Source organism: Centruroides sculpturatus, unplaced genomic scaffold (assembly GCF_000671375.1).
Source record: "Centruroides sculpturatus isolate CEXI.00-Female unplaced genomic scaffold, Cexi_2.0 scaffold500, whole genome shotgun sequence".
Taxonomy (NCBI): Eukaryota; Metazoa; Arthropoda; class Arachnida; order Scorpiones; family Buthidae; genus Centruroides; species Centruroides sculpturatus.
The window spans coordinates 396541-468629 of NW_019384780.1; the positions used below are offsets into that span (position 1 = coordinate 396541).

Consider the following 72089-nt stretch of genomic DNA (forward strand, 5'->3'; position numbering starts at 1 on the left):
TTTATAAATATTTAATCAAATTAAAATTCTATATTAATTGGCAAATTTTTAAATATTGCATTTGACTGTATAATGAGTAACAAAATAACATTTTTCTTCGTAATTTCTTCGTTTTATGAAATAGAATGAACATAAAAAACAAAAATTAATTAAATTTTCTATTCTTCATGTTCATATTCTTATCGTATTGATTAAAATTATAGAAAATCAAAGCATTATAATTTGAGAGAAATATAAGTAAACGTGATGAGTATTTATTATTCTCATTATTTAATTTTACGTGTGAAAATTTTAAATAATAAACGAAAAGAAACGAGCATTAAAATTTTAACAGATTTTTTTTTAAATATTATTTTGTTCCAATTATCTATTTAATATTCACTGTTATATCCATTTTTGGTTCAGTTCTTAAATTTCAACATTGTTATTGATATTATATCGTTGTTAAATAAATATATAAATTAGCAATGTTAAAATAAAAAACGTAAAGAAAATAATTTGTATTAATAAAATGTTTCATTTTCTTTATAAATATTCCTTTAATCAATTCTACCACAGTAATTTAATTTAAAAATTTAGTCAAATTTTATTCTAAATTATTCTTTGGTTTTGCACTTATTTTATACAGCCAAATTCAAAAGCTTGTTGAAAATCTTTGTAGGAGCTAGTGTTTACGTATAACAAACGATTGTATCTCCAGAACGTGTGGATGGATATTCCGATTCCGTCGCAATTACACTGCTGGTCATTAAAATTGTTACACCATGATGTAGGCATACAACTAATGCGAAGTTCGCATGAATGGTACAACATGCTGAGTATTCTGTAACTCAAGATTACCTGTCAATTTAATCATGTCTTCCTCCCATTATACTATATGTGTACAATAAACATGAGCTACTAGAAAAATCTAAACTCTCAAAAAAGTAAAAATTTTATTATAAAAAGTTCGGACCACGATGTCCATACGTTCAGTTTCTTTGTGTGTCATTTATGTATTTTAAATGATGTCTGTTATCTCAAATTAAAATGAGAAGAAAGAAAATATTGTATAACTGAGAAACTTTTATTCTCTCTGTAATACTGGCAATATGATTAATTGTTGGATTGTGTTATATAAAATTTGTGGTGAAATGTTGCGTTTCCGTAAACTATGAATCTTTAAACTTAATAATGATTTAATTGTGATTTTAATAGTTAAGTGAAATTTGCGACCTTCTTCCGAAATATTTTACACTTTGAAATAATGAGTTCTCAGTTCTTTAAAATATAAATATGATCATTTTTGTTTGTTGATAGAAAGTTAGGTTGCTTTGTTAGCTAGGTTTCGGCGGGATTACATAGAACACGTGAGAAGTACTGCCGACTATGACTTTTTTATGAATTAATACAGATGTACTAATACAGAGTACACACGAATAGGCTTTTAATTAAAGAATACGCACGTAATTTAAGAGTATGCATAATTAGGATCTCTAAAACATCATTGAAAAAAGTATTAAATCTAGTTTGTTTTGTTTTATTTCTTCAACTATAAAAATGGAAGGTTGTAAGAAAAAATACGACAGAAAATTATTTTTCACAAAAGATAATTTCGAAGACGGTCGAAATTATCTTTGGAAGTAGCGATCCAGATTGTTATGCAGGATATCTCAAATTATAACAAACTTCTTTATAAATTATACTTTATTTTATTAAGAACATTTCAAATAGTCAATTGGTAGTGCCAAATCCAAATTTATCCTCTTAATAGAGAATTAATAAGGCAAAATCGGGAAGGATGGGGTCCGATATATTAGGAACGCATCGTCCACAAAAAATTCCTAGGGCTGCTCGCCTAGATTCAATTTTGGGTCCCCGACTGCGGTAGGATGCTGCCTTAACTGCCTCGGCCATCTAGCCGTCATCATGTACTACTTGAAACAGGTTTACACTATTACCAGTTGATGTTAATAGTACGCATTGATATGTAGCTACTATTGTTTCGTACTTAACCTCTAGTATGACAAGAATATAAAGGTAAAGAGTGCATTAACTTTCCCAGCATACAATGTTCGTCTATTTTTTATAAAACTGATACTCGACATTAATTTTCCACAAAGTTGCTTTGTCTCGTCAACTTATTTGTTGACATGAGCGTTGACGTATTTGATTTAATGTACAATAGTCTATTTATAAATGTAACAATTTCAGACACGAATGTATGTCAAAAGCAATACGCATCATGAATCTATTAAAAGTTAAACAATTTTAATTTAAAAATTAAAATGCCATTAAGAAATAAAACAATGTTATCATTTGTTTAAAGATGTTTAAACGTACAAATTTAATAATATTTTATTTGTAAATTAATTAAAATATTGCTTATTTAAATTGATTAATATTGGATTTTTTAAAATTTAACTGATAATAATTAATAATGAGTAACAAAATAACATTTTTCTTCGTAATTTCTTCGTTTTATGAAATAGAATGAACATAAAAAACAAAAATTAATTAAATTTTCTATTCTTCATGTTCATATTCTTATCGTATTGATTAAAATTATAGAAAATCAAAGCATTATAATTTGAGAGAAATATAAGTAAACGTGATGAGTATTTATTATTCTCATTATTTAATTTTACGTGTGAAAATTTTAAATAATAAACGAAAAGAAACGAGCATTAAAATTTTAACAGATTTTTTTTTAAATATTATTTTGTTCCAATTATCTATTTAATATTCACTGTTATATCCATTTTTGGTTCAGTTCTTAAATTTCAACATTGTTATTGATATTATATCGTTGTTAAATAAATATATAAATTAGCAATGTTAAAATAAAAAACGTAAAGAAAATAATTTGTATTAATAAAATGTTTCATTTTCTTTATAAATATTCCTTTAATCAATTCTACCACAGTAATTTAATTTAAAAATTTAGTCAAATTTTATTCTAAATTATTCTTTGGTTTTGCACTTATTTTATACAGCCAAATTCAAAAGCTTGTTGAAAATCTTTGTAGGAGCTAGTGTTTACGTATAACAAACGATTGTATCTCCAGAACGTGTGGATGGATATTCCGATTCCGTCGCAATTACACTGCTGGTCATTAAAATTGTTACACCATGATGTAGGCATACAACTAATGCGAAGTTCGCATGAATGGTACAACATGCTGAGTATTCTGTAACTCAAGATTACCTGTCAATTTAATCATGTCTTCCTCCCATTATACTATATGTGTACAATAAACATGAGCTACTAGAAAAATCTAAACTCTCAAAAAAGTAAAAATTTTATTATAAAAAGTTCGGACCACGATGTCCATACGTTCAGTTTCTTTGTGTGTCATTTATGTATTTTAAATGATGTCTGTTATCTCAAATTAAAATGAGAAGAAAGAAAATATTGTATAACTGAGAAACTTTTATTCTCTCTGTAATACTGGCAATATGATTAATTGTTGGATTGTGTTATATAAAATTTGTGGTGAAATGTTGCGTTTCCGTAAACTATGAATCTTTAAACTTAATAATGATTTAATTGTGATTTTAATAGTTAAGTGAAATTTGCGACCTTCTTCCGAAATATTTTACACTTTGAAATAATGAGTTCTCAGTTCTTTAAAATATAAATATGATCATTTTTGTTTGTTGATAGAAAGTTAGGTTGCTTTGTTAGCTAGGTTTCGGCGGGATTACATAGAACACGTGAGAAGTACTGCCGACTATGACTTTTTTATGAANAAATTTCCTGAGATGTTATTAAGAAATTTATAAAACAAGTTTTTAAAATTAAATATTTGTATTTTGCATTTTTCTAAAAACAAAAAAGAATCTGATAAGTGAAGAATAAGAAAAGAACGTAATAATCAATGTGTATGTATCACTCAACAATGATTAATGAAACACGAAGGAATGTAGCTAAGTGCAATGAAGAACTTAAGTTAATATGAGAAAAATCATTAATGTAAAATATTAATGTTATATTTGTTAATTATTAAAAACACAAGTAGAAAATAAAATAATTTGTAAAATCTTTTATTAATTTCGCAGCTTAATTGTTTTTCTAGTAAATCGGCGTAAAGCGAAACACCTTATTTCCCAACAGATTTGTGTCATAAATTGAGATTCGTCCTTTAAAATGTTTTAATTTTATAATACCGCACAAATACGACCAAGAAAATAATAATATGACACTTAAATACATTTCATACAGTCATAATAGAAAATATAGCTCTTTAACAATTAGTATACAGAAGTACGGGGTCATAAAGCAGGAATTTACATATTTTTCTTTCTATGTTTTACAGCACATTTTAAAAATATGTATCGTATATTGTTTACTCATTTACTAAGACAGTACGTTGCAAATAAAGTATTATGTTTCTATGTATTTAACGAAGTATCTTGAGATCGACAGTAAACATGTTTGTTCCGTGTTTCATAAAATACAAAGAATGGAAATTCTTCATCCAAAAAGATGCCTGAATGACTAAGAGCACATAATTTAAAAATAAATCTCTTGTATTAATCCAGGACTTTTCGAATATTTTCTATTAAATTTACGTAAAAAGTAAGAAAGGTAAAAAAGTATAAAAAGCCAAAGTAAGAAGATTTATTTATTTACTTATATAATCTTAATTGATACGGATCTTAATTATCTAAAGATTATTTTTAAAATTGTTTTTAATAAAAGTAAAAAGAGAAAAAAGGATATATAGTTGATGATATTTTTTAGTTTATAATACGCCATAGTTTGGATGTTATTACTTTTCAAGTCTATTTCAGGATTGAATAAATCAATTTAATTAATTCATAAATGAAAAATTTCAATGTAAAAACATTATCAAATATAAATATAAACATTTAAAAAATGTATTTTTAAATTCAAAATAAGTTATTAAATATTTATAAAGTAATTGAGTAATCACTTGTCATTGTAAAAGTCAAAGTCAATGATCATTCGAAAAATTAAAAATTGGAAGCCGGAAATAGGTTTAAAAAAAAGAGTAAAAATTGTTGTTCAAATAAATGAAATACTGCAATATTAAATTAGGAGCAAATTTTCTGTATAAATACAGAAAATTTGCTCCTAATTTTATATTTCTAGTTTTAAACTAAGAGAATGATAATGATGGTAAAGTAAGGCAGGGAATAATGTCGAAATTTATGCTTAAATTTATAAGAAAATTTAAAATTTTATCATTTATTGAAATTAGACTTGTACATTTTTTAAAAATATTAATTAAATATCTGAAAATTCTGATGATAATATAGATTTTTTGCAACAATTCACTCGGGTATTCGTGCTGAAAACAATGAATATCTGAATATTGCAAAAGAAATGCCTGAAAATGCTCAAACATTTAATGCTTCAGTTCAGAAATGATTCTCAAATATTCATTGAATATCTGTAAATATTGAAGAATATCTAAAAATATTCAGATATTCTTTTTCTCAAATTTCAGAAAAGGTATTCATTTTTTCTGTATTCAGATTTTTATGTTGAATAGAACGAAAAGATTGTTCAAAAATGCCACAAATATTCTTCACAAGTATTCAATGCTTCAATTCGTATAAACTATTCATTTTGAAAGATATTTGAAAATGTCTTTTCTCAAAATGAACTTCATTAAAATGAAAAAATTATGAAAATTTCAAAAAGTTGCTCTTCTGTAAAAATTATTATACATAAAATATAATTAAATTATTAATATATAGAAGCCATTTTACNCCCTCATCGATATGGTTTAAAGCCTTCGTTTTTGCGCGTCACAACTATAACTCTTGATCCTTACTAGCGAATAGATCTTTAAAACAAGTTTTTAAAATTAAATATTTGTATTTTGCATTTTTCTAAAAACAAAAAAGAATCTGATAAGTGAAGAATAAGAAAAGAACGTAATAATCAATGTGTATGTATCACTCAACAATGATTAATGAAACACGAAGGAATGTAGCTAAGTGCAATGAAGAACTTAAGTTAATATGAGAAAAATCATTAATGTAAAATATTAATGTTATATTTGTTAATTATTAAAAACACAAGTAGAAAATAAAATAATTTGTAAAATCTTTTATTAATTTCGCAGCTTAATTGTTTTTCTAGTAAATCGGCGTAAAGCGAAACACCTTATTTCCCAACAGATTTGTGTCATAAATTGAGATTCGTCCTTTAAAATGTTTTAATTTTATAATACCGCACAAATACGACCAAGAAAATAATAATATGACACTTAAATACATTTCATACAGTCATAATAGAAAATATAGCTCTTTAACAATTAGTATACAGAAGTACGCGGTCATAAAGCAGGAATTTACATATTTTTCTTTCTATGTTTTACAGCACATTTTAAAAATATGTATCGTATATTGTTTACTCATTTACTAAGACAGTACGTTGCAAATAAAGTATTATGTTTCTATGTATTTAACGAAGTATCTTGAGATCGACAGTAAACATGTTTGTTCCGTGTTTCATAAAATACAAAGAATGGAAATTCTTCATCCAAAAAGATGCCTGAATGACTAAGAGCACATAATTTAAAAATAAATCTCTTGTATTAATCCAGGACTTTTCGAATATTTTCTATTAAATTTACGTAAAAAGTAAGAAAGGTAAAAAAGTATAAAAAGCCAAAGTAAGAAGATTTATTTATTTACTTATATAATCTTAATTGATACGGATCTTAATTATCTAAAGATTATTTTTAAAATTGTTTTTAATAAAAGTAAAAAGAGAAAAAAGGATATATAGTTGATGATATTTTTTAGTTTATAATACGCCATAGTTTGGATGTTATTACTTTTCAAGTCTATTTCAGGATTGAATAAATCAATTTAATTAATTCATAAATGAAAAATTTCAATGTAAAAACATTATCAAATATAAATATAAACATTTAAAAAATGTATTTTTAAATTCAAAATAAGTTATTAAATATTTATAAAGTAATTGAGTAATCACTTGTCATTGTAAAAGTCAAAGTCAATGATCATTCGAAAAATTAAAAATTGGAAGCCGGAAATAGGTTTAAAAAAAAGAGTAAAAATTGTTGTTCAAATAAATGAAATACTGCAATATTAAATTAGGAGCAAATTTTCTGTATAAATACAGAAAATTTGCTCCTAATTTTATATTTCTAGTTTTAAACTAAGAGAATGATAATGATGGTAAAGTAAGGCAGGGAATAATGTCGAAATTTATGCTTAAATTTATAAGAAAATTTAAAATTTTATCATTTATTGAAATTAGACTTGTACATTTTTTAAAAATATTAATTAAATATCTGAAAATTCTGATGATAATATAGATTTTTTGCAACAATTCACTCGGGTATTCGTGCTGAAAACAATGAATATCTGAATATTGCAAAAGAAATGCCTGAAAATGCTCAAACATTTAATGCTTCAGTTCAGAAATGATTCTCAAATATTCATTGAATATCTGTAAATATTGAAGAATATCTAAAAATATTCAGATATTCTTTTTCTCAAATTTCAGAAAAGGTATTCATTTTTTCTGTATTCAGATTTTTATGTTGAATAGAACGAAAAGATTGTTCAAAAATGCCACAAATATTCTTCACAAGTATTCAATGCTTCAATTCGTATAAACTATTCATTTTGAAAGATATTTGAAAATGTCTTTTCTCAAAATGAACTTCATTAAAATGAAAAAATTATGAAAATTTCAAAAAGTTGCTCTTCTGTAAAAATTATTATACATAAAATATAATTAAATTATTAATATATAGAAGCCATTTTACTTACTTTTAACGTTAAAAACGCTAAAAATATGGAGAAATTCATCATTATGATTCCTGAAAGTAATATCTTCCTAATAACAAACCTACAATAATGTAATACTTTGTTAGGATGGAAATTTTATAATAAATTTACCAAATATTTATTAATTTTATAACTTAACATTACTCTTATGAATTATTAGTTTTACATTAATAGATTTGTTAATATTATTATTAACTTAAGTTAAATAATTTTAATTTTATAAAAGAATTAACAATATAAAAGATTTTTAAAATACTATACATTTTGCAAATTTAGTACAGAATTTTATAAGCAGATGGCGCCACAAACTTGTGACCGATTATATTTATTTATAGAAGTGTATAATTAAAATATTTTTTAAAAATTTATGATAATTTTACATTCTTAATGCACGTTTTTACGTAATAATTTTCATATTAAAAAAAAATTTTTAAATCTACATTAATTACAATCCGCCATCTTTAAACGTACTTCGACTCGTAAAGAAAACCATTATTTATAAAATATAATAATTAATAAAAATAACAACTTACAAATATAATTTCGAACATTATTTCTCTCACTTTTAAACATAAATTATAGCATCTAAGAGTATAAATTATTTTTTAAATCGTTTATAACTTAGACATATCAATCCGTGATTCCGGACGATTACAAATACAATAAATAATATAATAAAAAAGTCTCATTAATTAAGGATTTTTTCATAACTTTTACATCCAATGAAAGGCATTAGTTGCGGTTTTATACGAATATTTCTGCAGAAGACCCTATAATTTAACAACATCTGAATAAAATGTTACCAATTTACATGATCATTTATATTCTGATAGATGCTAACACGTAAGCTTCTTCTGTTGATAATTTTTTCTCTTTTTTTTCAAGTTTCGATCTCAATTCTGTTATTATAAAATATAAAATGAGTGTTATTATATAAAACGCCCGGCACCATATTATAATTTGTGTGTAATAAGAGATATGACCCCTTATCTACTTTAATAACTAAGGACCACAATTATCCAAAGAAATCTATTAACATCGTGATTAAGAAGATAAATGGAAACGAAATTTAAAACTTGTTGACGGCTAAGAAAAGAATTTATTTAATGACGTGTGTAGAGTTATTTCTACTATTAACAAATTACCATCGGGATAATTATTTTCAATACTTAGAATATATAAAAAACTGTTTAATAATCATTAGTTGCATTAAAAGTACATTTAATTTTTTCTGGTCTAACGTGAGACTTAGCAGAAGAAAAGGAAGAAGGGGGGAAAGTAGAAGAAGAAGAATAAAATATGACTAGAGGTCGGAAGTTTTGGCAATTGTTAAAATGGAAAGCAGGACTCAATGGAATTTTCACACATGATCGAAAATCTGGTCACACCCTTTTGGGTGTGGCACTTTTTGACAATAAAAAACATATTGACGACTGCTAAGGTGTGTTCCTAACGTGGTGTGTGGTAAACGGAAAACTCGAGGATATTCAATACATTCATATCGCACGGTTTCGTATCGTTAGATAGACAAATAAATTGCTAAGATCGGAAAAATTCGTACGTTACAATCGAGTCGGAGGCGAAAGCGCATTTAACATTCTTCTCATTAACATATTGTGTCTTCAGCAATCTCCTACAATGAGATAAGTTCAGATGTCATATTCTGACTGCTAGACTTCATTTATCACCGTATATTTGTTATTGACCTTTTATGCAAAGATGAAAAATTGGAAACGGTGATAGGGGTAAAATCGGAAGAAACAAAACCTGATGTTCTGGAAGCACACCTGGGAAATTTTGGTAGGCAATGAACTCTGTTAAGAAAGACGAAAGCCCTTGGGATATATACCTCGCCCCTTCGGATGAACTCATAGCCTTCAGCCAAAAAAGAATTCGTGTCGGTTCGAAACCGGTTGAAAATGCATCGTAAAAGAGTATTTGGGCTTTTGCATCTTTTAAAGATCAATACTCATCTAAAATAAAAGTTATCGTCCATCATTAATAAAAATCCTACAGAAAAGCGCATTGTAACAACTCATTCGCGTCTATCGTCTTATCTTAAATATATCACTAAGTATTTTAATTTAATTTTTTAATTTAATAATTATAACTAATTTATTTTTTTAAAAAAACATTTAAGTTTTTCTAGAGTAATTCGGTAATGTCGCCAATTCATCAATGAATTCATTATAAAAAAATAATTAAATTTACGTAAGAAATATACTTATTCATTATTCTAAATATATTTTAAATAATTGATATTATTCTTAAAAGATTATTTAAATTATTAATATAAATTCGAAGCGCCAATGTATCCTACCTTCATCACCAAGTTACGTACTAAACTTAATTATACATCAGAATAACATTATAAACTTTCGAGTCATTGTTTAAATTTTCTTTAAATAAGTTTTTAAAGGAACAGAACGGAACTTCCGCATTGAGTCCAGCAAGCACCTGGACATAAAATGTTATTGATAAAAAGTTGACTTATGAGTATGGAAAAAGAAAAAAAAAATTATAATTGATGTCTTCGTGTCGCACGTGGTCAAGATGATGAGTTTGGAAAATAACTAGTTAAATATTTTCCCATTTTTACGCAATACATATATTTACATAGTAATACATTCAATAAATAACACGACTAAACGAATTACATTAATAATTATTTAATAATAGGAAAAATTTAACTTAATAATAATTTAGGAAAATTATAGAAAAAAATAGCACTGAAAATAAATTATAAACTAAACTTTTGAAAGTTAATAATTTTCAAGTTTCGTATCTGTCTCGCCAGAGGGTGTTAGAGACGCGATGCGGTAGGTCGAAGCATGGATTGCAGCACGTGATAGAACGTCTTATAATTTCGCTACGTACCAGAGCATTAATATCATGATATACAATTTATAATGGCCGAAAATATTAATATAATTTCAACGATCTCTTATGTGATAAGTTTAGAAACTAGTGAGATTTTTTTTAAGTTATAAGAAAGTATCTGTTGATGGGATCAATCTATTTCTATCTAGTAACACGTGCTAGTCACGTGTATTGTAATGGACACCCTGCGATGTTGTCAAAAGAGTGAGGCCAGCGTGTAACGGGACACCCACATATTCCCTATTGTTATTGATGAAGATCGTATTAACTATGCTATTATCCAATCTTACTAACGTAACACTAAAGTAATAAATAAGAAAAAGGAAAAAATACCTCTTACTCATTTGCGATTCTTCGAACGTTTTCGTAGCTTTAAAGATGACTTTTCTGGTAGATGTTTTAGTTTATGAACCACATCGCCGAACGCTACTTAAATAAATTAAACGGCTTCACTTTTATATACAATATTTGAACTTTATTGCGCTTTACTATCGATATTTTTTAAAGTGTCGAGTGGTAAGTTGAGCGTGAAATTTTTCTTTCACTCCTTACCTTTAATGAGCTTCTTCTTAATTCGGGTTCATTCATTAATTTATGACTTAAGTACAAACTCGACTGCTGAGTAAAAAGCCTTCGGAGACTGCTAGTCACGTGACTAGTGCGCGGGAAATGCACGAGCTCTGGCGGACAGTAAATGCATTCGCTGCTCCAGACCTTCGCTACACATAATGGAGAATGTGCTACAATGCATTGTTATCACATTGACTTTCATTTATCAAATTCAAGCATTCTTCGGGTAAGTTTTTTTATTACTATTTTTTTAAAACTTATAATTTATAAGAACTTTTTAAATTAATAGAAAGTTCTCCTGTGTTCTTCTTTAATAAAATTAAATAGCGCATGTTCCGTTAAACGTTTGAAACACTATTAAAGCAAGAAAAATGTCATTTTAATTAAATTTTAAGCAATTAAAACACAGAAATTTTTTTATTTTAAAGTTGTCAACCAAACGAAATTTTCTTTAATTTATTGCATTAATTTTATACAAAATTGTAGTCAAAATTTCTATAGTAAGTGACACTCGATAAAATTTATATTAATTAATAAAACAATTGATACATAAAAAATAATTCAATTAATATTCGAAAAACGATTAGAGTAAATGAAAATATAAGAAATTATTTTGTCACGATTTAAAAGTTATCGTAGGTTTTAAGACATGTTATTGATTATATGCCAACAAAATTTGAATAATAGCATTTTTTTAAGCGTGAGAAAGAAGAAATTGCAAAATGTTTTTAATTGTTCACGGGAAAATGTTTGGTACCAAAGGTCATTTAGCACTTATTTTACCATAGGCACTTGTCAACAATGTGGGGAAACAGGTAAATATTTGATATGTTCAATTTACTCCGATATGTCAAATAGAAAAAAAAAAGAGAGAACTAGTATTCTATTTATTAAACTCGCTTGTTACTACATTTATAAACAAGGTGGTTATCAAAAAAGTGATCATTATCGTGTATGTAAGTTAAAGGAAGAAAAATTTTATATAATTTTCTTTAATGATACGAATCAAAATTATATAAGAGCTTAATTACATTCTCGTTAATAATAATTTTAAATACAACGTATTTTTTTATGTATATATTTTCCTTGCTTTTATAAAGATTGACATCCAAGACGATCCTCCCGGATTTATCAAATTGCGCATTACAAAATAGCAATACTAGTCGCTTTTGCGACATTTTGGTGGCTCATAGGAAACTGTACAACTTTTATCAGAAAGAAAAAGCATTGGCGGATACTTTAATAAATTCCATTCAGTTAAGTGCATTGGAATGCGAAAGACAATTCGAGTATCATCGTTGGAATTGCAGCATCGATTCTGTTAGAATAAATTTACTTAAAGAAGGTGAGTCTTTGTAATAAAATGCCAAGTACTAAGACTTTTAATTCTTTATTTCTCTTCTTTTCTTGAAACTTTATGCTAAATAAATATTATTACAGAATGTAAATAAACTAATCTTTCTTCTTAACGAACTCTTAAAATTGAAATGCATATATACAGCATATATAGTTTATACGTGTATATATCTAATCATTATGTTGGTAAGACGAGCAGGAAAAACTGAAAAAAATAAACTTATTCATTGCCTAATTATTAATTCATGACATTTATTCCGAACACAATGAAATCTTGTGTCGTTTAGTATAAACAGAAAAATCCCGAATGCTCTACAATATGACGTGACCAACTTCAACAAGTGGCTGATGTACATCATTTGCTTAATGCCCCGGGTAGTGTTCTTATCTTGCCTAATACGTGACTTTGTCGAGAATCTGAGTGATTTTTTTAGTCTTTTAAATCCTTTAGCATTTTACTTTTTTCTTCAATTTTGATAAGTAAATCGCCGCCATTTTATATGTATTTTTCTAACTTCTCCCCTCTCTTTATCTCTTACCTAATTAATATTATTATTATTATTTTAATGTTAATATATTTTCTCCTGATGATATTTAAATTTATATATAAATATACTTTGTTTTTATAAACAATAGCTTATCCAGAAACGGCATTTTTATATTCCATCACGTCTGCTAGCTTAGTTCATACCGTTGCTCGTGGTTGTAGTAGTGGCAAGTTAAGGCATTGTACGTGTGACGAAGATACTTTCAACGCTACAGAAAATAAAAAAACTTGGTTATGGGGAGGATGCGGCGATAATGTGAAGTTTGGAGCTAGATTTACTCGTAAGTTTCTATTAACTCGATGGAAACACGCCAAAGATCTAAGAGCACTTATCGAAAGGCACAACAGTGAAGTTGGAATAAAGGTAATAAATAATTCAATTTTTCCCCAAAAATATATATATAATTTATTGTAGAATTAAACAGGGAGAAAGTTGTGTTAATTGTAAATAAATTTATAAGAATTTACAAGAAATAACTGGCATACCATTCGTCGTTTTTATGTTTTCCCATATGTCTGTAATATACAGACACAAGGTAGATGGTTATCAAAAAAGAGGTGTCAAGCTAATTACATCTTTCAAGTAACACGAGGACGGACGAAGCCAATTAGTCCTAGCAGGAGGTGACAAGCTGATGGCTTGCCATTCAACTGCCATTTGTTCTTGACTTTTGTCTGCCCTTTTTCCTGCTGAGAAGTGCTTCTATCACCTGATGCTTTTTTTTTTCTTTATCTGTGACTGAAAATTGTTAATTCGCTTAGATTTTTTTCTACTGAATAATTTTTTATGTTTAAATTGTTCATTTTCAATTCCTTATATATCCAAATACATTTATAAGTATTCATTTTTAATATATTAAGTCATACAAATATACTTTTATTCGCATATCTCTTTAAGAATTCTTTCGATAAAATATAATATCAATTATGTCCATTAAAAAAATAAGTTTTTCAATGTATAAGTATGAATATTTATTATGTTTATGATTATTTAATGGAAGATTTATGCTAATTATATGGTAGAGAAAATGAACGTGTTCATTAGTTTGATTAAATGTATTAAATTAATACAAAATTTTTTAAATAAAAAAAGTGTTTTGCTATTTTTTAAATTTTTATAATATTATTTGGGTATTTATAAGTTCGATTGTAAAATTAATTCGTAAAATAAAAATGATTTTTTATTATTTAGTTTTAAGAATTAACAATAGATGGAGCCACACTTCTTTAAACTCATTCAATTTTTTTTAACCTACTTATAAAAAATTACACAATTTAAAGCGTTAAATTCACTTATTTTTAAATTATAATTTACTATAAATTATTTTTATAGAATTAAGCATAAATAAATAAAATATCTTAAATTTTGCTAAACATTGAACTTAAAATATTAATATTTATTGTGTATGTTTATAAATTGTAATATCAAATTTCAGTTTTTATTGCATACGATTTCGTGTGTCTAGCAGGTGGTGCGTAGGAATGTTTTAAAAGTATGCAAATGTCATGGAGTATCGGGCTCGTGTACTGTAAGGACATGTTGGAAACAGCTTTCGCCATTTAATATCATCGGTTCTATTTTAAGACGTAAATATTTGAAATCAACAAAAGCTAATGTCGGAAACGATGCTGCAATTGGAAGGAGTAAGTTGAAACGTCAACGTCAAAGGCACAAGATGGAGAAGTGGAGACTGAGAAAGAGAAAAGAAGAAGCTTATAAGAAACTTGGGATATTTGATCGTTCTGTTCTTCTATATTTGTCAGAATCTCCAAACTTTTGTAATTCTGATGATTCTTGGCCAGGAACTAAAGATCGAAGATGTCGACGTGGAATCAATTGCGACACTTTATGTTGTGGTCGTGGTTATAATTCTCGTGTTGTTGTGTCCAATGTTTCGTGTAAATGTCGCGTTGTTTGGTGTTGTACCGTTCATTGTCATCTGTGTCAAGAAAAAAAAGATGTCTTTACCTGTAAATGAATAATGATTTTTTTAGTATAATGTACAGCGATATCTATATTAATAAAATATTTTAATTATTTTAAAAATTATTATGTTATTCTCGTATAAATTTCTAAATATACTAAAAAAAACTTTATTAGTTTAAGATTTAAATAAATAAAAAAGTGATCATTATCGTGTATGTAAGTTAAAGGAAGAAAAATTTTATATAATTTTCTTTAATGATACGAATCAAAATTATATAAGAGCTTAATTACATTCTCGTTAATAATAATTTTAAATACAACGTATTTTTTTATGTATATATTTTCCTTGCTTTTATAAAGATTGACATCCAAGACGATCCTCCCGGATTTATCAAATTGCGCATTACAAAATAGCAATTCTAGTCGCTTTTGCGACATTTTGGTGGCTCATAGGAAACTGTACAACTTTTATCAGAAAGAAAAAGCATTGGCGGATACTTTAATAAATTCCATTCAGTTAAGTGCATTGGAATGCGAAAGACAATTCGAGTATCATCGTTGGAATTGCAGCATCGATTCTGTTAGAATAAATTTACTTAAAGAAGGTGAGTCTTTGTAATAAAATGCCAAGTACTAAGACTTTTAATTCTTTATTTCTCTTCTTTTCTTGAAACTTTATGCTAAATAAATATTATTACAGAATGTAAATAAACTAATCTTTCTTCTTAACGAACTCTTAAAATTGAAATGCATATATACAGCATATATAGTTTATACGTGTATATATCTAATCATTATGTTGGTAAGACGAGCAGGAAAAACTGAAAAAAATAAACTTATTCATTGCCTAATTATTAATTCATGACATTTATTCCGAACACAATGAAATCTTGTGTCGTTTAGTATAAACAGAAAAATCCCGAATGCTCTACAATATGACGTGACCAACTTCAACAAGTGGCTGATGTACATCATTTGCTTAATGCCCCGGGTAGTGTTCTTATCTTGCCTAATACGTGACTTTGTCGAGAATCTGAGTGATTTTTTTAGTCTTTTAAATCCTTTAGCATTTTACTTTTTTCTTCAATTTTGATAAGTAAATCGCCGCCATTTTATATGTATTTTTCTAACTTCTCCCCTCTCTTTATCTCTTACCTAATTATTATTATTATTATTNATTTGAAAATATATTCTCTTTAGTTTTAAAGAAAATTTATTATTAATGGAAAATCTTAACGGATGTATATTTAAATTGCAAGATTATATATATTAAATCATTTATTATTTATGAAATTTATGTTATAATGGATGGAAAACATCACTTAATCTTCCTTAAACTCATAATTTCTATGAAGAAAAGTAATGGCGTCGTGTCGACTGGAGAAGAAGGAAAAAAAGCGAATAAGAGTTAATGCGATGTCTTACGTTCTTTATCAAACCATATTTAATTTAAAAGTGAAAATCAGAGGTCAGGTAGTGATTAGATGGCGACTGGTCTTATCTTATTGTCCAACACCGCCGGTGGTCAGGTAATGATTAGACAGAAGTCAGCAGGTGGTGGAATCTAGTATCGTGAGAACATCTTTAAAGCCAGAGGGAACATTGGTAAGCTTATCTGAAGCAAATCCGTAAATTTGAAAATAGCATTTGCTACTATACAAATAGATCTGTTTCAGTACAAGAACTTAATAGACTTTTCTATATAAGTTAGAAGAAGATTTAGCTCGATTCGGAGTTTTCCTTCCATATTTGCTGCTTTATACGGCTATAAGTATATAGAAATCTAAGCTGGATAATGAGACATCATCGCTATAATTGGTTAAATTCCATTATTAAGCAAAACAAAGGGGGAAAAAATAATAATATTGTTTACAACCGCATTATCGATTACCACCTAATGTATGGTATTAGTTCTACTGGCTAATTTTGGGCGTTACGGTAGTGATCCGGTTCTGGCACAGGAACGCTTTTTATTGATTTAGATCTTTCAAAAACAGCTTTTACTTGTCCGCCCGTAATTTCTTGCAAGGATATCGTCATCAACCTAGCGAGGCCTCCAATAATTACGCTAACCGCCGCCTGAGGTACCAACTATTGCCCCAGGATAAACATAAATCTGGCTAGTGTGCGGTAATTACACAGCTTGCTTGACATCCGGGCTCTATGCATCCTCGTAGCTGGCCTTACCCGGGGTAGGCGGGACATTGGGACCGTATTATCACCCATCGAGTCGTCACGAAGTCCATAAAAACATCGCCTACTGTGCGAACTAGCTAATGGAACTGAACTCACTTCTATCATCCAGATGTGTTCTCACAGTCGAAAGACTTTAAATCTGCCAATCAGCGACGATTAAACACGTCAACGAGATGGTTATAAATTAGTTTTATATATTTCTTTGCCAATTTCGTTCTACAAGCTTATTTAGTGATGGAGACGTTTATAACACTTTCCTCTTAATTCGCTATTCTTTATTGAATAAGAAGAATCGTCTATCGTATAAATTGAAGAGAATATTATTCACCCCGTCTTAAAGCTATTCCGCTTTAAATTAACTATTCTTTTTAAATTAAATATAACATAACTCAATTAAAATTTCTTAAGGTATTAATTATCATAGAGAAAAACGTTCTCCTTTATCAATTATTTAACATACGGTACTGTACATTTCGTTGTAAACCTTTTATTTCTGATTTTATGTTAACATTTTGTTTGAAATGATGTAAAATTGTATGAATTTTTTTTTTTGTTTTTGTCTTGTTTTATCATTTATTATTTTACTTTTCAAAATTTTTATTTTATTTTAATAAATCATAAACATCAATTAACTTTTCAGAACATATTAAACTAATTTGATATGTTTCGTTTCCATTAAGTTGAATGGCTTATTAATAATTTGTAGCAAATTTTAATTGTAACCAAACAGTCTATCCCTTATTTAATAGGCCTATTTTTTCTTTTTTTTTTGTTCTTTATTTCATATCGTAATCAATATTAATGTACTATACTATTTATAGATTTTTTTATCGTCATCTTTATGTCCTTGTTTATCCTATTTTTGAAAGTATAACGTCAACAAGGATAATTGCATATTTTTTTAATTAGACAAATTTATTTTGTTTATTCAAGCATTCATAATTAAACAAATTATGCATGCATCTTCCAAGCTGTTCCTTCTATTACAACAATTTTATATTTGTATACATTATTATAAATTTAACATTCGATAGCATTAACTTTATAAATTAATGTAAATTTGGACAGTTCTTCAATTAGAAAGCCCTTAGACGGATAACGTATGTAAATGCAGACGTTTCTCATAAACCTTCATCAATTAATAATTTAATTATTAAATTTAATTAAAATGCTTTTTCTAGTGTCGATCGACTGTATATCGGACATCATTACGGCATTCCTCACAATTAACGAGCTATATAATTCTACAACTCGTAAGGATATACAGGCCTAAATATTGAATAAAGCTTAAAGAAATCAGTTTTTCCACGTTAAACAAAAGAAAATTGCAACAAATCTTTTATTTAATCATGAAATATTAACTTGAATATCGAATGTTATAGATATTTTATCCTAATAATGTATTATAGTCAATTCATTGAGAAATGTGTTAAGAAGAAATGAAAGATTGTACAACTGCTCAAAAGATAGAGTATTAAATTAAAATTGAAGATTTAAAAATGAGAAGTATCTAAATATAGACAAAATATATTTTAAAAAGTTGTAAATTTACTTAATTTTATAAATAAGTAATAATGATTTATTCATCATACTAATATCTTATTTAGCAGGCAGTTAAAATTAAATTATTAATTTTATTTTTGGTATTGATACAATGACTAAAGAGTTACTTATTAAATTTTTTTTATAAATAAACCAAATCTAATTTTAATTAATTATAATAATTCACCTAAGCTAAATCAATTCTCTTACTAGATCTCTATGCTGTAAACAATATTTTTCTAAAAGAAAGCACGATTTCTGGATGATGTTATTAATTATTTATATAAAAATAAATTATATTTATTACTCTAGCAAAAGAAATATTTAAAAGGTTTAAAACAATTTACACAAACGAAACATCTTAAAAAATAAGATTCATTTTAATACTTTCACTACAAAAACAGCCGATATCATTATGATACATATACCAATTTTTCCATAAATTATTTATAATTTTTAGTAAACATTTTTCCTCATAAAAGAGCATATTTTAGAATTTCTTTTATCTTTAAAATTGCTTAAAAATAACCTATAAGTCCTTTTGTAATTTAGGTTATATACATTTTTATACACATCTAAGTGATGCGGAAGAGAATTTTTGATGAATTTTTCATGTTCGTCCAATATCTCGTTCGCAATACAAAAAAGACACATACTGGTTTATATTTTAATTAGTAATTAAATCGTTCTTCATAAAAAGTAATCAAAAATATTAAGATTTATCGACATCTATTAATAGTTCTATTAACCGTACACGTCTCACAATTGACCTTACAACACCATTGGAAACGACATTTACAATTTACCACTTCAGTGACTTTAGTGGGATCGTATCCTCGTCCGCAGCACAGTAAATCACAGCCTTCGACCCCCATAGATGTATCGTTGCATTCCCTTCCTTTTGTGCCCAAAGAACCAGTTTTACGGTTTGGTACACAATAACTAGGAGAATCTTCTGAATAAACTAAGTCTTCTTTGTCTGGTGGTTTAATGGTCTCCCCTTCTGGAATAAATCCTTTCCCGTCGTTTCCTGCAGTTACTTTTGCTGCACCATCGAATTTCTCCTTTAGTCTGTGCCCGACATCGCGAAAAATGGGCAATTTGTGCCAACAAGACTTGACTGTGCAAGATCCAGACATCCCGTGACATTTGCACATTATACGCATATAATTCTTTACTGCCTGCAAAAGAATGCATATTTATATCTTTTGTATAATAAAAATCACCATAGCTTATACTACAAAAGTCAATTAAGATTGTAAATCTTTAGATTATCCTTAGTATAACATAAATTTCCTGAATGCTTAATATTTTCTATGATATTTAAGTTTGGACCTTACTAAGTTTATTAAACCTTGCTAAAGATCTATATTTACCATTAAATAACACTTATACTTAATTTGATTGATCAATAACCACTAGAACCTACTTAATTAATCATTTATTTTAGATAAATTTACATAAAAACATATCAAACGTATCGTTATTTTGGTAATGAGCTCATGAGATTTCTCTATTTGTGACGAATTGATCCGGAAAGTTTAATTCTCAGTTTTATTTAAAAATTTACAAAAGTAGAGTGACGTATTTTTTAAATATTCAGAAAATTCGAATAAATTTTAAGACATAGCTCAAGGAAAAGAGTCAGAAAGAGACGGAAAATCTGATTAAAGAGGATTTGAAAGGATAGAAAAAGGCTGAAAGACGATCCATAAAAGAAGAGTGTAGGAAGATAGACTTTGACTAACTGACCCGATAAAGTGTTGAAACAGGAGACTAAAATAAATAAATTTGAAATAGTTTCTATATAAAAATATTTAAATTCTATATTTTGTTAGTTTATGACTGTTTCTATGGCGATTCTTTTTCAGAAAATAAATATTAAACTTCTTTTTAAGAATAGTCTCTATATGAAAGAAGTTTTTCGGCCTAAATTAAAATTATAAAATATTAATAAATAAAAAAAGTAATTACAGTGTAAGAAAAAAATAAAATCATTTCCTAATATGTCGTAATTTTAGATGCGAAATTCTAGAAGAAATTATGATGTAAACAAAATCAAAATATTTATAACAAAGTAAGAACTAGGGTTTCTCAAACGGAATTCCGAGTCCAGGAATCCAGGTTGTTTTTTTAACCCAGGAAATTTTTCTTATCCCGAGGAATCCCGCAAATTTCTTAAATATTCACTTTTTTTCTTATTTTGTGTTAAGGTTGAGGAAATTTTGCAAATAGAAAGCATAATTAACTCATAAACTGTCAGAATACATTTGTATTTATTAATTTTAAACCTACTTATTAGTTTTTCTTTTCTTAATTTTTGCTCATTATGGCATGTCACAAATGGTCAATAATCATCAATACGTAGCTTATTTGTGGCAGGACTCTCAAAGTTCTTTATGTGTAATATCTGGAATAATTTTTAACCATGTCCAGTAGCTTGAATAACTGCATAACTCCAGGTTGTGCAAATTGGGCAAGGATACAAACGAGTACGAAGTCTGCGATTATGAAGTTTTTCTTCATAACCTGATTAATAAAGACAAACGAACTACCGAATTATTGGGCTATGCTGTTTCTATTAAAGCAGTCGAGGTAGACAAATCAAGAATACTAGAGAGCAAAAGAAGTACTACAATCTCGAAAACAAATTAAAAATCTTTCAGGCTACAGTTGAAAAAACGTAATATCTGTCTTCTCTTAAATGCATTAAACACAATTTTAATCACGTCAATTGAATCGGAAAGGGCATTCTCGGTAGCGGGACTTTTCATTATTAAAATATAAATCAGATTGAGTGATCGGAGTATTGACCATATTTGCTTTTTAAAATCTTATAAAAATTTACAATATTTTGTATTATATTTTATTTAAAAAACGAAAATCACCTTTTAAGTTAGAAGTTTGATCTAAGTTCATTTTTTTAAATTTTTAACTCAATTCAAAGCATTTTTTTCTTTTGTTGTTGTTGTTGTATGCAGTTTCCAGCAAAGTTTAATAATTTTTTTTCTATTTGTGAAAATTTCTACGTAATTCAAAAATAATTTTTATTATATATCTTACACGGCATTATTAATATGATTTTAGAGGTTATAGAACGTATTAAATTACTTTAAAAAATGAAAAATAATTATATTATTTGATTTCAAGATATTTTGTATATCTTAAAAATAATTAATTTTATCCCAGGGTTTCCCGGGATTCCGGGAAACAGTTCACTTTTATCTCGGAATCCCGAGACAAGCAAAAGACCGGGAAATGAGAAAACCTAGTAAGAACCCTTTCTGAATTAATTTATTTACTGGATGTTAAATATCCCTTAGGCATTTTCTAACGTGCAATTAAACTTTTCTAGAGTTTAACTTCTTGCATCTTGATAAACTTACTTCATCTTATTACAGCAGCAAGGAAGCAAATTCCAAAATTTCATCAATATTGATAGAAATCTTAAGTCAAACATGACGTGTTTCAATTCAATTAATTTCATTTAAAAACGAAGAATTTTAATCACTTTTTTAGAGGTATTTTAGAGTATTTTTTTACTGTATTAAAGCGAATTAAACTCATTGGCATTATCCAAAATTTCTTATTTTTTTTACGTTTTTAAACTAATTTTAAAACTGTAAATTAATTTACAATAGCGTTTTGTCCGTTTGTCTGTCTGTATAATTGTGAAAATGTAAGATGATTTTCGAGATAACTATTTAAAATTTTTATGATAATTTCAGAAGCCAAACATTTTTATCCTTACAGAACGGAGAAAAATTTGACGAAAATTTTAAATAATTTTTATGTTTTTATTATTATCAATGTCTGAATTTAATGCATTGAGTTTTTTAAATTTCCGTTTGATTATTTAATATAGAAAATCATCTTGAGCATTCTATTAATTTTTGTTTATTATGACCAGAATTGTGGTATATAGGTCTATGCATATTTTGTTAATAAACAGACAGAGCTAGATTTATACATAAGTTAAACAAGCCAAAACTTAGAACCTCAAACTTATTTTCTTAGAGGAAAAAGGCCCCTTATATAATGTAGCTCAGGGCCACAACGTGTCTAAATCCGACCCCGATGACAGGTCTATATTTTTCTCTTATATAAGCCAAAATAAGCTGTAAAAGAAAGCAAGTATAAATCAAACTATGCACATTTATATGAAAACTTAAGTAACAATCAATAACACTTGATTTATTCAGATTATTTTGATAATTATTTAGCATAGATATCATTTAACATTCCTGGATAAGAAATGTTATGTAAAGAATTAATATAAATCTACACGTAACAATTATATAGTTATTTGAAAAATAATAATAATATTTTTTCAATATATTTTAAACTTATATTCTGATATTATATTTATTATATTTTACAATACGTTATTGTTTACAATAGATCTTGTAAGATTTTTATAACGGAAAAGTTGCGTTATAAGATTTATTAAGTTATTTATTAATAAAAATATTTATAATTATTATAATTTTAAGTCTTTTTAAAGAATTAAATGAGTAAAATTAAAGTTAAACATAATTAAAATGCATCAAAACCAATTAAAAATTAGTTTTAAGCATTCTCTCTACTTTCAGTTTAAAAACAATTAAATGTGTTAGAAGCTAATTATGGATTATGAATTTGATTATAATCTGTTTTATTTTATAAATATTCAACGCTAATTAAGTGATTTTTTAAAATAAAACTTTGCTACTAAGGGGGTATTTGTATTGTCAGACTAATTTATATCTTTTCCTCAAATTGACGCCACTTTTACATTTTGTTATGATAAAAATGTAGAAATGACAGCAATTTATTGTAAAAATGCACTCATTCTCTAAATACCTTATACTGTATCTAAAAATATACATTATTCGCGAAAATACCTTATAATATAGGCTATATTATAATATCAAATTGTTCACAGAATACTTAACAATAAGCCTATATCAATCATGACTATCTTATCTGTTTTCATTGATAATTGAATATTTAGTGTTTAAACAAATACTTGTTTTCCTATATTAATAAAAATTTTCAGATAAATAAGGAATAAAGTAGTGAAAACTCGGACACTCATACTGTAATTAGCCGCATTGGTTTTAAAATAAATAATTTTAATATTATAATTATGTGTATATTTATCTCATATACGATCTAAGATAAGATGGAACATTATAGGTGAAGTATATATTTATATAAAAGTATATAAAATAATCAATAAAATTCATTTTCCTGAAGTATATTTAAAAATAATTATCAAAATATTCCATAAAATGCCACGGAAAATGTCTATAAAAATTTATAGACATTTATAGGGGGTGTTCGTATCGTCAGAATAATATACATTTCCATATCAAATTGACTTCATTATTACATTTTCTCGTGACAAAAACGTAGGAATAACGTCATAAAAATATGCACTTTGCTAACAAAACGAATGTGCCTTTTATTATCAATTTTTATCAAATATTATTTCTGAATAAGAAATATACTTAGAAAAGTCTATACTTATTAATTAAGCAGCTGTTAAAGTCTAAAATATGGAAAAGTTATGTTTTTGATATAAATTTTAATTTTAATTATTTTCATACCAATATTATCAATATATCGGCAATTAAATATTTTTCATTCGCATGTAAAATTTACATAATATATTTATAAAATAAACATATATGATTACATTTTATACTAATATAAGCCGTATATGCTCACAAATACTCAACAATAAACGTAATATATAGTCTACAGATAAACACACGAACGAACATAATATACATAAATATGCACATAACACCGTGTTGTTATGTATCTTAAAATATAAATAACTGATTATGTCATTAGAACTATTTAATGCAATAATACATACAATATATATACAATATATACACACACACACACACATATATAGGCTATGTGTTATGTCTAGTGTATATTCTCATTTAGGTTCTTATCACATAAAATATTGACCATTAAGCCCTTATCACGTATAGTATATGCATATGAGAGTATACGGCATGCATACATACAAATAACGCTGCTTATTCTAGTTAAAAATGTACATTCTTCGATAACGCAGAAAGACAAATGAAGTCTATAAACTTACCAAACGTCCAGCTTCATAATTATGATTGAGAACCATAGTCTTAATATCGCTTCTCTTTCGATATCTGTCATTCATAAATTCGGCAGATTTCCTGTATCCATATTCGACATTATCCCCGCATCCGTTCCATTCCCATTGTCCTTCGCGATCAACACTTCTCATGCTCTGACCGCAAGAACAATCCAAAAGTAGACCTTGACTACAGGCTTGCGTTAAAGCATGAGTAACTCCCGCCGCTGTAATTGCATTTACGTAACCAGTTTCTCTCGTATCTATGAAAAAAATGAAAAAGAAGTATAAAAATATTCTATAACTTATAAAAATTTATAAGCTTTTTTCTTCTATTATCCACGTTTCATAACCTATCTTCGAAAGTATACATAATTTTAAGATGTTTTTTTACTTTGTAAGGAAAAAAAATTGTGTTTAATTCTGTGTATAGTGGTAAATTAAGTCAGCTCAGACATAAGAAAATTGCAGGATTCCTGCGGCCGTGTTTAGAATAGGTAGAATTTAATGAAATATTCCTATCGTGGATTCCCCCATTTCAACCATAATTATATGTCATTTTGTATTTCCTGCCTGTTGAAAATTACCTTGCAACAAATTTTGGCACGCCACTGGTCCTCTAAGCACGAACCCCACTAACGCAATTCTGACGTCACCGCCACAATTCACCAATAAGATGTAACACGACGCGGGTGGCCACCGACGGCGCTGCAGTCACGCGAAAGAATCAATCAAATGTAGCTACGCAGCACGTGAGGTCAGAACGACACGCCTACGGGAGGAGATAGCCAATCGTCTATCGGTACTCCACTGTTTCTATGACAACTGACATTGACGCGACGGTCACGCACTCTAGTGAGGTATGTTTTATTAATTAAGTCGTCAGGGAGGCCTCCAGATTTTTTCGTTTCTCTCTCGCTTAGTGAACATTCGTGCTTTTAAGTTGCTTGTTGTGACAAATGACGAAATTATTTATTCTACTCTTTACTAAAAATCTGTCCTTGATTTTTTTTATTTATTTAATGAACATTTTGTATTTGTCATCCACGACAAATACAAAATGTCACTCGATTTTTAAAATGACAAACACTTTTGCTTCGTTACAGACATCAATTTTTTTTTATTTTTTAAGCAACCCGGCAAATCTCCATTTTGATAGATATCATCTTGACACTTTGACAAATCATATCCTATTTATCTCAAACGACCAATGTCAACTCATAGCCAAACCTAGAGCTTGATATATGTCTGTTCAAGTTGATTTACAGATTTTCTCAAGCGTTTCCTTTTCACCACTACTGGAGTTGGCCACACGCAGTGATTTGTATAACAAGATTCATTCACTTGACAAATAGCTTAGCTTTTTAATCTTCGTACTCACTAACTTTCTGTCAATCAAATGTAAAAGTGAACTTTTGAAATATTATATCTCGAGCCCACCGACCTTAATATATATATTTTATAAGGTAATAATTTGAAATTAAGATAAAGTCATTAATTTTGTGTCCATATTTTTCTTATTAAAATTGGTGAACTTAATTTAGAAGCTTAGCTAACAAATTTTTCTTGATTTTTTAAATCTGGTTTCTTATATTCTTGACTCGTTCGTCTTCTTAAAGCCTTAAGCAAAGGTGAAATTAGGTCGTTAAGCAATCAGAAACTTTGTTGATTATATATTTTCTTTTTTTTCCTGGTATAATGAAGGACAATGACCGCTTCATTAGGAAATAATCTACCTGTGGGAAATTAACCTATGGAAATAATGTTTAATTCTGTTTATGTAAGCTGTTATATAACAATTTTGCTCATATAAACTCATAGTTAGAGATGTTCTCAATACTATTTTCGTTCGAGTTTTAATTATAAAATAATATTTTAAACAAATTTTTTATGTAATTTTTTTAAATTCCATTCAATTTCATATTTGTCCTACTTATCAAGCTTTGAATGTTAATGTTGCAAGGGTATCGATAACTCATTCATAGCTGTAAAAGTCAAGTTAATGAGAATTTATTTCGATTTTAAACGAAGTGACGTTTAAAACATTTTATTTTATAAGTTTTTATTATTTTATCGGTAATTTAAAAATAAATGTCTTAAGTAAAAGTCTTGAAAGCGTAAAATGGTCGCATAAACAAATATTTCTCAAGTGATTAATTATCTCTTTACTACTTAGACAGTTAAGAGAGTGTTATAAATCGATAATTTATATAATTTATAAAATATTTTATATATTTTAAACTATATTAACATTAATAAATATATTTTTACAAATACTATATAAAATAAAATGAAGAAATTAAATGTGAAATTAGAAGTTTGCACTAAATTACTAGCACATAGAAACTTATTAAAATACAACATAATCCTACAATAAAGACTAATCACTTTAGTGTTTAATATGTCGACAACGTATTGATGTTTTTATTATTAATTAATGTATTTTTTGATTCAAATAAATATTATAAAGTATAAAAATCAATAAAACCATAATATTTGCATTTAAGATATTATAAATGAATTATTGTTGAAGGAAATAAAAATTGTTTTTGTTTTAGAATTTTTAAATTAAATATTTGTGTATTTTATTATAAACACATTTTATAAATAAGTAAATATTTATAATTGTATCAATAATATTCAAATATAAATACATTTTTACAGCTTCTAATTATTGGTAATCAGTCTGTATAGTCTGAAGTTATAAAATTGATATCGTATTTATCCAATAAATAAATGAAATTAATTCAATTAAATTCAACTAAAAATAACTATTACACATAACTAAAACTATATATTTAGTAATTATAACAATCATCATTATTATAAATGGAATATGAAGATATAACTCGGAGAAACTTAATAATAGGTCTAAATGATGTATAAAATAAATAAGTTAATTTAAACTTATTATGTACATTTTATATTTATTAGTTAATTTTTACTTGATAAAGAAATTAATTAACACAGGAACCTAATCACTAGATTGTGTTCCTCTCTAATTAATTCTTTATAACTTTATTAAAAAGTGTAAGTCTTTATTCAGCTTTTTCCAATTCAAATTAGAATTATCTTTAAATAACTTATTACAATTAACGTATAAATCTATATTAATAAATAAAAGAAGAAAAATGTAAATATAAAATTTCCTAATCAAAATGTAATTTAAAATTAATTTAATTAATTTTTATCTTATGTTTAGAATAGATTTAAATTTAAAAATGATTTATTTAATTTATTTTTGTTTTTTGAATATGCCTCAAAGCTTTAAGCTTGTTAATAAGTGTTGTTAGTTATTTAAACAAAATAAACTGATTCAGCATATTCATTTCTTACACAAACATCAATTAATCATAAACAATTGCTGTGAAATGAATTTTTTGTTTAACTTGTTTTTACATTGTGAATATAACTCAAATTTTAAGCTTATTAGTAAGCTTAAAATTAGTTTATAAGCCTGTTAATAACTATAACAATAATAATTAACAAGCCTATATTTAATAATTCTAGATAACATATTCATTCATTCCACTAATATCAACTAATATCAATTAAGATTTAGAGTAATGTTTTTATGTTAAGCTTAATAATTATTATGTGCACAAAATTTAAATTATTATAAACAATTTCTAACAGTTTTTAAACAAAATAATGTATAATTCAACACATTCATTTACACTAATATAAGTAGGCAGTAACTAAACAATTACAAGAACACAAATTGATTATATATTTAAGTAAATTTCTCATGTAAAATTGATTGTTTGGTATTATTTATTTAATGTAAATAACATTTCATTTTTATAAACTTGTTTTTAATTTTTAAATAATTCTATATATCGTTAACCTTATAAGCTAGCTTTATCAGTAATCTAAGCTTCATTTGGATATTCATTTACTCTAAAAAAAACTTATAGAATATTTTAGACAAAATAAATACAGTATATCATATTTATTTTAATTATCTTGTATTCCCGACAAGTGGAACTATAAATACATTTTTTTATAAGAATAAGAAAGTATGAAATGAGATATTAATGATAATTTATGCCATTAAAATTGGATTCTTTTTTACACTCAATGGCACTATTTTTCTGTAATTACAGATTATTTTAATGCTGATTTAGCATTTTATTAAATTTTAGAAACGAAAATAAGTAAAATACTATTTATTTTAATGGAAATAAGTATTTTTATAAATTTGAGCAATTAATAAATTAATTTAGAACTAAAATATTGCCTGTATGTAAAATAGAAATGGCCTGTTGATGGGTTAATTATAGTTAAAACTTGATATTGTTTAATTAAAAATTGATCTATTTGAATTATTAAATACTTCCTAAGTATAATAAATAATCAATAAACTTACCTCTAACTAAAACTTTTCTCATTGAACGATGTATTCTACTACAGTTCCATCTTCTACTGCGAAATTGGTACTGACATTCTCGAACTCCTAACTGTGCACCTCGTCCGATATGACGAATTACCACCGGTTCCTGTTGACAAATTGCCATTTGTTTCCCTCTCAATCTCCTTGTCTTCTTACAAATGCGACTAGGGTCCAAAACTAGCTGCCGGCCAAGTGTCCTACGAAACATACAGTTTGACAGCTCTTACATGTTTATAGTAACCCATAATGCGTACATTTTAAACAAATCTATATAAATTAATGCTTATAAATTTGTCTGGTATAAACATAGATTATAAAGTGTATAATTACTTGAAGTTTTTGTATAAAATTAATCTACATACAATGTTTCTCCGATAGTTATCTATGAAAAAACGTATCAATATAAGAGAAACTTTTAATATACGCGCTTAAATTAACTGAAACTGCATTAATAATTTACCATTTTGAACGTAATTAAAATTGATATACAATAAATTTAACATAAGTTTATATATAATTTCGAATTTCGATTTAAGTAATTACATGACCAAAAAAAAATTATTTTGCGGGCATTTTCTAACTTTCAGCAATATCAGACTTTCAAAATTAAAGTTTATAATTGCTTAGGGATGATGAGTTAGATAATAAATAGCCTAATTATATGCAATTCCAAACGGTTTTCGTCAGCTCTGCTTTATTCTGATAGCCATCTTTCCAGACTTATTAGCTTAGAAGAGAATCCTACCTCATTGAATAATCTAGCCCGAAGCTAAATGAAAAGACGAATATACCATGTCAGACACCACGTGGTGTGGTCTAATTTATTCCCGATGCACGTGACACAATGTGCGTGCACTACGACCGTCCCACTTGACGTAACCTACGACATTCTTGGAGCACCTTGCGTGATGACGTAGCGTCAAGTTGGCAAGGTGCCAACTCAAGGACGGATTGACTACTTCTAAGCACGAAATGGGCTCATCAGAATTTTAATTAAGAACCTATCGATAACAATAGGCTCCTCTTCTATTTTTAAAACACTCGTTACGCTAAAAAAAAACTACAAAAAAAAATATTTCTGATTTAATTTAGTTATGATAAAGACATCTTAATAAATTTAAATTTATATTTTCCCGTCTCTGTCTTAATTAAGATGAATTAAATAATCATTTAATGATATAATCTGAGTGGGAGGAGTTGGTATACACCTAAAGACCCAGTGGCCTAGTGCACCTACTCTCAAAAAGACTGCAGTTTACGCCTAGAAGGCAATGAATTTTGAAATGAAGTAGTATCATTTATTCAAGTTTTTAGTTTCAGAAAACTGAAACAGTTATATTAACCATATAATAAGACCTCTCTGTGACTTTTCCTTTACCGATTTTGCTGACAGCTTCATAATACTGCTATTCTTTCTATATCCACTTAACCCCGAGGTCAGTACTGGCGCCAATTCAACTCTATCTGTAGTTATATTGACTCTGCTAAAAATACTAAGATGAGGACCGATCAAAACTTAATTGTTTGAATAAAAAAGTAAGAGATTAAAACGCTAAATCAAACGAAAACATCAAAGCTCATCAAAAATCCTCCGATCTAACTGATAAGTTATGGAGTAGAAAGAAGTTGAATAGCCCTTTAATAATATAACTCTTAACAACGTTTGAAATGACAATAAATAAAAAATTATTTCTTTTTATAAACATTTTATCATTTGTAGAGATTATTCTTCAAATATTTTAAATAATATCTGATTTATATTTAAAGATATTTGTAAAGTTTATGATTTTCTATGGGACTATAAGTTTACTTAGAAAATTCTCTAATTTATAGCCTATCTAGGTCATTTCAAATAAAAAATATTAAAAAAATTATATGCATATTTACTTATTAATTGACGTTAAAATAATTTATAGATGATGACTAAAATAATATCCTGTACAAAATAAATGTCCTTAATTAGATCATGAGTAAAATTAAAAAGGCTACATCCTTGAAAATTAACAACAAAATTTTGTTTAAATTCATTTAAAAAATTATCAAAATCAATAAAATTCGATTAAATTTATAAATAATAAAACAATTCTTAACAAAAAAAGAAAAATAAACGAATTATGAATTAAAATTAAGTCTGTCGATCACCATATAACATAACAGTCTAAGCATCCACTTCTCTATCTACAAACGCCTACGGTAGGCCTTGATTAACTATCTTCATTATACAGTGGTTAGCCTTAATGACAAGTCGTATCTTGATAATGGTGTGATTAATTAATAATTTAATCATCTTAGACATTATAGAATATCTACAATACGCTTAAAACTTATTCCGCAATCGATTATTTTTAAATTAAAAAAGTCATAATTGGCTAAAGTGTCAAGCTTTAAAATGAAAATGAACAATTTTGTGTGTTCTTTGGACTTAGAAATCAATTGATATATCCAGTCAGGGGATTAAATTTACTATAAATTACGAACTATGACCCTATATAAACATTCAGCGAAGGATATGAAAATAGTCGTGTATTAATTAACTTAATGTTCTGTTATTGTTATTAGAAATAGTAGTTCTATGCCACCAAAGTTAGATTCAAATTTATCTAAATACGTTAAATAAAGGCTTTATTCTTTAATACACTTATTCTAAATTTTTACAGATTTCTATTTAATAAATATATGACATAAAAATAATAAAAATAAAATCAAAATAAAGCTTAAAAAAGAATTTAATAGGTTACTATAGGCCTAAATGAATTAAATGTCTCACTTTATAATTTATAACTAATTTTTTAAAAATACTATTTATTTTAATGGAAATAAGTATTTTTATAAATTTGAGCAATTAATAAATTAATTTAGAACTAAAATATTGCCTGTATGTAAAATAGAAATGGCCTGTTGATGGGTTAATTATAGTTAAAACTTGATATTGTTTAATTAAAAATTGATCTATTTGAATTATTAAATACTTCCTAAGTATAATAAATNATTAGAATATAACAGGCCTAATATTTTGAAAGACTTCTAAAAATTATATTATTAGCCATTAATTATATTCAGTGTATTTATTAGTAAAACTCAAGGACGTAGTCAATTTTCATAAGTTTACTTATGTAAGAACAATGATGCATTCTTTAATATTGCAACATATAAAGTTTCTATATACTTGAGAAATAACTATATCATAAAAAGATTAATCATTATCTTAATGATTTAATTAGTCATATCAGATTAAAAATAAAAATAATTATATTTTTTCTGCTATAATAAAACATTGGTGCATATTTTTTTTAGTTTAATTTTTTACTTTTTATATTGAAGTTTATAATGTTGTCTCGTGATGGAGAAACTGAATGATATCTTAATCAGAAAATTAAAAGAAAATGTCACTTCTGAAATAACTAGAAGAGCCACTTAACATGTCTGACATTAACCCATAAATTTTACTTGCTTCAGAGTTGATAATATAGCAGTTACTTCTAATAGAAGACTCTCCTATTATAGAATTAGTAAAAGTTTCCATAAGCATTTTACTGTTGACACCCAAGTAATTTGGAAAATCCAATGCGGACAACACCTACCTTTTTAAAAAGCTGTAGAATGAAGTGGGAATTTTTATTATTCATAATACGACTTTCTTTATTTTATTACTCTAAGAATTGATAATTTAACTCTAAATATTTAGGATTACAATATATAAGACATGATACAAAAAACACGTTAAGTTTAACAAAATCTTCCTAACTAACAAGGCCCACAAGCCCTCTTCTAACGGGAACAGAAAGATAATTACAAATTTGTTTTACGTAAAAGTTAATTGGACAATTGGTCTCGGCAACCTAAACAATTATTACAGACATTAACAGCATTACAACAGCATAGTTTGTTACATTACATCCAATAAAAATCTATTCTACTATCGATACTCTTCGTAACAATTACAACTAAATTAGAAAATGAGTTAAAAAGGAATAATTAAACGATAAACTTACCACCATAAACAGCTGACGTTCCATATATCTAGAAGAAAAACAGCAATGAGTACGTAACGCCAACTTATGTTCATTTTAACTCCGTCTATCACCGCAGATCAGCCATATCAACTGCGCATATCCGATCTTATAGGCGATGTCAACTTCTAGCTTCTATTCTGTGCGTTAATGGATAGGTTTCGATGTAGAAAGCCACTTAAAGTACCAACTATTCTCGGTGACGTAGTACACGTTTCAACTAGATAGCGGTGGAGTCTGTAAGTTAGCGAGAAGCCAGGCGGGACCCGTTATTCATTCGCCACTGACTGCTTTGGTGGGCCACTGACATCTTTGTGCCTCTTCAACTGACGTATAGTAGTGAAGCCCGCAGGCTTCCATGGTCACTCGACCCGAAGTAAACATTGCTCTGTTGTTTTATCTCACTATATATTGTTTGATAATTTCATTATTTTGTATTCAATACGCATCTAATTTTAGTATTCTGCGCGCCGATTTAACTCAAAGCAATTAGATATATTTAAAAAAACAAGGATTTTTTTCTACTTGTTTCCCTCAAACTATTTATTTATCAAGATTTAAAGAACAACATATCTATATAAATGATTAATTAATATTTTTTTTCATTACTATAAGTAAATATATAAAGCAGTAATAGATTTTTGCAATGTTATCAGATGTAAGTTTAGAAAACACAATGAACAGATACTGAAGATAATATAAGAAGATTCTTTATTGTTTTTTTTCATTGTAGTGTTGACTGACAGCAGATTTTAACTATACATTTTTTTTTTTTTAAACTTACTGTCTGATGTCGTATCTCTTAGTTCATTTCTTAACTTAATGAGACCGCACATCTGTTAGCCAATAATTATGTTGTAGTGTCTTATAACAAACAATACATGACTAGAGGCTATGACTCTATCTTATATATATTTTACCTTCTTTCTTTTAGCATAATTATAATGCAAGTCAAACGTTTTTCTTTACAATTGAAATATGAATAGAATGGTGTTAAAGTTTTATAAATTAATAAAATCGCTAACTAAAGGGTGGAACTCTTCATTAGCAGATAAAGAATATTTAACTGTTGGTAAATAATGTATAATATGAAAGAGAATATTCAATTATAATCAATAAAAATGTGTAAATAATTGGTTTTGTAGGTATCTGATTTAAAAATATTTATGTTTGTATCATATTATTAAGGAATGCGGATTTACATTTTCTATCATTACAGTAACATAATTCTGACATTAAATGTAGTATCAATATTTAAAATTTTTTTATAAACACAGCATTTAATTTAAAATTGCTATTTTTAGAAAATATACATATGTCGACAAGAGAATATACCTCGTTTTGAATTAAACGCAAATTTTATTTTTATTAAACTTTGCAGTTTCTGAAATGGGAAATATGAGTTTATAAAAGTTCCCGTTATAGTGGCATTTCAAAATGGCAGTTGGCGATTGGCGCCCCTAGTGACAAAAATTAGTACTATCTTCATTAGAGTTAACGGGTAGGTGGATGCAGATACGTTTCTTAGCTGCAACTTCACCCAGTTTATCGCTTCGTGGCAACATTTCCCGCCCTTATCGTGACTCTTACCGGAACTAACCGTTGTCGTCACGTACGTCACGATCGCGCGTGACAAGTGGTTTTTATGACCCCACCACTAGGGGTGTGACTGTCACCGAGGGACGCCGAACTCTTCCTTTGCTATTGTGGATCCAGTGTTGATGACATCATTAGCATCTTATTAAGATATTACGTCCGACACATCGATGCTGCTCCTTCGACATAACATGAAATATACAGATAAAGGGGTGGAAATAGGAGTTTAAAAGCATAAACCGGCCGTTAATACTATTTTTAAGTGAACAATCGATACAAAAAATAGCAAAAGAGTATGCTTTTACCGCATGACTAGCGGCTAAACAATCGTTCGCCTTCCTGACATAAGAATCAAGGAGACTGCTTGGCGCCCCACATATCGTTACGTTTTGCACAAATAATATTCTCGGAAATTTTCATAGTAATACATTATAAAGTAAATAATATAATAAGTAAACTTTATTAAGTTTATTTAATTAAAAAAAATTAATAGTTAGAAGTATAGTTACAATGAGTGCGACTTCAGGAGTTTTTCATTTAGATTTGTAATTCACAAATCTAGTACAAATAATAAATACCGAATTGCAACTTCGTACCGGAATAAAACTGCAATAAAAGTGTTAGGGGATGTGCTTTCTAATTATTTAATTTGCATCACGTACAAATAAGCTAGAGAATCCTTGTCCAGATAGGGCAAAGGGAGCTGCCCTGGCAGGGACCTGGCGTGTACATCGGTACTTCCACGCCCCTTCAGCGTCTCCTCACGCGATGGGGGCAACCATCTCTCCATTAGGCCTAACACCAACCTCATCGCTGAGACCACACATTGAGAAGTCCCGATTTTGCTGTAGGCCAAATGCCGTGCCCTGCTGCCTGACATGTTGATTACACGGCCTGGCTGTGAGCGATGTATTGAGGGGAACATACATCTTCATCGTGAGTAAAGGGACCTTTNTAATAAGAAAAATAATTTACTAACTATCCTATCCAATGTATAGAATTGTGTTAGAAAAAACAACTTTTTAAAAAAATATGAAATCATTATGACACTTCATTAAATTGATTCCACGAGAATTTATTGTAATAAATAGTAGAAAATTTTAATAATATATACATATTAATTGTAATTTTGTATGTAGCTTATATATGCTATAAACAGAATAATGGCCTTTGCTTTCCAGTATCTTGTGTCCTATATCCTGTATTCCCCATTTTATACTTACATTCAATATCCTATATTATATGCCACTATTACCAGTAAAATATTGCATACAATATATTCATAACAAACGATTGAATTTATTTTTGTCCATATTTTCTATCGAATTACTTAATGACATTAAAATAAATTCTTTAAAAGTTTTTTAAATAGAAATTTCGGTTTGAATTTTTTCAAATTAAAAATTAAGATTACATAAAAATTAAATTGACAAATTCAAACTCTTTATCCTTAAAAATTCATAGTGAATCCTATTTAAGGATTTGCTATGAATTATTATAAACATAAATTACTTATTACTTATAAACAAAATAGTATGCTTTCATTTTAAAAAAATCACATTAATTTTCATATAAATATTTTATTTTCAAATATGAATCGTTTCCTCGTTTTATTCATTTCTTTCTTCAAATGTAGAAGTTTGTTTTCTTAAGAAATAAAGATGAAAAAGAAGGATAACATATTTAAATTAGATTCTTCAATGTAGTATTTTACAATTTCGACAAAAAATAAGCCAAACCTATTCAATATAAATTTATCTTAATCCTAATTTAAATTCCAATATCATATCTATAATTATCTAGCACCGATTAAATAAACATGTCACTAATTATAACCAAATGACATTTATCTTTTCATCAGCTTCCACTTGTTCCTGGTGCAATGATCTTCAATCTGATATCACTCGTGTTTTTATATCTAAGAATTTAAAACCGATTATTTATTTTCAGTAATCACCTAATCAAGGCGATTTTCAAGATTAATCTTCAATTGATCTTAAATTATTTCAGATAAATTTATATTTGATTTTCTATACCTAGGATATAAGATAACAAAAATGCTTTGCTTTTCTTTCGTTAAACAAATATTTGATGAAGATGGGGTTGATATTTGATGCCTGAAACACGAAGTGGATGATGAAGAGAAACATGAAAGCCGAAGAGGATGATGAAGAGAAAGATGAAAACCGAAGAGGATGATTATAAAGATTATATTTAAATTTAAATCGGATTAAACATATAATAAACAATCAAATATTTTAAAAAATACAACTGAGTTGTTTGCTTATTTTACTCTAGTAAACAATATTTAATCAAATTATTTATTTTATCGAGAATTTTCAATAAATTAATTCANGATATGTTTTAGTAGAAGCTACGTTTAGGTAATTTGCATTTATCCAGATATATGAAAAAATTACCTAAAATTAATTTCTTATTTTTCATCTTTACGTTAAAAATTGTTAATTTAGAAGAAAATGTGGAAAAATATGAACTTACCGCTCTGTACAATTTTCCCAAAAAGTATTCTTCCTTTATCCTTGACAGGACAATTCCACCTTCTGTCGCGGAATTGGTAATTACATTCATGTAAGGCCATTTTAAGTCCTTTACTAATGGCAAGCAAAACTCCTGGATTTTCTTGCACCAATCTCTCTTGTTTCCGACGTAATGGCACATTTGTATCGCCCGATGATATCGCGTTGTGATGAGATTCCAATACCAAATTGCTAGGTTCTTCCGAATCTACAACACTCCTAAAAAATTATAAAATAAAAATTCAAAATAACCTTTCTTGTCAAATGAAATTCGTTAAATTATAAAGTAATTTAAAACTAGTTTTTGACATATATACGATTTATTTATTTATTTTTTCTTATTGACATAAATTAATGTTTATTATATTTCCAGTTACATTATAATTAACTTATCTAGCCATTACTAAATGAAGGTCTTCACTTTTTTTCTTTACTGATTTCTTGTTTAACCTTTGAAAATCGAGTGTTGTAACATTATAAAATCTTAACGAATTCTTACATAAATATGGAATCTAACTATAATGCAAAGACGCAATTGTATATAATCATCTTTGAACAAAATATACGTTGTTCTGTTTAAAATAAGACTTCGAATGCATCTCATAATTCAATATACAAAGCACTCACCAAACTCACTCGACATTCTCTACTTTCGTGATTATACCTCGTTTCTTTTTTTTTGTAAAACAAAAGTAACTTGCTCATTTGGTAGGAAGTTGGTCGGCAGAAATGAGACATATAATATGATGAGTTCTATTTTTAACTTTTATTGGGGAGAAAACACGAATATCCGTTCTATAAAGTGCTTGAAAGTGAGTTTTTTTCCAGCTAAAAGTGTATACATATAAAGCTCATTATATGTTATAATTTTCTTTATTAATTTATTCTATAGATAATTAAGCAGTTTTTGATAGATTCGTGAGCTTAAAAATTATATCTCGAAGCGGAAATTAATTAGATTTAATTGATAAGATCTCGGAATATGTTTAAATTTTTAATGAGTTAATTCATATTAATTAGTTAGGCGTGTTTAAACGCGTTAACCATTACGTTAAAGGTGGGTTAATTTTATTCACAAATGACTTAATTCTAATTCAGAAACTTCAGAAATTTAGTTCAAGTTCAGAGAGTTGGAAATCAATATCATTTTAAGAATAAAATCATTAAAAAACTATTAAGTTAGATCAATTTCAGCAAACTTTCTACGCCGAAGCAGCCATTGTTTTATATTAATTTTTAATGGTTCTAAATTAATTTTTAAAAAGTTTTATATAAATAGAGGATGAGAAAGGATTTATTTAGGATAAGAATCCTAACTTACCACCATCTGGGTCCTCTACCTTTACTCCTTCCTCGACTGGCTTTGCCTCTGTTATCTGTTTCAATGGGAGCTAAGAACACCAAGAGCAATAAGATGGTGATGAGGAGGCGGAGAGAGCTACATGCCATGACTGGACACAGATAAGATCTTTTCCTTCACTTGTCTACCCAAAGGACGATGAGGAGCGCTACCTGGTGGCCAGGTGTCCCACGTGACTAGGACGGAAGTGGCCAGCTACTCCAGTCACCAACCGATCAGCGAATAATTGCAATTTGAATGGTGTTAGGCAGTCTTAAGACAGTTTGTTATTTGGAATTTTTAGAAAGGCAACGCCGTCTGTCGGTTTTTGTCGGGACTTCGATAATTGGAAAGTGTTGTTACTGTTGTAAAGAGGGGTTGGGTGAATTCTGGAATAAGGGCAATCAGCAATGGGTTTATTGGAAGAAGTGCGGTTTGCAAAGAGACAGTGCGGTGAGTCAAGGCGATCTTGCATATGTTTGAACTCGCCGATCTGAACTGTTCAATCTTCTACTTTCTTTCAATACGTATACTATTTACAAAGTTATAAACTCGTTTTGTTTAATTGTTCTTCGACGATTTTAAATATTCATCGTAAATTCTAGTCTTGTTCTTGAAAAGTACTTCATATGGATCCAATTAACGGTTCTCAAGCCATTAAAAATCCACTTAAATATCACGAAATTATACTATTATAATTAAGAACGTTCTAATTAGCTCTTAAATTGGACTTTACCATAATAAATTCTTAAATACACTTCAGTTTTACATTAAAATTCTTGTCTTATTTTAAAGTTTTAATCAGATATATCTGCAAAATTGTTTACTTTTATGATTACCCAAATTATTTTAAAGCCAAAGCTTAACGAGAAATGTGCATTTTAAAATTATTGGCTAAATATTGATTAAACCATTTCACTTTTATCAATAACCATGTATAATTGTACAGATTTAAAAAGATAGACTGTATTGGATAATATTAATAATCATCATCTTACACAACGATGGATAATTTATGTAAAAAATAATATAAATAGATTGTAGCAAGATTTAAATTTCAAATAAACTTGAAATTATGTTAATAAAATGTATTTAAAGCTTATTAAAAACATATTTTTAATTTTATTAGGCTATATAAAGCCTATATTTATTAGATTTATCAAAGGTTAATTTGCATTTTATTTAATCAATTTTCGAGAATAAATAGCGATCAATTTGTTTAATTGAGCGTAATTTTTAAATAGATATTTATTGAAATATACATCTTTTATTAATTAAGCGATTTTTTTACTGTTTAATGCCTACATTATGGTCAGTTGCAATGTCATTTTGTAATTTTTCTGCTTGAAATTTTAGACTTTTATGTGCTTAATGAGTTCATGTCGAAACTACAAATAAGCAGAAGTAAGTTACTTCGTAACTGGCGTATATGATTACAAACTCGTTACTCATTTATTAACTTAAAAAATTGAAGTTTTTCAAGAAATTTTAGTTGATAAATTAGAATGTCATAAAACAAACAAACAAACAAACTTTTTATTGTCTCAATTAATTTTCTTAATTATCTTTTAAATAACTCAAAATTCTCACTTCGTAATTTACTTTTTTTATGTGTGTGGGGGTTTGTGAGAATATGAACTGGTTGAAACCATTAAAATCGTTATGATAATGATGAAAAACGTTATTACTAGACGGTCAAATAGGAACATTTATCCATTAAAAAAAGAGAGGAAGTCAAATAAGTTGTCCACAACATCCTGTAAGAAGACTCCCTTTCTCTATGTACAATCAACCCGTCACCAAATAACCGGGGCAGGACTTCGTGACAAAAGTCAATAGGCGTCAGCTCCAGATTGTCTTGATTACCTTTGGTGGAGCATATAAGATTTGAAAAGTACCTAAATCCCATCGAGTACCTATGGCTTTTGAAATTTATTATACAAAATTTGGAGAAAGCGAAATAAATCTGTCAAAATTTACTTAAATAAATAAAAAATTGTAAGCGATAATTAACAAAATTCTTACTAAAGTAAATTACATTTATACATACAAACACAAGATCATTCCACACACGTTTTCACTTTCGAACGTTCAAAATTTTATTTTATACAAATTAATTTCAAAACAGAGCACGTAAACATACAAACGAAAATAATAAGAAACAAAATTGCTAATTAAACAATAACTAATTTGATAATTAATTAAGATTGATGAACACTTTTCAGATAGTTACTTTTTAGTAGTAAAATGACGAAAGGTTACTTTGTATAGTACAATTACGATTTTAATTCTTAAGCTTAATGCTTTTAAAGAGTCGAGTCTTTCCATTTGTTGCTTATAGGCCAGTCAACTCAACAATTCGCTTAGCCAGCCTAGTCCATGGATATGACGTAGAGACCACCCAGGGTAACCACTTGCTTTATGTACAACGCATATCAAGCATCCCGAATGAACGTACCAGAAAACAAATCGGGGACAATAGACTGATGTGGGTTGATGAACTGTTGTCGCAATGAACGCTGGGACGTTTAATAGAATGTTTCAAGTTTATTTTGCTCTTTTTTAACTTCCAAATTTTACTATAAAAGTAGTTTCAATAGCAATATAACAACGTTTTATTATTCTTTAAATACTTATATTCACGTTATTTCTTAAGTTTAAACATGTAATGTGCCGAGCTTTATTCGTGTTCCTAAAATATATTAAAGAAATATTAAACATGTTTTTTTATGAGGAACCTTTACAAGGAATCTTAAATCTTTGCGCGGGTAATGCGAATATTTTACATTTATCTTTGTTTTGTTAATCATAAATAGGATATCAACTTGCAGATTATATGACTCAAAAGAGACATTATTATCACGTGAGGTCTTTAACCAATCACCTGGCATTACAACAGAAGTCTTAGAGAGAGAGTGATTTATAAGTTCGTGCTGTGGCCGCTGTATGACATCTTCATCACTCTGCATGGGGCCATGTTAGAGTAAGCAGTGACATCTTTTTCCTTGTTTGACATAACTAAAGATAGATATAACGATATTCAGAAAAGAATGGTGTTTTTTTCTTAATATTATATCAGTTTAATTGCTTTACCTTCTTCAATATATCTGTTACTAACGGACTTTATAACTGTAAATAAATAAATATACGCAAATATAGTGATAAAAATATAATTCCTTGTTAAAATATGTACAGTTTTAATTAGAAATCAATTCCAAAAGGAAAGAATTTATTATTATAAGAATTTAAATAATTTAGCAATTTAACCACTAATTTTTTGGTTTATAGGAGCTTAATGGCCCTGTAATTAAAGCAAAATATTTTCCACGTGTATTTTAGATCCCTTAGATTTGGATACCTTTCGTACAAGCTACCCGATTCAACTTAGTACTCCGTTCCAGTACAACGGGGAAGGTCAAAAGTCACCGGGTTAATTAGTGACCCCGAGGCGGGAAAGGATGGTGGATTGGTGTCACGACCCTTCCTCCTGCACAATTTAGTGTAACAACATAACCTTTCTGTACCACATTTACCTCTCGGAACTGTGCAATCCATTGGAAGCGGTTAATCTACCCACAATTAGCACAACTAAGGGTGGAAAATACTCTAACAATTAAACGCTTTCCTCAGTTTACGACGATATTTAAACACTTGTATAATCGCTATAAAGATTTTTTTTTATGCAAAAATACTAAATTAAATGCTTAAAACTTGTCACCATAACGAGTTTAAAGTATATTCACCTTCTCCGCAACACTATAAAATAATACAGAGAAGTGGATTAACGTACGATCAGTTATGGCGTACGACACTCAACGATTTTAATTTAGAAAAAATATATATATTATGATAATTTTTAGCAATCAATTAACGTGTAATTGATATTTCTAGCAGCAAATCCCAAGAATTTTTATTGATAAATTAGCAGTTATCGGATTGATGATAGGAGTGCCCCCTAACGGTTGGTGACGAAACTAATTAACGAATTCCATTGTATGGGGAGTGTAAGATTACAGTCTTCTGTGGATAAGTCGAAGGCCTCATAAAGGTTTATAGATGCCTCTAAATAACTTTAATAGACGCCCCAACGCGTCGCTACTGTACACAGAACAGTAATTTTCTTATCTCAACGTGCAGTCGCTGAGTTTTTATTGTAGTTACTGCTTGACCATAATTTTTCAGTTTATCGGTTTTACCCTACCCTATGACGTCATTCATTGCAACTAGTATACTACCGATCAGTGGGCGTCCCCAGTATTCTGTAGCTTTAAGAGTACTGTTTATCATACACTTCGCTTAGGCCCGTGGTGCTAAATTGAAATAGGAATGTGGACAATCTTAACCCACAAAGGCCTCGTAAAGTGCCTACGATATACTGTTGATGTTGGGTAAATTTAGATTGCAAAAAGCATCCCTGAGATTTTTCGATCTGTTACTTCTTCCATCAACATGTTTCTTTCTTTGTTTTAGCGAAGAACCGCTCTCAATTTTGTTAAAATTATATATTTAACTTGTATTTACGAAGTGTTTTTTTAAATGTATTATACTTTATAATATATATTAATGCCAACACAGATAGGAAAATAAGTTAATTAGTATGAAATTTTATCTTCGAAAGTCGAGGAAAATTTTACTGTTAGGCCCGAGGAGAAAAATATGGTAATTTCGCTAGAGAAATTCAAAGAAAAAAATAAGATTTTAATTAAGATTTCATCTTTTACTTATTATATATAATGTAACAGGTTTAATTTATTGCTAACAATAATAAAAACTTCACAGATCCTATCATTGTTTACTATTTATATAGTTTAATATATAATTAAAATCGTATGAAAGTTAAGAAAATATATGAAGAATTCTTATATTTTATATNCTGATTTTAAAATATTTATGTTTGTATCATATTATTAAGGAATGCGGATTTACATTTTCTATCATTACAGTAACATAATTCTGACATTAAATGTAGTATCAATATTTAAAATTTTTTTATAAACACAGCATTTAATTTAAAATTGCTATTTTTAGAAAATATACATATGTCGACAAGAGAATATACCTCGTTTTGAATTAAACGCAAATTTTATTTTTATTAAACTTTGCAGTTTCTGAAATGGGAAATATGAGTTTATAAAAGTTCCCGTTATAGTGGCATTTCAAAATGGCAGTTGGCGATTGGCGCCCCTAGTGACAAAAATTAGTACTATCTTCATTAGAGTTAACGGGTAGGTGGATGCAGATACGTTTCTTAGCTGCAACTTCACCCAGTTTATCGCTTCGTGGCAACATTTCCCGCCCTTATCGTGACTCTTACCGGAACTAACCGTTGTCGTCACGTACGTCACGATCGCGCGTGACAAGTGGTTTTTATGACCCCACCACTAGGGGTGTGACTGTCACCGAGGGACGCCGAACTCTTCCTTTGCTATTGTGGATCCAGTGTTGATGACATCATTAGCATCTTATTAAGATATTACGTCCGACACATCGATGCTGCTCCTTCGACATAACATGAAATATACAGATAAAGGGGTGGAAATAGGAGTTTAAAAGCATAAACCGGCCGTTAATACTATTTTTAAGTGAACAATCGATACAAAAAATAGCAAAAGAGTATGCTTTTACCGCATGACTAGCGGCTAAACAATCGTTCGCCTTCCTGACATAAGAATCAAGGAGACTGCTTGGCGCCCCACATATCGTTACGTTTTGCACAAATAATATTCTCGGAAATTTTCATAGTAATACATTATAAAGTAAATAATATAATAAGTAAACTTTATTAAGTTTATTTAATTAAAAAAAATTAATAGTTAGAAGTATAGTTACAATGAGTGCGACTTCAGGAGTTTTTCATTTAGATTTGTAATTCACAAATCTAGTACAAATAATAAATACCGAATTGCAACTTCGTACCGGAATAAAACTGCAATAAAAGTGTTAGGGGATGTGCTTTCTAATTATTTAATTTGCATCACGTACAAATAAGCTAGAGAATCCTTGTCCAGATAGGGCAAAGGGAGCTGCCCTGGCAGGGACCTGGCGTGTACATCGGTACTTCCACGCCCCTTCAGCGTCTCCTCACGCGATGGGGGCAACCATCTCTCCATTAGGCCTAACACCAACCTCATCGCTGAGACCACACATTGAGAAGTCCCGATTTTGCTGTAGGCCAAATGCCGTGCCCTGCTGCCTGACATGTTGATTACACGGCCTGGCTGTGAGCGATGTATTGAGGGGAACATACATCTTCATCGTGAGTAAAGGGACCTTTAGGAACAGAGAGGTGTGAGATAATCTGGAGGGAACTTCGGAAAACAGAGAGGGTAACGACTACCGAACGAAACCATTTTCATTTATGTGATGAGCATCGATTATTTATCATTACAGATTCTAAATACGTAAATATTCTCTTTAATATATTCATTCAGCATTACAATCAATATAATGCACACATGCCGAATCTGGGATATCAATCAAGTGTCATTAGAATGCGATCATTTTTAACTAGAAAATAGTTCTATATATCAGGAATGCAAAGCAGCGATAAAGTCTGTAGAAAGACATTGGACATGCGAATGGCGTACAGAAACTGGAATCACTTGTTGATAATTGGACACAAAATTATCTACGGCTAATCTTCGCTATAAAAAGGGTTATGAGCTGTTTCGCTCGAACTGAGTTGTTTCGAACGTTCAAATGATGATATATACTAATTAATAAGTTAGGTCTTGGTACAGATATATGAAGTCAGAATATAAGAAATTCTTTCTTCGAAACGACACACTTCTAAAGTAACAATTAAACAGTTGTAATTTTTTAATGAATGTTAAAACATTCCAAATCGAAGTTCCAGTAACTGTGTACTTCTGTAAATACCCAGCTAATATAACACCGCCTCTTCAATTCCACCATCCCCTTTCTTCACCCCCCTTTTAAACAACCCACCTGAAATTCCAGGACCCATTTATCTCACCAGACTGATTAAGTGTGACGATAATACCCAGTCACTGAGGCACGGGTAGCGTTTTATGACCTGCTCCCGAATGTTTGTCATGTGACCTTGGAGGTCACATGGCCCCGGATCTGATGGGTTAGTAACGGAGAGTGAAGTCGTATATTAATAAATTTTAATTATATTCTGCAATTATGTTTATAAAGGAATAAATAATATCATAATAGTAGTTTACGACAATAAGATTCGAATGACCTCTTAAGGGTGTAAAATAAATGAAATGTTTCTCAAACAACAGGTTCACCTTCAACCTGAATATCCATACCTTTTCTCACGCATACAACAGACAATGGCAACATTGGTGGGCAACCATCTAGAAGACCAAAGTCCGGCAGCTAAGTGTGCTGTACCTCCCATACAATCATTCCCCTACAACTTTTCATACATCTAAGTTTCACAATGTCAGGCTTAAGACGACAGCCACTGAATGGTTGCCATAGTTGTTTGCCTCCTCTTCACATGGATTAGTAGAGATCGCTCCCCCGCTAACATTACTAATGATCGCAGCTATACTTCTTACTCGCTATTCACTTGTATCATGACACGGATTCCTGAGGTGAGGACACAGTCTATGGAAACCATGACAATAGATTTAAGGTTGGGCAACAATAGCTCTACAAGCTAACCGGTGTTACTTCCAGACAGCATGTCCTCTTAAAAACTTGAAGGATTTCTTTTCGACTAAGCTACGTCTTGTGTCACCATTATTAATAATACATTTATACTATGCTTGATATGAAAATAACACAATACATTTATATTATATAATGATTTTAAGCCATTCAATCATTTGTTATGTATAAAATTTGTTTTTAGTTTTATTTTAGTATTAATTTATTTATCAAAGAAATCTAAACAAAAATGTTAGTGTTTATGTATTAAATAACTTATAAATTATTTAAAAGTATTAAAAATATTTATTACAAAAGTAAATCTGATAGAATACAGAAAATGATGATAAGAATATATCTCCTGCGGACTATGAATTTGTAAGATTGTCTAAGCAGTTACAACGCGGACTATAATGAAATCGTCGTAACAGGAGAGGAACTCTATGTCGACGTAGAAGAATGGCATAATCAATATATACAAAATGTCCTTTCTTCTATCAAAGCAACATTTGTCTTCACAAATTAGCATCTCCTCCGATTCTCTCTAATTAGCACTTCACGTAATTTTGGATTCCGTATTCTTTTCTGAAGGAACCTAATGTTTATTTAGTCTTAAATAACCTGAAGCGTGATTGGAGTGTTTCGAAAATCTTTATTAATTCACAAATAAAGACTACGAACAGGTATGAACAGTTTTCTTGACTTTGCAGATTTTACACTTTACTTGACAGCACCAATGGAATGTGCACGCACATCTTTGAAAGTCTTCCCTAACTTCTGTGACATATCCTCTGTTGCAACACATTAGATCACAACCATCCACTCCTATAGAAGTATCGTTACATGTCCTTCCTTTAGTTCCAACGATACCTAATTTAGGATTTGGCACACAGAAATCCGGAGATGCCTCAAAATACACCAGATCCTTTCTGGACGGTAGTTTATGTTCGGGATTATAAGGCTTGAGTTGAAATCTATATTTTCTTTTGTATCTGCGAAAGTTTCCTTGATTACTAACTAGTACTCTAGAAGCACCATCGAATCGATCTTTCAGATTGTTTCCTACATCTCTGAATAAAGGTAGCCTCATCCAACAAGTTTTTACTGTACAGCTACCTGACATTCCGTGACACTTGCATTCTCTTCTCATCTCTGCAGACACATGCTAAATAAAAGTTTTATAGCGTTAATTAATTCACGAAACACATCACAAAATATTCAATATTATCAACAGTACGCAACCATTATAATTTTCTTAAATTATATAAATACAGTACAGTATTTTAAGAGACTAAATTAAATAGAAAGATAAGCTTTGAACAACAAACTACTACATTTTTTCTTCTTAGGTTATTAATAATTCGTAAACTGATAAAACAGAACTAAACTAAATAAGAGATATATAGTATATTTATATACTTAAACTGATAATTTATATAATTACTGAAAAAAGTAAATAATTTATCATGCATTTTTACTAATGAATATTACCAGAATCCTTGCATAAGATAACGTTCACTGGTATTAATTATAAAATATTTTAAAATTTAATAATGCCTTTTATTAAAAACCTTATTTAAGCTCTTTATGTAGATTCTATAGAATTGTATTGTCAAATTTAATTAAATATATTTACCATTCGTCCCGCTTCGTTATTATGTAAGTTCATAATATATCGTAGATCTCTTCCTCTTTCCGCTGCATCCACAAAAGCTCTCGCAAACTTGTAACCAAAATCCACATTGTCATTGCAACCTCCCCATTCCCAGTCGGCACCAGTAGGACCCCGATGTCGATAATCGCATGTGCAAGTCTCCATCAAACCTTCGCTGCATGCACGAGAAACTGCATGCGTTACACCCGCACTCGTAATGGCATATACAAAAGCAGTTTCACGACAACCTGTAAAGTAATATGCATAATTAAACAACAAAATAGAAATACAATACAAAAATATAATGAGAATGTACACGGAACTTGTGTATTTTACGACAGAGACACGAGTTGCGTATGCACTACGTGATTTTTATTCAAAATTTTATGTTCATTTCTAGATTTTCATAGCTCAAAATGAAAAGATTATTTTAAAACATACAAAAAAAAAAAAAACTATTGCTAGCATTTTGAAAAATAAATATTAGATGGAATTTTACATTATTTTTCATATTTTTAACATCTGTATATAAAATTCTAACAAATTCCCAGACACATTAGAATATAACAGGCCTAATATTTTGAAAGACTATACGATATCTATTCAATCAGAAGTTACATAAAACTGATTTTATACAGAAAAATTTGCTATTGATTTTGCTATTAGAGTATGAAGACTACTGTTAAAAAAATGTAAGTAAAAAACTAAGTTTATCTAAAAATAAATTGTATTGGATAAATTTATCATTTACCGCCGTTACAAAGGGAAGTAAACGATGCCAAGCCGAATCGATTTACAGAATAATTTATAAACATTTATAATTTCTAAACCTATTATAAAAACACTCATACAAACTTTAAATTGTTTTAAATTCTAAGAAAATGAACCTCTATTTTGCTTATTGAAAACAGGGGAAAAAAGAATACAAAGCCTACAATTTGTGGTATCCGCTGAGGTGTTTTGTGAGGTGTGAAAATTGCTGCAATTCCTTCATTGAAACCGTTAATATCAGCGATGACTTAAAATATCCGGCATCTAGACACTTATCATGAGTCATCTTACACCCACACAATAAGGTAATTTTTTATGGATTACTTCTTAATTCGTTTACTAATATAGATATTTACGAAAATAGAAGATTGTTTTTGTCATGATATATTTCAATTATGTCTCTCCTAGACTTTATAAAACTATTACTTGTTATTGAACTTGCACTAAATTTATGTTTCAATAATTAAATTATAGTATTAATTTATTAAAATGTTAATATTAAAAAATATTTTTAAAGAAAAGAATGATTAAATAACATAAGTTTATAATAAACAAAACCAGTTTATGATTATAGAAATCATTCCTAAAATGTAATTATACAGTATATATAAAGACATGTTGCTCAAGCTTCTTAAATAATGAATAAATTTGTGATGAGTTAATTTGTTTCTTCCTAATATAAATCTACCATCGCGTCTAGTTATAAATGCTTTCTAAGAACACACCGAATTATGATCAAGTTTAACTACTTTTGATGATTTCATCATTATTCAAGTCAGGACACGTTATTTTGATGTCGAACGAAGTCAAAATTCTGTACGAAGCTAAAAATTATTCGAAATAAATCACGTTTTTTTCGTATCCCATCTTTGAATCCGATATAAAAATTAAAAATTCGTTAGAGGTCGCTTTTAAGCAATTAAACCTAATTGGACGGCACAAAGTTTAAAATTTTCATCTACCAATCGGATTCAACTATTCTTAAAGGATTTAAATTTTAAATTTTCAAACTCTTAATTGAATTTAATTGTTTAGATTAGATGTCTAAATAATGTATTTATCAATTTAAAAATATTGCCATACATTTTAGAATTTATAATTAAATTATATTGTTTTCTATATAAAAAAAAAGTTCAAATAATAATGATGCTTATCTATAGAATCATTACTATATTATTACGCTATTAATGTACATATCATTAGAATAATGTGTTAATCTGTTATATGAAATTTTTATATAAGTAATCAAAACATTAATATTTAAAAATATTTTTTAATACTTTGTGTTAAAATCCCTACTAAATATAGCGTTAGAGATGTTAGAGATTGCCGATATTAAACGAAATTTTCTAACAATTCTTACAAAATCACGTTCTTTTTTGAAAGCTTTTTAAAANTGTCTTAACGAAATGTAATTATAGTAACGGCTATTTATTCTTTAAATATTCTTTAAATAAAAGACCTACAAATTTAATAAAGGATAATCTCTTCAGAAAATGAAAACTTTAATTATTTTACACATATAAATGAAAAAAATGAATTTTTTAATGATTATTTTAATAATTTCAGAATAAAATGGTGAAAAACTGTTAGAAACAGTCCAATGAAACATGAAAGTTTGTGGTTTTAAGCAATTCGTTGTACCAACTTTCTCAAAATTCAAGTAACCAAGTAATAAATTTTACGATTCGTATCTAAAGATAGTAAAATTTTAGGCTGTTCTTCGAAGTATTTATATTCTTAATTTACTTCAAAGGACATAAATATCAACATTCATAAATATTACTATGACTTCTACGAGAGCTTTTCTTTATGCTTTTATTCCCATTTATAGCCTATTTAGTTTCGTTTTTGGTGTGTCGAGTGTTATCGTAACGGCGATAAACTAATAAAATTGTATATAATTTACACAGGAACTAAAGCAAAAAGTTATTACCATGGTAAGTATTTTATTACAATTTTTCATTACGGGCTACAATAGTTTTAAAAGAAATCATAAATAAAAGAAAAGAGCAATTTGTGAAATCATCAGACTGTGACTTGGGGAATTCCCCGACCCAACCTATTCAGAACTTTCTACATGTCTATTGTTAACTAAACATATTTTACCTGAGTTATTGATAGGCAATAAACAAATTTTAACAATAAAAATTATAACAACAGATTCATTGCCAATTTAAATGGAAAAAAGTTATCATCTATCCCTTAATTTTCTACTATGCATAGTTTTTAAATATTTAATATTAAAATAAGTAAATTATTACAGGTTATTATACATAATGTATTAAAATAGTATTAAATTTAATAAATGTAAAAAAGATTTTACTTTAAAAAGTCCTTTACTTTACTTTAATAATATATTGATAAATAAAACACATTGCAGAAAGTTAGGATAAATAAAATATGACTTTAACGCAATCTGTTTAAATTTAAAATATTAAATTCTGTATATTGATATGACAAATTAAAACTTAATTTTCTCCTCTTTATAAACGTTAAAGAGTTTCACGCGGACGGAACTAAACTGCACTTACCGGAAAGTATCTTGCGGAATTCACAATTCTTAACCCCACTGTAATTTTGGCCACACAAGTCTTGACACCTTTTGATGAATTACTGTCGTTTTAGTAATTGTCGTTGAGCACTCGAAGCGGGTAAACACCCAAAGAACAGCACAAGGAAACAGGAGGAGTTAAACCAAAAGAAGAGGAATAATCTTGTTAACTAGTATGGTTGACTCTAAAGAATTGTTCCGTGAAAAGTCAGTTGAGGGGATTTTAACCGTAAATCCGAGAAAATTAACTTACAAATAGAGACGCCAACACTTTACCAAACTTTATAAATACAAGAGAAATAAATGGGAATATTAAAAACTAATATTTTAATCTTTTATCGACAATTGAACAGCTAAATTATTTAGTGATTCCGTTCATAAACCCATCGAGTCCATGTAGCGAGGTGCATTTTAATTAAGAGATAAATTCCCTAGGGGGGATGCAGCACAAATCGCTGCGTGAGGTCGTTCGACGATCACGCAGAACCTGTCACTTATCCATGACGTTGATATATTGTTGTAAATAATTATAGACCTAACATGCCATGGTTACTCCACATCTCTTTGCCTGATGTCTTTATAGTGATGTAAGCCAATCTTTGTGAGTAGGCTTACATTATTTACCGGTGACAATTCACACATTGTGACTATCACGTCAACTGGTTTTGTCTATAAGAAAAATCGCTTCGTTTAAAATAGTTACATTCTTATATTAATATATTTTTAGAAAATCAGCCAATCAAAAGGTGAGAGAAAAATTTCGGATGCATCAAAGACTAAAACTAAAAAATTTCCGTAATGCTTTTCATCCCGAAGAATGGAATTCCGAGCCAATTAAGGTCCAGGAACAGAACAAATCAGTTAAAAGTTCGACGACAATAGAAAAAACAACTGGAGATTTCTTTTCATTAGTGTCATCTCGTGAAAGCAAATGGCAGCCAAGTTACAATTCTCAATTTCCTGTGTTATAGTTCGCGGCCAAGGAATACGTAGTCCCTAACAAATTACAGGTACCAGCGGTGCCTGTAATCCCATTGTTTCCTCCCTTATTACCGATAAAACGGGTGTCTGGAGTGCCCGAGGTGCCGCTGGACTTCGGGTTGGGTGGGCCACATTGCTACTACCTTCATTGCTTAGGTGAAGAAATGAAGCTGTTCTACCGACAAAGCAAGAATAGAGTTTACAGGACTTTCCTCCCGGGAACCCTCTTCATGCCTCAGGTGAAGATGGACACTTGACCGTATAATTCCTGCGTTCCGCTGAGTGGGATAATTGTACAACAACATAGCTCCTATTAAAGCCTAAACGCATAGCTTTACGTCACGTTGCCTGTAACTCCGCTCAATCACATCGGGAATTTAGGGAAAAACATTCTATCATTGATAGATTGGACGGAAAAACAGGCAAAGAAGTAAGGAACCACAATTATCTTACAGCAAATTACTTTTAAAAATACCTTTTAATAAATAGCCCATAGTTTATTATATATGTTTCATTTTTCACATCAAATTTACTTTAAAAAGTAAATTTAAATTTAATAAATTCATTACTTAATACTAATTCCCAATTTTAAATTAACATATATGGTTATTTAACATTTATTAATAAATATTTTAGAATTTCATTTATAATATTTGAATAATTTAAATTTAAACTTTTAAATGAACACGTGGGATTAATTTATCTTTCTTGTAAATGAATTGCTTTAGGCGTTTTATCCTCGAGCCTTACTGATATACATTAAAAATATAGTCCTTAATGTAAAATCGGATTGTTACGATACATTTATTGTTACTTGAGGCAAGGTTTATTATCTTTAATTACGTAAAATGTTTGATTGTTTGCCACCTTTAAAATTTTTTTACCTTTAAAATTTAGTACTTTGTGATTTAAATCCAAAATATATTTCGAAAAGCGAATGTGAAATTTATACATTTATACCGGCTAAGAAAAAATAGTGTTAATAACAATAATAATAATAATTTAGAAGCTCAGAATTTCAAATAAAAAATAGGAAAAAGTCTCGGAAGAAAATAAAAGGAAATTTTCCTAGAATACAGATCAAATCCTCGAAATTTAGTCAATTGAACCAACTACTTAAAGAGGAAGAAATGAAAAAGAATTCAACTCTAATTCTATCCAAGCCATAAATTTTAATGGTCATGTATCTTAAAAGTTAGTTCGAGACCAAAAACTCTTATCTTCAACGATTTGTTTATACAACATATCCATGTCCATCTATTTGTTTATATATTTAAGTTTATACTTATTTGCATATCTACAGTATAGAAAAGAAGAGTCCTTTTATAAATTTTACGTATTTCTGAAGTAGAAATAACCTGTATAAAACACATATTTATAAACAATTTACGAAAGAGAAAATAATATATAGAAAATGAAATTTAATGTGTACATTGTAAAATTTTCCTATCTTACTTTTTCGTCTTACAGTTTTCAATATTTATTTTATATAAAAAAATGAAATTATTTGAGAAGGACATATTTTAATTTGGCAATTGACCAATACAGTAATGCTACTTAATTTTTTTTAAAACTCTGTCTATAATTAATATAAAAATTCATTAATAAAACCTTCTGTCGCGGAATTGGTAATTACATTCATGTAAGGCCATTTTAAGTCCTTTACTAATGGCAAGTAAAACTCCTGGATTTTCTTGCACCAATCTCTCTTGTTTCCGACGTAATGGCACATTTGTATCGCCCGATGATATCGCGTTGTGATGAGATTCCAATACCAAATTGCTAGGTTCTTCCGAATCTACAACACTCCTAAAAAATTATAAAATAAAAATTCAAAATAACCTTTCTTGTCAAATGAAATTCGTTAAATTATAAAGTAATTTAAAACTAGTTTTTGACATATATACGATTTATTTATTTATTTTTTCTTATTGACATAAATTAATGTTTATTATATTTCCAGTTACATTATAATTAACTTATCTAGCCATTACTAAATGAAGGTCTTCACTTTTTTTCTTTACTGATTTCTTGTTTAACCTTTGAAAATCGAGTGTTGTAACATTATAAAATCTTAACGAATTCTTACATAAATATGGAATCTAACTATAATGCAAAGACGCAATTGTATATAATCATCTTTGAACAAAATATACGTTGTTCTGTTTAAAATAAGACTTCGAACGCATCTCATAATTCAATATACAAAGCACTCACCAAACTCACTCGACATTCTCTACTTTCGTGATTATACCTCGTTTCTTTTTTTTTGTAAAACAAAAGTAACTTGCTCATTTGGTAGGAAGTTGGTCGGCAGAAATGAGACATATAATATGATGAGTTCTATTTTTAACTTTTATTGGGGAGAAAACACGAATATCCGTTCTATAAAGTGCTTGAAAGTGAGTTTTTTTCCAGCTAAAAGTGTATACATATAAAGCTCATTATATGTTATAATTTTCTTTATTAATTTATTCTATAGATAATTAAGCAGTTTTTGATAGATTCGTGAGCTTAAAAATTATATCTCGAAGCGGAAATTAATTAGATTTAATTGATAAGATCTCGGAATATGTTTAAATTTTTAATGAGTTAATTCATATTAATTAGTTAGGCGTGTTTAAACGCGTTAACCATTACGTTAAAGGTGGGTTAATTTTATTCACAAATGACTTAATTCTAATTCAGAAACTTCAGAAATTTAGTTCAAGTTCAGAGAGTTGGAAATCAATATCATTTTAAGAATAAAATCATTAAAAAACTATTAAGTTAGATCAATTTCAGCAAACTTTCTACGCCGAAGCAGCCATTGTTTTATATTAATTTTTAATGGTTCTAAATTAATTTTTAAAAAGTTTTATATAAATAGAGGATGAGAAAGGATTTATTTAGGATAAGAATCCTAACTTACCACCATCTGGGTCCTCTACCTTTACTCCTTCCTCGACTGGCTTTGCCTCTGTTATCTGTTTCAATGGGAGCTAAGAACACCAAGAGCAATAAGATGGTGATGAGGAGGCGGAGAGAGCTACATGCCATGACTGGACACAGATAAGATCTTTTCCTTCACTTGTCTACCCAAAGGACGATGAGGAGCGCTACCTGGTGGCCAGGTGTCCCACGTGACTAGGACGGAAGTGGCCAGCTACTCCAGTCACCAACCGATCAGCGAATAATTGCAATTTGAATGGTGTTAGGCAGTCTTAAGACAGTTTGTTATTTGGAATTTTTAGAAAGGCAACGCCGTCTGTCGGTTTTTGTCGGGACTTCGATAATTGGAAAGTGTTGTTACTGTTGTAAAGAGGGGTTGGGTGAATTCTGGAATAAGGGCAATCAGCAATGGGTTTATTGGAAGAAGTGCGGTTTGCAAAGAGACAGTGCGGTGAGTCAAGGCGATCTTGCATATGTTTGAACTCGCCGATCTGAACTGTTCAATCTTCTACTTTCTTTCAATACGTATACTATTTACAAAGTTATAAACTCGTTTTGTTTAATTGTTCTTCGACGATTTTAAATATTCATCGTAAATTCTAGTCTTGTTCTTGAAAAGTACTTCATATGGATCCAATTAACGGTTCTCAAGCCATTAAAAATCCACTTAAATATCACGAAATTATACTATTATAATTAAGAACGTTCTAATTAGCTCTTAAATTGGACTTTACCATAATAAATTCTTAAATACACTTCAGTTTTACATTAAAATTCTTGTCTTATTTTAAAGTTTTAATCAGATATATCTGCAAAATTGTTTACTTTTATGATTACCCAAATTATTTTAAAGCCAAAGCTTAACGAGAAATGTGCATTTTAAAATTATTGGCTAAATATTGATTAAACCATTTCACTTTTATCAATAACCATGTATAATTGTACAGATTTAAAAAGATAGACTGTATTGGATAATATTAATAATCATCATCTTACACAACGATGGATAATTTATGTAAAAAATAATATAAATAGATTGTAGCAAGATTTAAATTTCAAATAAACTTGAAATTATGTTAATAAAATGTATTTAAAGCTTATTAAAAACATATTTTTAATTTTATTAGGCTATATAAAGCCTATATTTATTAGATTTATCAAAGGTTAATTTGCATTTTATTTAATCAATTTTCGAGAATAAATAGCGATCAATTTGTTTAATTGAGCGTAATTTTTAAATAGATATTTATTGAATTATACATCTTTTATTAATTAAGCGATTTTTTTACTGTTTAATGCCTACATTATGGTCAGTTGCAATGTCATTTTGTAATTTTTCTGCTTGAAATTTTAGACTTTTATGTGCTTAATGAGTTCATGTCGAAACTACAAATAAGCAGAAGTAAGTTACTTCGTAACTGGCGTATATGATTACAAACTCGTTACTCATTTATTAACTTAAAAAATTGAAGTTTTTCAAGAAATTTTAGTTGATAAATTAGAATGTCATAAAACAAACAAACAAACAAACTTTTTATTGTCTCAATTAATTTTCTTAATTATCTTTTAAATAACTCAAAATTCTCACTTCGTAATTTACTTTTTTTATGTGTGTGGGGGTTTGTGAGAATATGAACTGGTTGAAACCATTAAAATCGTTATGATAATGATGAAAAACGTTATTACTAGACGGTCAAATAGGAACATTTATCCATTAAAAAAAGAGAGGAAGTCAAATAAGTTGTCCACAACATCCTGTAAGAAGACTCCCTTTCTCTATGTACAATCAACCCGTCACCAAATAACCGGGGCAGGACTTCGTGACAAAAGTCAATAGGCGTCAGCTCCAGATTGTCTTGATTACCTTTGGTGGAGCATATAAGATTTGAAAAGTACCTAAATCCCATCGAGTACCTATGGCTTTTGAAATTTATTATACAAAATTTGGAGAAAGCGAAATAAATCTGTCAAAATTTACTTAAATAAATAAAAAATTGTAAGCGATAATTAACAAAATTCTTACTAAAGTAAATTACATTTATACATACAAACACAAGATCATTCCACACACGTTTTCACTTTCGAACGTTCAAAATTTTATTTTATACAAATTAATTTCAAAACAGAGCACGTAAACATACAAACGAAAATAATAAGAAACAAAATTGCTAATTAAACAATAACTAATTTGATAATTAATTAAGATTGATGAACACTTTTCAGATAGTTACTTTTTAGTAGTAAAATGACGAAAGGTTACTTTGTATAGTACAATTACGATTTTAATTCTTAAGCTTAATGCTTTTAAAGAGTCGAGTCTTTCCATTTGTTGCTTATAGGCCAGTCAACTCAACAATTCGCTTAGCCAGCCTAGTCCATGGATATGACGTAGAGACCACCCAGGGTAACCACTTGCTTTATGTACAACGCATATCAAGCATCCCGAATGAACGTACCAGAAAACAAATCGGGGACAATAGACTGATGTGGGTTGATGAACTGTTGTCGCAATGAACGCTGGGACGTTTAATAGAATGTTTCAAGTTTATTTTGCTCTTTTTTAACTTCCAAATTTTACTATAAAAGTAGTTTCAATAGCAATATAACAACGTTTTATTATTCTTTAAATACTTATATTCACGTTATTTCTTAAGTTTAAACATGTAATGTGCCGAGCTTTATTCGTGTTCCTAAAATATATTAAAGAAATATTAAACATGTTTTTTTATGAGGAACCTTTACAAGGAATCTTAAATCTTTGCGCGGGTAATGCGAATATTTTACATTTATCTTTGTTTTGTTAATCATAAATAGGATATCAACTTGCAGATTATATGACTCAAAAGAGACATTATTATCACGTGAGGTCTTTAACCAATCACCTGACATTACAACAGAAGTCTTAGAGAGAGAGTGATTTATAAGTTCGTGCTGTGGCCGCTGTATGACATCTTCATCACTCTGCATGGGGCCATGTTAGAGTAAGCAGTGACATCTTTTTCCTTGTTTGACATAACTAAAGATAGATATAACGATATTCAGAAAAGAATGGTGTTTTTTTCTTAATATTATATCAGTTTAATTGCTTTACCTTCTTCAATATATCTGTTACTAACGGACTTTATAACTGTAAATAAATAAATATACGCAAATATAGTGATAAAAATATAATTCCTTGTTAAAATATGTACAGTTTTAATTAGAAATCAATTCCAAAAGGAAAGAATTTATTATTATAAGAATTTAAATAATTTAGCAATTTAACCACTAATTTTTTGGTTTATAGGAGCTTAATGGCCCTGTAATTAAAGCAAAATATTTTCCACGTGTATTTTAGATCCCTTAGATTTGGATACCTTTCGTACAAGCTACCCGATTCAACTTAGTACTCCGTTCCAGTACAACGGGGAAGGTCAAAAGTCACCGGGTTAATTAGTGACCCCGAGGCGGGAAAGGATGGTGGATTGGTGTCACGACCCTTCCTCCTGCACAATTTAGTGTAACAACATAACCTTTCTGTACCACATTTACCTCTCGGAACTGTGCAATCCATTGGAAGCGGTTAATCTACCCACAATTAGCACAACTAAGGGTGGAAAATACTCTAACAATTAAACGCTTTCCTCAGTTTACGACGATATTTAAACACTTGTATAATCGCTATAAAGATTTTTTTTTATGCAAAAATACTAAATTAAATGCTTAAAACTTGTCACCATAACGAGTTTAAAGTATATTCACCTTCTCCGCAACACTATAAAATAATACAGAGAAGTGGATTAACGTACGATCAGTTATGGCGTACGACACTCAACGATTTTAATTTAGAAAAAATATATATATTATGATAATTTTTAGCAATCAATTAACGTGTAATTGATATTTCTAGCAGCAAATCCCAAGAATTTTTATTGATAAATTAGCAGTTATCGGATTGATGATAGGAGTGCCCCCTAACGGTTGGTGACGAAACTAATTAACGAATTCCATTGTATGGGGAGTGTAAGATTACAGTCTTCTGTGGATAAGTCGAAGGCCTCATAAAGGTTTATAGATGCCTCTAAATAACTTTAATAGACGCCCCAACGCGTCGCTACTGTACACAGAACAGTAATTTTCTTATCTCAACGTGCAGTCGCTGAGTTTTTATTGTAGTTACTGCTTGACCATAATTTTTCAGTTTATCGGTTTTACCCTACCCTATGACGTCATTCATTGCAACTAGTATACTACCGATCAGTGGGCGTCCCCAGTATTCTGTAGCTTTAAGAGTACTGTTTATCATACACTTCGCTTAGGCCCGTGGTGCTAAATTGAAATAGGAATGTGGACAATCTTAACCCACAAAGGCCTCGTAAAGTGCCTACGATATACTGTTGATGTTGGGTAAATTTAGATTGCAAAAAGCATCCCTGAGATTTTTCGATCTGTTACTTCTTCCATCAACATGTTTCTTTCTTTGTTTTAGCGAAGAACCGCTCTCAATTTTGTTAAAATTATATATTTAACTTGTATTTACGAAGTGTTTTTTTTAAATGTATTATACTTTATAATATATATTAATGCCAACACAGATAGGAAAATAAGTTAATTAGTATGAAATTTTATCTTCGAAAGTCGAGGAAAATTTTACTGTTAGGCCCGAGGAGAAAAATATGGTAATTTCNTGATTATCCTGTTAATATTAAACGTAATGAGGGTTATTTTATAATAAATTTTAAAATATTTCACACAAAACAATTAGCTTAAAATATAAAATAGATAATGGAATAATGTCTTAACGAAATGTAATTATAGTAACGGCTATTTATTCTTTAAATATTCTTTAAATAAAAGACCTACAAATTTAATAAAGGATAATCTCTTCAGAAAATGAAAACTTTAATTATTTTACACATATAAATGAAAAAAATGAATTTTTTAATGATTATTTTAATAATTTCAGAATAAAATGGTGAAAAACTGTTAGAAACAGTCCAATGAAACATGAAAGTTTGTGGTTTTAAGCAATTCGTTGTACCAACTTTCTCAAAATTCAAGTAACCAAGTAATAAATTTTACGATTCGTATCTAAAGATAGTAAAATTTTAGGCTGTTCTTCGAAGTATTTATATTCTTAATTTACTTCAAAGGACATAAATATCAACATTCATAAATATTACTATGACTTCTACGAGAGCTTTTCTTTATGCTTTTATTCCCATTTATAGCCTATTTAGTTTCGTTTTTGGTGTGTCGAGTGTTATCGTAACGGCGATAAACTAATAAAATTGTATATAATTTACACAGGAACTAAAGCAAAAAGTTATTACCATGGTAAGTATTTTATTACAATTTTTCATTACGGGCTACAATAGTTTTAAAAGAAATCATAAATAAAAGAAAAGAGCAATTTGTGAAATCATCAGACTGTGACTTGGGGAATTCCCCGACCCAACCTATTCAGAACTTTCTACATGTCTATTGTTAACTAAACATATTTTACCTGAGTTATTGATAGGCAATAAACAAATTTTAACAATAAAAATTATAACAACAGATTCATTGCCAATTTAAATGGAAAAAAGTTATCATCTATCCCTTAATTTTCTACTATGCATAGTTTTTAAATATTTAATATTAAAATAAGTAAATTATTACAGGTTATTATACATAATGTATTAAAATAGTATTAAATTTAATAAATGTAAAAAAGATTTTACTTTAAAAAGTCCTTTACTTTACTTTAATAATATATTGATAAATAAAACACATTGCAGAAAGTTAGGATAAATAAAATATGACTTTAACGCAATCTGTTTAAATTTAAAATATTAAATTCTGTATATTGATATGACAAATTAAAACTTAATTTTCTCCTCTTTATAAACGTTAAAGAGTTTCACGCGGACGGAACTAAACTGCACTTACCGGAAAGTATCTTGCGGAATTCACAATTCTTAACCCCACTGTAATTTTGGCCACACAAGTCTTGACACCTTTTGATGAATTACTGTCGTTTTAGTAATTGTCGTTGAGCACTCGAAGCGGGTAAACACCCAAAGAACAGCACAAGGAAACAGGAGGAGTTAAACCAAAAGAAGAGGAATAATCTTGTTAACTAGTATGGTTGACTCTAAAGAATTGTTCCGTGAAAAGTCAGTTGAGGGGATTTTAACCGTAAATCCGAGAAAATTAACTTACAAATAGAGACGCCAACACTTTACCAAACTTTATAAATACAAGAGAAATAAATGGGAATATTAAAAACTAATATTTTAATCTTTTATCGACAATTGAACAGCTAAATTATTTAGTGATTCCGTTCATAAACCCATCGAGTCCATGTAGCGAGGTGCATTTTAATTAAGAGATAAATTCCCTAGGGGGGATGCAGCACAAATCGCTGCGTGAGGTCGTTCGACGATCACGCAGAACCTGTCACTTATCCATGACGTTGATATATTGTTGTAAATAATTATAGACCTAACATGCCATGGTTACTCCACATCTCTTTGCCTGATGTCTTTATAGTGATGTAAGCCAATCTTTGTGAGTAGGCTTACATTATTTACCGGTGACAATTCACACATTGTGACTATCACGTCAACTGGTTTTGTCTATAAGAAAAATCGCTTCGTTTAAAATAGTTACATTCTTATATTAATATATTTTTAGAAAATCAGCCAATCAAAAGGTGAGAGAAAAATTTCGGATGCATCAAAGACTAAAACTAAAAAATTTCCGTAATGCTTTTCATCCCGAAGAATGGAATTCCGAGCCAATTAAGGTCCAGGAACAGAACAAATCAGTTAAAAGTTCGACGACAATAGAAAAAACAACTGGAGATTTCTTTTCATTAGTGTCATCTCGTGAAAGCAAATGGCAGCCAAGTTACAATTCTCAATTTCCTGTGTTATAGTTCGCGGCCAAGGAATACGTAGTCCCTAACAAATTACAGGTACCAGCGGTGCCTGTAATCCCATTGTTTCCTCCCTTATTACCGATAAAACGGGTGTCTGGAGTGCCCGAGGTGCCGCTGGACTTCGGGTTGGGTGGGCCACATTGCTACTACCTTCATTGCTTAGGTGAAGAAATGAAGCTGTTCTACCGACAAAGCAAGAATAGAGTTTACAGGACTTTCCTCCCGGGAACCCTCTTCATGCCTCAGGTGAAGATGGACACTTGACCGTATAATTCCTGCGTTCCGCTGAGTGGGATAATTGTACAACAACATAGCTCCTATTAAAGCCTAAACGCATAGCTTTACGTCACGTTGCCTGTAACTCCGCTCAATCACATCGGGAATTTAGGGAAAAACATTCTATCATTGATAGATTGGACGGAAAAACAGGCAAAGAAGTAAGGAACCACAATTATCTTACAGCAAATTACTTTTAAAAATACCTTTTAATAAATAGCCCATAGTTTATTATATATGTTTCATTTTTCACATCAAATTTACTTTAAAAAGTAAATTTAAATTTAATAAATTCATTACTTAATACTAATTCCCAATTTTAAATTAACATATATAAATAACTTCATGTAAATGTATTTATTCATTTATAGAGAAAGACGAATTTTTAAAATTATTATTAAATAAATTCGAAAATATTTAAATATTATTCTTGGAAAATTTTGCATTATTTTCCACTAAAAGAGAATCTTGTTTACATTTAAATAATATTGATAAACAGTAGAAGAGGGACTTAATTTATTTTTCGCACCTTTTCACCGGGCGTGGTTTAACGTCAACTCCTCCCCTCGTGCTGTTCTATAATTGTTTGTCAAACAAGACGCCAAAACCGAGACAGGAATCTTCATTGTCCAAGTTAAGGACATAGCCTAAGCGAAAGGCCATTGTCAGGCCTGGGAGGCCTCACACGTTGGCCCGCATCGCGGATTCGTCACACCGGTCCCTCGAACAAAACCTGCTGAGATGATGGATGCCCGTCATTGTCCGGCCCCTCTTCTCCCCGAGGCTGAACTGGATGGAGATGTCATGGCCGCCCCCTCTCTCTCCTCTCTTCTCTCACTCTCTCTACTTTTTTGGACATCTGCCAGCCTTACGCTTGTTCTTACCATCCTCTAACCATTGACATACCGAATGTTGTTTATGCGACAGACCGAACCACTCGTGGAATGTCTAGTAGAAAAAACTGCCGAAAAATTAGTATAAATCTTCGAGAAATGGTTTCGAGACGATGGTATATGTGATATACGAAACGATATTTAGGTTACCACCGTCTGGTTCTGGAATGCTTTTACTTTTACTTCTTGACATTCTCTTCGAGTTTTTCTACTTTATATCATTCCATTTACTTCTCCAATATTTAATAAATTAAAGTGATAAAATGGCCATAAACTAAAATTAACTCAAAGTTTTTCAATTTTATTTATTTATTTATACACTCGTTAAAAACTTTTACAGTTGATTAATCTAAGAATAAATCTGCTGATTTTTCTAATATTTAAAATTCAATAAATTTGTTATTAATAAATTATAATTAATTTTATTTGTATTTAAAATCTAGTTTTTATATTATATTTTATCGTTAATTTGCATACATAATTAATAAAACCAATTTTTTTTGTTTTAATAAATTATATATTTGTTTTTTAAAGTAATTATATCATTTTTATTTTAATTATCTAATTAATTATTAAGAATTTTTCGAAATTTTTTATAATAAAAATGATTAGTTTAAACTTGTAATAATTTAATTATTCGTCAACAGATGGAAGCACGAATCAAAAGATGCATAAAAATTAATTTTTTTATTATGTAACATTTATTCTAATAATATTTAAAATTTATTGAAAATTTTAGAATCTAAAAGCAGTAAAAAGTTTTCTCTAATTGCATTAAAATCGATAATTATTTTTACATAGAGGTTAAAATAAATGGACAGACTTGCGATTAATATCGACATTAATTATTATTTTAAATTTAAGTNGTGTTACTTCATACAGACATACAAACAGACAAATAACAAATACTCTGTTACTTAAACAAATTGTTGAACACAATTGAATAAATATTCAGAATTTATTGCCGCATTTGTTAACTTGATATAATTATTGGATTTAACAATATACTAGGTCATTCGAGTGTGGGTTTTGGAATTTCTTTTATATGAATTTATGTGACGAAAAGCTCTTATTACAAATTTTGGAATTATATAAAGTCTAGTCGGGACCACGGTTCCTTGGTATAGGCTCTTCTTTCATTACAGTTTTTCTCCCGCCCACCAGTAGCCGAGTGGATAAAAACCACTGAAAACTAGTCGCGGATTCGCGCCTGACCAACGGACTGGCCACGTGAAGCTTTCTGGGTTTACTTCACGTGCTGAACACCTAAATAGTAGCAGTTTCCTGTAGAAAGTCTTTCCGGAAGATATTCTCCTCTTGACATCAATTATATATCCGAATCAAATAGATTTTATGCAGGCTCTCACAGGAGTTAACGGACACAGAGGTCATAATTTATGTTTCTTTCATATATAATATTTTAAAATAAAAATATTATAAAAGAGATAAAGATTTTCTAAACGTTTAAAAAAAACAATCTATTTTTATTTGTTCTAGAATCTTTATTCGTCAACAGTAGTTTTATAGTTTTTGAGAGGGTTGAGGCATTTATAAATCATCTAGATTAATTCCACTTCTCTGTTTCTGGATTAAAATTATTATTATTCCGTATAACATTCAGACCGCTATTTTGAGATCATTCAAATATGACGTCACCAATCTTAAGTCCTTTTTTAAATACTTTCCTCCTCCCTGTCACATTTTGACGAACTTTTAGACATGCCCATGCTGATATCACACAATATGCCACCCCAGGGGTCGGCAACCTTTTGAGTCGGAAGAGCCAAAATTACAATTTACAAAATTTCAAAGTTTTTAAAGAGCCACAAAATTTTTTCTTGCCAACAATAAATAGTACTCGCATAAATAAAGTTTTTTGATAAAAAACTAATCTATTTATTCACAAGAAAAAATATCTATTTATTCATATATAAGTAGTGTTTTTCACAACAAATTAGATAATAGAAACATCCGACGGACTGACGACAGTTACGATGCGTGTCACGGGGGAGGGGTGCGGTGAAAAGCGAGTACAAGTGGCTGAGAGATAGAATCGGTGCCTAATCCTCGTTAATCGATTCAGAACGATTTTTAAATGTTTTTTTTTTTTTTGATAAAATAAATAATATTTGCGTATGGAACTAAAGAGCCGCAGCTTCACCTCCAAAGAGCCGCATGTGGCTCGCGAGCCGCAGGTTGCCGACCCCTGTGCCACCCCGATACTAAAATCAAGCATTTCTTTAAAACAGCTCTACATACAATACTCTACTTCATTCATATTTCCTATCAAAGCAAGATTAATTTTAAAAAGAGGTCAATAAAAAAGAAAATTTATTGCTTTATCACAGAAGTGTCTGATGACATTGTACTGTACTAAGTAACTCTTTGACTAGTTAATATGTTATACAATATATCGGAATATCTTTCAGCGGTATTTATATCTGTAATCTGTGTTCTGTACTTTAAAGATTGTATTGTTGCCATTATTATTTCATATTAATAGTTCTATTAGAGCAGTTTCTAACGGAGTATATTTAGTACAGTCCTTCTAGTAAAGTGCAACTATTTAAATAAGCGAGAACTTGCTGTATGATCATTGATTAAAATACTTCTGCATAATGATTTTGATTTTAAAAAAAATTATGCGAAAGATATAATCATTCTACTATTTTGTTAATAAAAGAATATCAAATTTATATCTATTATGGGAACAAATTCTGTTTTAATATTTCAAAGAAGTCTAATGTTATCGCCGTATACTCAAACACTTTTATAAAAAAGACAGCGGGCAAATTTTCTTATGCCTAACATCTATGAAGCTTGAAAAACATCTGTTACAAATTATTCATTTCATTGCATTTCTTGTAAATTAAAACCGTCCTTTATTTTATAACCACAAAGTGTTACAAGCGATGCGCTTAGTCAACATGAACCTCCCCTCCCCTAAGTAAACAATAGAAAAATACCCCAAATTAAAGCAATAAAATGTATAACAGAACATGAAAGTCATTAAATGTGTTTTAACACATAAAGCTTTTTTACATACAAGTTTAAATACATAAAAATCATAATGTGAAAGGTCCTCGACGTTTTTGACAAAGCTGTAAAATCTGTAAAAAGAGGAGTTTTGAGTGATCTCTCGTCTTTATCATCCTTTTTTTTCAGGCTAAAAGTCTGAAAATAGGACGGAGAAACAAGGGATTACACGAGTTAAAAATTAGTATACGCAGGTTAAAATAAAAGGGTGAAATAAAACCACGAAAGTATTTGAAAGTAAGGATTCTATCAAAACAGGCAACTCGGACTTCAAAACATGGAAGTCATAGACAAAGATGCATAACATCAGAGGATTTAGTATGTGATAAGTTAACAAATTTCTTTAATACTAGATCGGTTTATAAGTTCCATCCTTCATCAATGGCGTTCCTCTATCCTGTGGCTAATCCTCAAAAACGACGAATTTGCATATTGGTCTTTTATGAGGATTAATCGCAGCACAGAATAACGCCATTGATGATCGAAAAATTCATGAAAAGATAGTTAAAAATATCTAAATTAATGATTTTTTTTTTTTTAAATTGCGAGGTTCTAAATAGTAGTTAGTTAATTTTATGGTTGCAATAACTGTTCTAAGCAATGTATAGAATCGTATTTTTAATATTAATAGCTTTAACAGCTATAATTTATGCCTACACGTGCACACTTTTTGGTGTTACTTCATACAGACATACAAACAGACAAATGCAATATTGAGATATTTGAATAGTCTATACTCGCATTCAAATATCTCAATAGCGAACATAGACTTTTCTAAAGCTTTGACAAGTGTTTTATATTGAAATTAGAGACACAAGTGTTTTATATTGAAATTAGAGACACAACTGTGGTTTTAAATATATCGTAAACTAGGCTTTAACCAAAAGTCACATTCAAACTGAATTTAAGAGTTTTGATATTTCGGTCGAATAGACTAATAGACTTATACAAATTACATCTGCAATTCCTATAATCCATACAACCTTATTTAATAATTTAACCTTATTATAACCCCATATTAATTTTCTTTAACGTTATATCTTCCTAAATGGCTCATAATCATTAATGATAACTTTTAAGGTTAAAAGAATCCGATACTATTTAAAATATAGAAAGTTTGATGACTCATTCAGTTATTTTATTTCATATTTTGAATAAATAAGCATTGATTTACTGATACTTTCCTTATTAATAAATTTGTATGTTGCTCAAGTATTACTTCAATTCTCAGCATTTATCATCACGCTTCAATTAATAAGGGAATATTCATTTTCTGTAAAACTTAGTTTAAATTACTGTAGTTAATATATTGTTCCTCTATTCTTTGTAAAGACATATTTATTTGCTTGTTTTACTTCTATTGTACACATTGCTATGAGCTATTGCTCATGTGGTATGTCTCTTTTTTAATGTTTGTAGTTCATGGTTTCTTTATTTACTCTTTATTTAGAACGATGCCTTGAAATATTAACCTTCGAGACCTCTTTGTTAATAATATATTTCAATTATTGATTATTTAAATTCCTTGACATATTTATTTATTGTTAATACTTTATCGTATTCTATAATTTCCCCTAGCAATGAATAAAATCAACTTGTTAGCATTGCTTTAATAGAAATCTACACTAAACCCGTTTATTATTAACAAAGAGAAAACATAAATTTTATATTATTATTTTAATCAATACGTTTAAATATTTTAACAATGGGACAATGCTTAATTTATTTATATAATTGTTAAGATATAGAAGTCAAAGAGTTACTTAGTACAGTACAATGTCTGATGACATTGTACTGTACTAAGTAACTCTTTGACTAGTTAATATGTTATACAATATATCGGAATATCTTTCAGCGGTATTTATATCTGTAATCTGTGTTCTGTACTTTAAAGATTGTATTGTTGCCATTATTATTTCATATTAATAGTTCTATTAGAGCAGTTTCTAACGGAGTATATTTAGTACAGTCCTTCTAGTAAAGTGCAACTATTTAAATAAGCGAGAACTTGCTGTATGATCATTGATTAAAATACTTCTGCATAATGATTTTGATTTTAAAAAAAATTATGCGAAAGATATAATCATTCTACTATTTTGTTAATAAAAGAATATCAAATTTATATCTATTATGGGAACAAATTCTGTTTTAATATTTCAAAGAAGTCTAATGTTATCGCCGTATACTCAAACACTTTTATAAAAAAGACAGCGGGCAAATTTTCTTATGCCTAACATCTATGAAGCTTGAAAAACATCTGTTACAAATTATTCANGAATAGGGCAGAGTTGTTTGAGAAAAATGACCAAAAACGCCTTATGAGATCAGTTATTAAAATGGTTTAAGAGCTGAATATAAAGAGAAAAATATAAAATATATGATGATGCTTGTTCTGATTGCTATTCACATAGTAAACTAGGAGAGATTTGAAATAACGAAAAGTGTGATTAGAATATAAATTGATCTACACCTGGAGAATTAATATGGAAAATGTGAATCTGGTTATGTGTTACTATAAGTAGCTTAAAAAATTAAATTAATATATTTATTATATAAGTTACATTAAAATTATCATAAAGCTTTTAAAGAAATTAAAATTAACATTTCAGAACATTTTTTCTCTGCTATTTTTTAAAAAATTAATTAAAATTAAATATTTTTGTATTATTTTAAAAATATTTTTCAACTATTCTGGCATCTAAATTGTTATTAATAAAGACACACCTACTGTTGAGTTTCCAATAACTAGTAAGTACAAAGATTATCGCCAAATCTAGAATTATTTATTTATTTAATCCTTTTACGTAGAAGTGCATTTTGACCCAATGACCCCCTTCAATGTGCCCCGCTATAAGATTAAAAGCATAATATAAATATTTCATTAGATATTGAAAATTATGCAAAACACAAAGGTTTTTATGTGACTCACTCTGTCTACTCAGTGAGTTTCCTCCTACATAGCATAAAAATGAGTAAGTTACCAAACTAAAAATAAAAACTCACGTTTTAAATGATGTTGAAATAAATAAAATTTTAACGTTAAAATTACATAAATCTATTTTAATATGAAAATAAATTGTTATATATTGCAAACATTTAGAAACTTAAGAAAAAAGCATTAAAACTATATTCAGCATTCCTATAATATAAATGAAACCTATTCCTGAGTAAACTCAAATTTTATTTAATCCAATTATTTAAATTATAAAAATTAAAATTATTTAATTAAAATTTTAAAAAATAAAAAGAAGTAAAATATATTTAAGAAAATCTCAAGAAAATGAAGACAATATCAACAGAATTTGAAATTTCACATTAACTTTTTTGAAAATCTTAGTTATAAATTTAAATAATTTTGACAAGTAATAATCTTGCTGTCAGACATTTAAAAATTTGATTATAAATATCAATATTCATTTTGCATCCAACCACTTTTAAGCAATTTAAAAAAAGCACACATACAGACAGACAAACACACATACACACACCTTAAGATCATTTATTATCTTTTAGCCATGGGCTTTAAGTCATAAGCCTATAATAGATTTGTTTAAAATATTGTTTGTTACCACTTAATCTAGCAATTATGCTTAATTAATTATATATTAAATTTAAAACTTATAAATCATAATGATATATAATAAGTTTTATTTATTTATTATAATTTGATTATTATTATTATTATTATTATTATCTTTCAATAGTCTTTAATCTATTTAAATTTCTATAACATCTATAACACAATTAATAATTATATCTATTTTTAAGCTTAAATTTTATATTAATTATTCAAAAATTGCATTCTTAATTCTTAAAAGTTCAGTTTGAGCTTCATCTAATAAATTATTTTATTTTTAAACATGTTTTAAAGACATTTTTAGGGATAAAATAGTTTATTATATTAAACCCAAACTATCTTAAGCATTTGAGAATGCATTTTTAGAATGATAAATATAAGATCTTAACAAAATATTACATTTATTATTATAATAAAAACATATTTTCAATTCAAAAATAATAAATCATGTTATTCTTAAAAAATTCTTATAAAATAAAACATTTTAAGGTCAAATTGTAAATTTAACATTGTGAAAATATATTTTCAGTTCTAGACCAGTTTAAGGCACAGGTAATAAATTATTTTACTCTTGAAAAAACTTTAAAAAAAATTTTAAAACATGAATAAAATTTTAAATTTTATTTTTAAAACCTTAAAGTTTTTATACTTAAAATTGTATAATTATTATTATAAAAATTTATTCTTAATGTTGAACTTGTAATTAAAAATAAAATTACTTTTAAAATTAACCATTGATTTTATTTAAATATTAATTTCACGATCACAGGTGAATGATTCAATCGATGAAATTTTTTTAAACCTTATTTTATTTTTTATTTTAATTTTTCCTTGTAGTGTGGCTTATATTAATCTGTAATATAAATCTTGGACAATATATCAAAAAAACATTTACATTTACTAGAATTATAATGAAATTTTCTCATGATTCGAAGAGATTTATATAAAAAATTATTCATAAATCATTAACTTAATCCTATCTCTCTATTTCCCATGAATATTAAATATATATAAGCGTATATTGAAATATTATTTGTCATCTTTATCAATTTTTTTAATACAGAGTTTATTCTATAGAATAAAATTGAGAAAAGTTATTAATCATTACGTCTATTAGTGATTTATCAACAATATAAATATTCTTAACTTATATCATTTAAATTTGTGTAGGATATATTAGAAAATAGACATTTAATTAATAGACTTTTTTCTTTTCTTTTTGACTTGTTTATATTTAAATATAATAAACATAAAAAAAACTTTTAAAATGAATTGTAATTAAACACTTATTTACTTTTCCCATTTGAACGAAAACAATGCTTGTGGCGCCATCTATGAGAATATGAAACAAGTTTATAATTTTAAAGTTAGATAATAAATATAAAATAGTATATTTAGTATATTTAACTAAATATGAAATTTCATTAAAAAATCATAATGTCGCTCATTAGAGTGCACTTTCACTAATTCGAATACCGTTTAAATCGAACCACAATGAAAAATTTGTGCTACATATTTTAACATAAATATATAGTGCGTGATCGGTTAATTAACGAACAGTTCAGACTGCGAATACTTTCGCGAAAGATTTTTATGTTCGGACAACAAACACATATTCGGATAACGAACACCTCACACAGAGCCATTCCTGTGTCCTGTGCAAGAATTTGCTATTAGGCCCCTTAATAAATAAATTAAGGGGCCTAATAAATTAATTAAAATAAATTAAGGGGCCTATTTTCCCAAAATCAAATAAGATTTTGGGAAAATAATAAAACAAATACATTACAATAGTTTTTTAATAAAATTTATTTTAATTGAATTTTTCTGACTTTCATTTCAGTAAATTCATTAATTACACCATCATAATTAATATTTTTAACGATATTGTATTCTATCGAAATAATAGAAATGTTGGATAATCGTTCTTGTCCGATAGTTGATCTTAAATAATTTTTTATTAAGTTTAACTTGCTAAAACTTCTCTCGCACGAAGCAATAGAAACGGGAAGAGTTAGAAATATTCGAACAGCGATATTAATATTTGGGTAAGACTCAATTAAACCAAAATCATGAAGAGCCTGTAGAATATTAGACGG

The 72089-nt window shown here is 28.5% G+C and overlaps 4 protein-coding genes across 5 annotated transcripts; 1 reads left to right on the plus strand and 3 right to left on the minus strand.

Moving 5' to 3' along the window:
• Window positions 1-11157: 11157 nt before the first annotated feature.
• LOC111629170 (protein Wnt-9a-like) lies at window positions 11158-15138 on the plus strand. Of its 2 annotated transcripts, none has more exons than XM_023373049.1 (4): window positions 11158-11458; window positions 12333-12577; window positions 13225-13499; window positions 14602-15138. In XM_023373049.1, exons 1-4 carry the CDS (start codon window positions 11391-11393, stop codon window positions 15112-15114), a joined length of 1101 nt encoding a protein of 366 aa, XP_023228817.1. In that variant the 5' UTR covers window positions 11158-11390; the 3' UTR covers window positions 15115-15138. The 2 variants fall into 2 exon arrangements, with proteins under 2 accessions (XP_023228817.1, XP_023228818.1); XM_023373050.1 differs by having other exon boundaries at window positions 14605-15138.
• A 4025-nt stretch (window positions 15139-19163) lies between these two features.
• LOC111629161 (protein Wnt-6-like) lies at window positions 19164-33675 on the minus strand. The gene is made up of 4 exons (XM_023373034.1): window positions 33298-33675; window positions 29282-29502; window positions 24904-25175; window positions 19164-19981 (listed from the first exon to the last, which is right to left on the minus strand). Exons 1-4 carry the CDS (start codon window positions 33369-33371, stop codon window positions 19520-19522), a joined length of 1029 nt encoding a protein of 342 aa, XP_023228802.1. The 5' UTR covers window positions 33372-33675; the 3' UTR covers window positions 19164-19519.
• Window positions 33676-35796: 2121 nt separating this feature from the next.
• On the minus strand, window positions 35797-39084 carry LOC111629168 (protein wingless-like). Its single transcript, XM_023373047.1, has 3 exons — window positions 38770-39084; window positions 37411-37667; window positions 35797-35861 (listed from the first exon to the last, which is right to left on the minus strand). Exons 1-3 carry the CDS (start codon window positions 38895-38897, stop codon window positions 35797-35799), a joined length of 450 nt encoding a protein of 149 aa, XP_023228815.1. The 5' UTR covers window positions 38898-39084.
• A 7621-nt stretch (window positions 39085-46705) lies between these two features.
• LOC111629169 (protein Wnt-1-like) lies at window positions 46706-55594 on the minus strand. Its single transcript, XM_023373048.1, has 4 exons — window positions 55285-55594; window positions 54010-54182; window positions 48050-48315; window positions 46706-47578 (listed from the first exon to the last, which is right to left on the minus strand). Exons 1-4 carry the CDS (start codon window positions 55410-55412, stop codon window positions 47087-47089), a joined length of 1059 nt encoding a protein of 352 aa, XP_023228816.1. The 5' UTR covers window positions 55413-55594; the 3' UTR covers window positions 46706-47086.
• Between the last annotated feature and the right edge of the window lie 16495 nt (window positions 55595-72089).

What these genes read in the sequence shown, in the direction of transcription:
- LOC111629169 (XM_023373048.1), bottom strand. Translation starts at nt 55,412, where the DNA reads ATGGCATGTAGCTCTCTCCGCCTCCTCATCACCATCTTATTGCTCTTG. An exon ending in GGTAGAGGACCCAGATGGTG is followed by an intron (nt 54,183 to 55,284) that starts GTAAGTTAGGAT and finishes ATAATTTTTTAG; the next exon opens with GAGTGTTGTAGATTCGGAAG. An exon ending in ATAACGAAGCGGGACGAATG is followed by an intron (nt 47,579 to 48,049) that starts GTAAATATATTT and finishes ACTTTTATTTAG; the next exon opens with CATGTGTCTGCAGAGATGAG.
- LOC111629161 (XM_023373034.1), bottom strand. Translation starts at nt 33,371, where the DNA reads ATGAACATAAGTTGGCGTTACGTACTCATTGCTGTTTTTCTTCTAGAT. An exon ending in GAGAAAAGTTTTAGTTAGAG is followed by an intron (nt 25,176 to 29,281) that starts GTAAGTTTATTG and finishes TTTTTTTCATAG; the next exon opens with ATACGAGAGAAACTGGTTAC. An exon ending in ATTATGAAGCTGGACGTTTG is followed by an intron (nt 19,982 to 24,903) that starts GTAAGTTTATAG and finishes ATTCTTTTGCAG; the next exon opens with GCAGTAAAGAATTATATGCG.
- LOC111629168 (XM_023373047.1), bottom strand. Translation starts at nt 38,897, where the DNA reads ATGGCATGTAGCTCTCTCCGCCTCCTCATCACCATCTTATTGCTCTTG. An exon ending in GGTAGAGGACCCAGATGGTG is followed by an intron (nt 37,668 to 38,769) that starts GTAAGTTAGGAT and finishes ATAATTTTTTAG; the next exon opens with GAGTGTTGTAGATTCGGAAG.
- LOC111629170 (XM_023373049.1), top strand. Translation starts at nt 11,391, where the DNA reads ATGGAGAATGTGCTACAATGCATTGTTATCACATTGACTTTCATTTAT. An exon ending in AATAAATTTACTTAAAGAAG is followed by an intron (nt 12,578 to 13,224) that starts GTGAGTCTTTGT and finishes TATAAACAATAG; the next exon opens with CTTATCCAGAAACGGCATTT. An exon ending in ACAGTGAAGTTGGAATAAAG is followed by an intron (nt 13,500 to 14,601) that starts GTAATAAATAAT and finishes TCGTGTGTCTAG; the next exon opens with CAGGTGGTGCGTAGGAATGT.